The sequence below is a fragment of the Dasypus novemcinctus genome, chromosome 3 (genome assembly GCF_030445035.2).
Source record: "Dasypus novemcinctus isolate mDasNov1 chromosome 3, mDasNov1.1.hap2, whole genome shotgun sequence".
NCBI lineage: Eukaryota > Metazoa > Chordata > Mammalia > Cingulata > Dasypodidae > Dasypus > Dasypus novemcinctus.
The window spans coordinates 45,021,182-45,093,270 of record NC_080675.1 but is presented as its reverse complement, the minus strand read 5'-3'; positions in this window follow the sequence as shown (position 1 = coordinate 45,093,270).

Here is a 72,089-nt window from a genome sequence, read left to right as displayed (position 1 = left end):
TTTTGAGAAACATAATAATGGGAGTAGCTGGAAAACAAGCCAAATAAATAAGGAAATACATAGTATTTTATATACAATAAAGCTGAGGAAAGTGGAACTGAACCTTTCCATTTCTCTGGCCTCCGAGGCCACGGTGGCTGCTGACCCTCTCACCTACCTCAGTATTGTAGCATAGCTGTATTTTATATTGCTCTGCTACAGAGAAATATACGGCAGGGAACTGGATGGGGAATGGTGGGTGGGTTATCCAGGGAAGGCCTCACTAACAGGTGACCTCTGAGCCTTAGAGAGAAAGAATCAGGGATGATGAGGGCTAAGCCCAGTGTTCTGGGTTTCTGGTGGTGACAGCAGAGTACATACTTAAATTATCCTGATGGCCTCAAGGCTTGGAGCTCTTCTCCCTACCTTGACTCCTGCCCCTGGAAGTGGAGGCTGTGTGTCCTTAGTGGTGGTGTCGGGGAGGGGGGGAGTAGTCTTTTTTTAATAAAAAAAAAATAATTGAGGTATATCCTTCATACATGAACATACATAAACAATAATTATATAGTAAAAGTTGTGTACTTACAAAACAAACCTGCATAACATCATACAAAGCTTCCATACATCATCCCACCATAAATACCTTGCATTGTTGTGAAACATTTGTAACAAATTATGAAAGAGCATCATCAAAATATTCCTACTAACCATAGTCTATATCTTACATTTGGTGTATTTTTCCATTCCCACCCTATACGGGAAGGAGTGTTGAACAGTTTTGAGATAAGTTCAGGAGCTCCCGACTAGACTTGGATTTGCTGTCCTTGAAAGCTGGGAGGTGAGACTACCAAGGAAGAGGAAACCATAAGAAGGTGGTGAGCTTGACTAAGAGTTGGAGATGGTCCATCAGGGAAGACCGGGTCAACCTCCGTTGAAGCTTTGCTTGAGAGTGAAGTGTTGAGTGGCCTGTTTCAGAAGCTCCTGTTCCTTCTTTTGCTTTCCCTGAACACTCACTGCTCTCCAGGCCCTGCTAAGAATTCTTATACTTGTGACTTTACGAAATACGCACAGCCCCTTCTTCACTTACAGGTAAAGAAAATAAGCCTCTGAGAGGTAGGGCCATTTGCCCAAGCCAAACTTTCTGGTAAGTGATCGAGCCAGGACTCAGGACTAGGTAGGCCTGAATCCAAAGCCCAGGTTTTTACCATGTACACTGTTGACCTCATACCTAAAGAGGGATTTGGAAGTTTGGAAGTAATGAAGTAATGCACAGGACCTGTCTGCTGGATGGGGCTAAATATTCTCTTTGGAGATGGAGGTCACCAAGACTGTTTTTCTTTTTTAAATTACAGCAGAGAGGAATGATAGATTAGGCTTCTTTCTTTACTCCTTATCCTTTTGTGTGTCTAGAGAGAAGTGAGATTAAATCACTGGTGTCACAAACCTGCTGGACTAGTACCAGGCATTTAAGGGAAGACTTGCCTTGCTTTTCACCATTATCTAGCCTGAAACATCTGGACTGGAAATATTTAGTTACAAGCTCTTCTAGCACATGCAGCAATTCAGTAGAGACATTTGGGACTTGACCTTTAGAACAGATTTTCCCAACAATATGTTTGAACTCATGTGAGCATCTTCTGTCTCTTCCCAATGGTTCAGAGACGTGGAGTTTTCCCTCCCACATCAGGTTGGAGTGGGGTATTAGAGAAGTCAGGGCAGAGGTGGACTCAGGCAGGAGGGGCTGGCTGTTATCACAGAGGAAAAGAGACTCAGGTAATTGATGATAGTCAAGAAATACCTGTTTTTGGGAAGCGGACTTGGCCCAGCGGTTGGGGCGTCTGTCTGCCACATGGGAGGTCCGCGGTTCGGGCCCGGGCCTCCTTGACCCGTGTGGGGCTGGCCCGTGCGCAGTGCTGATGCGCGCAGTGAGTGCCCTGCCATGCAGGGGTGTCCCCCGAGTGGGGGAGCCCCGGGCGCAGGGAGTGTGCCCCGTGGGGAGAGCCGCCCAGCGCGAAGGGGGGGTGCAGCCTGCCCAGGAATGGCGCCACCCACACTTCCCGTGCGGCTGACGACAACAGAAGCGGACAAGGAGACAAGATGCTGCGGGTAGACGCAGAGAACAGACAACCGGGTGGGGGGGGGGGGGGATTAAATAAATAAATAAATCTTAAAAAAATAAAAAGAAAAGAAATACCTGTTTCAGAGCATAAGCAAGGGATAGTCTTGGTAACGTTGATGGATGGATGGCATTTTGTCAGATACCAAGAGAATCCAGCAGAACAAATTTGCATTTGTGTTCTACATGAGTACCTCCGGTGATTCATGAATCAGCCACAGAAAAAGGTGAGATTTTCAAAAGAATTTCCTGCAGGATATTCAGTTCCATGTTTAGAAGTGCCTAAAAATGAGCATTTTAACAATATGGCTGCAGCAATATATGCTTCACTAAGTGAAAAGCTTCCCAATTTTAAGTGTAAAAAGTTTATTTTATGACCTAGAGTAGGCAGACAGGTTGATCCACAAGGGTATGATGTCTTTCCAAAATGATTTGCAAAGCCTAAAGTTTGCCTATATCAAGAAGAATGGATTCTTGACTCCTGGGGATAAGCCTCCCTGGCACTGCGGGATTACTACCAAACACAATCTAGCAGTGCAACTGGAAAAAGACCTTGACCAAGGCAAAGCAGACAGCTCACGAGTTTGTTGCCCTGCCAGTGAGCCTTACCTTGGAATTTATGTTCCCCAGTGTGACAGAGTTGGACTCAATTGTGGTTTCCCCTACACACGGCTCTTCTGCCACTTCTATTTGAAACTATATTTAGTACTAGAGTTGATAGGTGTATGTCCAAGAGACTTAAATCTTTGGGCTTTCCATGTACCACTTGGGCCCTGAATCTCAGAGTGTTCCAACACCTACTCTCTAGTTCATTGGACTCACCCAAGACAACTAACAAGGAGATGATGATGGATAAAGCCGTGATGGTTAGGCTAATGTGTCAACTTGGTCAGGTAATTGAGCCCAGTTGTTTGGTTAAGCAAGCACTGGGCTAATTGTAATACAAGGACTGTTAAGGGCTTTAGTCATCAGTGAGTTTACTGCGTAGATGGTTGATTACATCTACATCAACCAGGGAGATTGCCATCAGCAGTGAGTGTTGCTCTATACAATCAGTTGAATACCTTAAAAGGGGAAGTGATTTCAGCATTCAGGGAGAATTTCCCAGCTCATCTTTGGACAGCCAAGGTCTCCTGGAAACTCATCAAGGACCTTCATTGGACTTTCATTGGAGCCACTGTTTGCGACCTCACTGTGGAACCCGGACTTGTACATCCCCACCATCAGTGAGAGAATCTTATACATCTCATACTATTTACAGATCTCTCCTGTTGATTCTGTTTCCCAAAATAACCCTAAATACAATGACCATCTCAAAGAACCAAGAGAGTCTTCAGCTGCAAGCAAGATAGTCCAATCCATCTGTCCCATGAGATCTAAGGTCTCTCTCAATTAGAGGTGGAGTGGGCATCACCATCCAAGAATCCTCAGGACTGGGGAATGAATGTATGATGGACAAGAGTAGACTTAACTGTTATTCTACTATAGACTTATAGTTATTCTAGCAATGGAAGAACTTTTATCATTGATGTGGGGGCAGTGGCCTCTGGAGATTCTGAGGGGAGAGAGAGGGAAAAATAGGTGTAATTCTGAGGCATTTTCAGAACTTGGGAGTTGTCCTGAATGACATTGCAATGACGGATACAGGTCATTATATAATGTGTAATAACTTACAAAAATGCGTGGGAGAGAGTGTAACTACAATGTAAACTGCAATCCATGCTTAGTGGCAATGTTACAAAATGTGTTCATCAGTTGTAACAAATGTACCACACTAATGAAGGATGTTGTCAATGTGGGAAAATGTGAGAGGGCTAGGGAGTGGGGCATATGGGAATCCCCTCTATTTTTAATGTAACATTTATCTAATCTAAGTATCTTTAAAAAAAAAAAACTTTAAAAGTATATTAAAAAAAAGAAGAATGGATTTTATTTCTAGGTCTCCTTACCTGGGGATCCAGGAGACCTCACTGAGTCTTGTCTTCAAGCTTTAGAATTGGAAACAAAATTTGCCATCTTTCCTACTGGCAGGATGCAGAGAAATGCTGTTCTCAGGTTTGTGGCTTGTTCAGAGGGACTCATGGTCCCTTGGTGAAGGATGAAACCACTACCCTTGAGTCATAAGTATCCTTATCCTTTCTATTAAAAAAGGAATATATTTATAGCTTAAGGAAAACACACCAAGTGTGGATGGTGGTAAATGTTGGGTGATTTTTATTTTCTTTACACTTGAATGTATTTTTCAAAATCAACAAAGAACACATACTACTTTTACAAAAAGAAAAAAAACAACATTGCAAATACCTCCTCCAGGAAGAAAAAATAACAAACATTTATATAACACTGATTTACAGAGTTCTTTTCACCTGCATTCTAATTTAATCTGCTCAACAGCACTCTCTGATTACTATTTCCATTTAGGTTTCAAGAGACAAACCTCAGAAGGTTTAGGAACTTCCTCAAGTACATACAACTATAAGTAGCTGAGCCTGAAGTGGAACTCAGTCTTCTCACTAAAGATTTCATCTTCTGTAATGATCATGAGAACAAATGCCTCAGGAGAAGTGGGTTGAGGCTACAGAAGAAAAGCCGAGGGCAGGTTGGGGAAGACAAGAGAAGTGATGGGAACTGCTAACCTCCAGGGAGGTGGAAGTTTGGTGGATACTGTTTAGATAACTGAGTTATGAAATTTCAGGTTTTATGTGGTGGAGTCCCGCAGGACTTTCAGGCTGGGTATAGGCAAAGGAAAGAAGAGAAAGCCACAAGCAAGTGGGCTTCCCAGCATGACTTCACAGAGAGGAGGCCAAAGCCAGGCACTGCTGTCATCACTCCCCTCGACAGGCCACAGCGACCCTCAAACCACCAGGTAAAGGGTTACCAGCACGCCTGCCCAGAGGTACACTGGTAAGTGTTTAGCAACCACATCTTTGGCAGAGGAAGCCCTGATTTGTAATGCTTATCTATTTCTGTGGTGTAAATACTTCCACTATGACCAAAGTATACCCTCAGGAAATGTGGCCCTCTAGGAAGGGTGGTGGCTGGGTTTTGCTCTGCCTGGCTCAACTCTCTAGTTGAACACAATTGGAAACTGTTGCCCCAGGTCCTGTGAATGGCTCCACATGTCCCTCCTTTTCTGGGAGCTGAGGCAGAGCCTTGTTCCTTTTTTTTTTTTTTAAAGCATTTTTTCCCTTCTTCCTTTTGAGCAGGACTGAGCGAGAGGCACATGTTCCAGGGATAGCCAGGCTTCTCACCCCAGGGTCTCCTCCAGGAAGCAGGAGGGGATTCCTGCTGGGGTGGGGACTTCTGAGCCACATTTGTGGAGATTTGGGGAAGGAGTTTCCATATGGCGGGAGGGAGGTGGATGTGAGAGGAGGCTCTCTGTCAGAGATATGCCACAATGTGCGGTGCAGTCTCCTCCTGGGCGTTTGGCCAGAGGCACCTGAGGATACCAAGACGAGGCTCAGGATGACATTCTCATTCTGTTTGGGATCAGCCTGGCTGGGGAGAGGCTGATCTGTCCCTGCTCGTGGTCATGCACCAGCTGGAAGAATTTTTGAATCCAGTCCATTGGGGAGGAAGATGAAAAGTGAGGTATTTGTGTTTTTTCTCCCCTAGAGATTGAAGAAGTGGCGAGTTGGAACCTGTTCCTAGTGACTTGTGCGAGCCAACTTAAATTTTCAAGAATGTTTTGAATCATCATGTTGGTAGTTTGAAATTGGTCATAGTGGGAGTATTTATACCACAGAAATAGACAAGCATTACAAATCAGGGCTTCCTCTGCCAAAGATGTGGTTGCTAATCACTTACCAGTGTACCTCTGGGCAGGCGTGCTGGTAACCCTTTACCTGGTGGTTTGAGGGTCGCTGTGGCCTGTCGAGGGGAGTGATGACAGCAGTGCCTGGCTTTGGCCTCCTGTCTGTGAAGTTATGCTGGGAAGCCCACTTGCTTGTGGCTTTCTCTTCTTTCCTTTGCCTATACCCAAATCAGAGGGGCCAGGCCTGGCTAGAAAGGGTACCGTGCCCTCTATTCCCAGTTTCTTTGGACCCCATAGCAGCTAGCACAATGTCCAGGACACAGTAGGTGTTTTAGAAATGGTAACTGATGAATCAGCATCTCCTGTGAGAACTTTGTAATTTTCCTGACTGTTGTCAGTAGAGGGCACTACAGGACCAATGATGTGTTTGAGTTACAGCTCCCATTCTACTCTTCCCCTTAAAGACAAAAAATATCCAACTCCTTAATTTCAATGAATTGGGAAGAGGCCAAACTGACTTGGAGATTTTTAGGGAAAGCATCAATTTTGAAAAAAAAATTGCAAGCTCAAGTGATAATAGTGAATGTTTCTGAAGTACTTTACAGTTTTCAAAAAGCACTTGGCCTGCATGTCTTGTTTAATTGCCACAACAAATCTGGGTTCATTACTTACTGATTTGCTGACCTTGGGCAGACAAGAAAACTTTAGTTTTGTCATCTATCAAATGGGGATGATGATAGTACTTAACCTCATGGGCTGTGCAGAGGATATTCACAAAGAACGTAGCCTGCTTTGCACCTCACAGGTACTCAGTACTCAGTACAGGCTAGCTCTTATTAAGTATTGTGATAACACGTACCTGACATGTTGTTATAACACGTACCTGACTCCAAGAGTAAAGGAATCTGCCCAAGGTCACACAGCTAGTAAGGCAAAGCCAGGCCTATTCTCATCTGGGCTCGCTGCTTCTATCCACCCCAGTTTTCCCGGCTGACAAATCTTTCACTGTGCTAATTATCCTCATTATTGCTGCTAGAGGGTTTGAAAGCTACTTTTAGAAAATTTCCTGGGAGCAGATCTGGCTCAAACAGTTGGGAGCCTGCCTCCCACATGGGAGGTTCTGGTGTCTCCTGAAAAAAACAGAAACAAACAACAAGCAAAACCAACTCAGGGAAGCCAATGTTGCTCAGTGGTTGAGTGCTACCAGGTCCTGGGTTCAATCCCTCGCCCCCAGTACCTCAAAAACAAAAACAAACAAAAATTTACCTCTTGACATCCTGTTTGTCCTATCAATTTTCATAGTAACTCATTTTTTCTTAACAAGCTCACCGTTAACTTCTAAGCACTGTCCAAGTCTTGTGATCTGAATCTGAGTGCTGCAAATCAAATAGGTTTACTGTCCTACCTGCAAATCAGGCAAGTATAATAAGAGGAGTGGGAAGTGGATGTGGCTCAAGTGATAAAGGCTCTGCTTACCATGCTCATGCTTTGATCCCTGGGGCCTCCTGGTGAAAAAGAAGAAGAGAAAGCATGCCCGTGTGGCGAGCCAGTGCCTGCCTGGTGAGCCAAGTGTCCACGTGGTGAGCCAAGTGTCCATGCAGTGAGCTGAGTGCCTGTGCAGTGAGCCGAGTGCCCATATGGGTGCCCATGTGGCAAGCCAAGTGCCCGTGTGGTGAGCCAGTGCCTGCGTGAGTGCCTGTGTGGTAAGCTGAGTGCCCACATGTTGAGCCCGTGTCTGTGCAAGTGAGTCACGCAGCGAGATGATGATGCAACAAAAGAGAGATGAAGGGAAGAGTCAAGGTGAAGTACAGTAGAAACCAGGAACTGAGGTGGTGCAATTGATAGGGAAACTCTCTCCACATCAGAGGTCTCCAGGATCGAATCCTGGTGAATCCTACAGGAGAAAGATGAGAAGAGAAGACAAAAAGAGAAATAGATACAGAAGATCACACAGCAAATGGACACAGACACCAAAAACAGCAGGGAGGGGGAGGGGGAGAAAAAAAAGAGAGGAGGAGTAGAGATTCAGGCTCTGTCTGGAAGCAGGAATTGGATATAAAATCTTAGTGTTTTATATATATAGTTTTGATTTTTCAAGAGAAGCAGGAACTCCAGATTTTTATGCAAAATGTCCCAACTGATAATTCTTGTCAACAGATTTAAGTTTTATTTAAAAACAAAACAAAACAAAATACCACGGGAACCAAATAAAACAGGTCCGTAGCATCTACTACGATCTACTCTGAGGCCACCAGTTAGCAATCACTGGATGAGGCACTAAGGTTGGTGTTGGGTGGGCAGGGAAATCATGGCACAGGGTTGGCATTCTCGTGGGGCACCAGAGGAATCCTACTTCAGTTTGGAGATCCTCATCTAGAATCAGTGTTTCACTCAATCAATCATTTTCTGATCATTGACCAAGTTAAGTAGCAGAGTCTTTGCTTTTTCTGTAAACTGTCAATTTCTAGTCTAAGTAGGGTTGGAAGCTTCTGGGTGGAGAATTGGAACAACTGGAATCTATCTGCATCCTGTCGTGTGACTCCAGGTGAATTTCAGACCCTTCCCCGCACCCCCAACACACCCAAGCTGGATTTCACCCTGAGGATTGGCAATGCCAATCAGCAATGACTGCTGTTCCCGCCTCCCGTATTCCAGAAGGAAACTCCACTTTCTGAGTGCCAAGCTTTACTGCCCTTCACTAGATCTTCCCACCCCACATTTTGAATGATGATGATCACTGCCTGCTTGCTTGTTAGTGTTCAAGACTCTTCAGAAACAAACATGCCTGTGGACTACCATGCAGGGATTCAAGACTGCTACAAGAAGTGCATCATTTCAGTTTCTCTGAAAAACAGATGCCACAATGGAATTAGACGTGCAATACCAGTATTGAGGAGAACATGAGAGAAGGATAAAGGGTAGGAGAGTGGGAGATAAGGAGAGACTTGGGGCAACAGTGCAGGTCCGGCACTTGCCAAAGGAGAGGAAAGGAAAGATTAGGTAGGAAGAGCCTCTGGCAATAGTGCAGTTCCAAGAAAGTCTTGGCCAGGCTGATGGGAGCCCCAGAGCAAAGGTTGCCTGTGGGAAGAGTCCCCCCTGGTAGAAGTGGACCAGCTCGAGGACCCCTGTTGTACCCTGGGAGAGTGTGGGGATCCCAACGTTGCTGCAGCTGGAGCGTGCAGACTACTGCACTCCTTACAGCAGGCTCTCTCTTGAAGGGAGAGCGGGGCGCCCCTGTGACTGCCATTATCAGCACGGTGGTTTTCATGATTCCAGAAATGTGTGGTTTTTACTTATTTTTACACAATAATTGGGAGCAGAGCATGGAGGTTTGGAGTTGGTCCTGTTCCGGACCTCAGGCAAGGCCCTTTACTTTTCTCAGCTCAATTTCCTTACCTATTAAATGAAAGCAGTGAAAGCATCTCCCCATTGGAGTCATCATGAGAATGACATGATGGAATGTGTATAAAGTGCTTAGCACAATGCCAGGCACATAGCAAGGGCAGAGTGAATATCATTTTTACTTTAGGGTGTACTATGAGATGAAAGATAGGGCAGCTACCTTTGATTTTTAGAGTTCCTATCTTTGAAAATGTTACTGTTAGCATGAGTCTGAGCATGAGCCCTTTGGTAAGTCAAGTGAGGATGTGTTTGTGGGCCATGGCCACCAGTGGCTGTCTCCCTACCAGCACTGTGAGGCAGGTTCTATTTTATGTCTGTTTTACAGATGAGCAAACTGAGGTCCCAAAAGACCTTGGTGATTTGGTGGAGCAGGTGACTCAGGCCTGACCAGTTAGAGCGTTGCATTGTATCCTCTTGGTTCAGAGATAGGCTTAAGGCCCAGTTAGAAGCAGGGAAATGAAATAAGACTTTGCCGGGCAGCTGTCAAAACACTGCGCTCTCTTTCTAATGGGCTTGCACCAGGGAGAATGTGAGGCTGAACCTCTACAGAGGGGAGCCTTTCTGAAAATGAGGCTGAGGCAGAAATGGCTGGCTGGCTAATCTAACACCCATTCAAACCCTTTCTCCCATAACTGCTGTGGAGGAGACTGCTTATTGTGTCACAAGCCTTCCCCTTCTTCATGTTAGTATTAGAACCCCCCAGGTTTTAGCTGGGTGTATAGCTATCCAAATATTACATTTTCCAGCCTCTCTTGTAGCGGAGTATGACCATGTGACTGAGTTCCAGCCAATAGGATGAGAGCAGAAGTGGTGAGTGCCACTTCTGCCATCACCTCCTTAAAAGAAAGCTGCTTGGCCTTCTCTTCCACTTCTCCCCTGCTGGCTGGGAGGTGGCCACAATGAAGCAGCCAATCAGCCCCTCTTCTGTTGTAGAGGCAGAAGCCCTCCCGCAGTCCTGAGACAGCTTCTTTTTGACCGTTGTGAGGGAAAAAAAAAGTCTTCTATCTTATGCCAGTATCAGTTTGGGTCTCTTTGTTATTGCCTGTCCCATTCCCAAGTACTCCACCTGCCTCCACTTAAGAGGCTAGAAAAACCAAATACATGCTCCCCGCTGCCTCAGTGGCTGTGATGGCCGTGTGACACTGTTGTGTCCAATGACTTGGGTGTAGAAGTCAACTGGAGGCTTTGGGGAAGGATTTCCTTCTCTAAATAAAAGAATCAGGTGCCCCTAGGCTCTTCTTTCCCCCTTGAATGCCTAGGACTAGAGCACTCCTCCTGTGCCTGACAGATGGTAGAGTGGAAATGAAGGAAGTGCCTGGATTCCTGACAACACGACTGAGCTGCTGCGGAGTAAAGCCATCTATGCCTGTTCTGGGCAACTTGTTTAATGAGAAAAATAAACTTATCTTTGCGATTCTTACATGAGCAAAACAAACCACAGTTTGCTGAAGCCTCTCTTAGCCCCGTTTTCTGGGCTAAATACCAAAATATCAGTAGAACTTGGTGGCGCGACAGAGCAGCCAGATCTTAATGATGTTGTCTGGCCTCCTGTATACAGCTGTGCTTAAATTAGTCCATACCCTAGAGCTTCTCAGTTATAAAAGGCAGGAGGTTCTCGTTCCACTTTAGCAGCTTAGGTTGGGTTTTCTGTTGCCTGGAATGGAAAGATGCCTTGCACAAATATTAACAAATAGCAAAGTAGACTGACTTAGTTTTCACCTCTTTTCAGTCTTTCCCCAAGATATTTTGGCAAATAAAAAAGTAAAATTAAAGGAAGGAAGGAGGGAAGGTAGGAAGAAAGTAAGGAAGGAAGGAATAACAAAGAGTAACAAGATGAGCTAAATTGGAAGAATGTTAGTATACGTCTACAGTTCCTGGATCGCAGTTTCCCTTGCTCAGGATGCTCATTTTTAACTCATATGGCTTGCTCTTGACATCATTTAAGCTTATTAACTGCAGTGAGTGGTGTGACTCAGTTTCCCATTCCAAGCAACTCATGGCCACTTTTTGGGGGCCTTCCATTCTTCTTTACTCCCTACCTTAGACATGGCATAACACACATGCTCTGAGCGATCTAGTTATTATGCCAGGTTACTCTTAAGTCCATGGACCATAACAGTTTGGTACTTACTGATCTCCAGGGTTTTCATCACTTCTGAGAACAGACCATTTAGTCCAGTCTTGGTGCAGAGCAGCATTAATAGGCAATTGCTACAGGGAGATAATACAGGAAGAAAAATGACTAAAAATATACAGTGAATCACAGAAAATTACATCTCTCAAAATCTACAGTGTATTCCTATTGCCATAGCAACTCCGACTAGTAAAGACAGATCTGATTTATTACAGGCTTTCCCCAGCACTCAATCCTTCCGGAAGCTCCTCCAGCCTATAGTGTGAGTCCCAGAGAGGAGAGTGATGGGGACATCACACACCAAGTGTTTTCTCTCTTCCATCCCTTCCAGTGGTGCTTCTGTGGTGAGGAAATTTCAATACAAACCAGATGGGTTCCCAGACCATTTTCTGAGATGAAGGTGACTGTTTCTAACCTCTGACAAAATATCTGCCATGAATGCCAACGGCAGCCCAGGGCTGAATTCCTGGAGGGGGCCGGTAGGGCCAGATTCTTCCCTCCCCTTCTCCCTCTTTCCCTCAAGCCCCCGCTCTTCTCTCTCCCCTACTCTTTCCTCCATGGGTCTATTGTGAGACAGACTTCCTCACATGAGGACCAGGTGAGGGAGGTGGGAGCCATGCCTGGCCTTACAAAATGAACCTGGCGATCATGAGATAGGAAGACAACTAAACGTATGTCGAGAAACATTTTATTATTCAACTGGAACTCTGAAATTCATCGGCCTATCAGGTATATTTTATCATATGTTAAAAATGAGATTCTGAAATGATGTTTAAACTTTCATAATCTGGAGCAATATTCTGGCCCAGAGTTCTGGAGAATCCTCCCTCAACAATAGCCCTCCCTGGCCATGTCAAAGGGACAAAGGAGCCAACTGGAAGGAGTTCCCACTGGCCAAAGTTGGTACATTCTTAGCTCCAAAAGAAATAATTACAGTAGTGGTTTATAATCCACTGCATAAAATAAGAAAACATAAGTCCATAGTGATCTAAACAAATAAATAAATGGAGGGAAAGAAAAGGCTCTTCCGTAAAATTCCAACTAATAAATGTAGAAGAATGATGGAATTAGAAAATCACCATTTGGCAAACTTCATAGTAATAATTGATCAGGAAAGAATTGGGAATTTTGGAAATGTTTAAGTACAATTTGTTTTAAAAAGAGGAAAAAGCAAAAACAACAAACAAAAAGAATAATTATCAACAGATTTTAAAGCCAGTGCGTAAAATTTGATGGGAAATAGTACATTGGACAATCTCAAGGTATCTCCTCACAAAATACTTATTGATTTCAAAGAGAAAAATTGCGGCTTTACTGGAGAGACATGACAGACTCTATCTGAACCAAGTGACCAAAGTTAACTCACAAGGGACAAATGGGACAAATTAATATCATGTGTCTCCTGCTATGATACAGTAAAAAGGGTACAATATAACTTTTGTGGTATTCCTGCCAAAAATGCATAGCCTGAATCTAATTCTGAAGAAATATCAACAAACCTAAAAGGAGGGATACTCTATTAAATAAATGGCCTATAATCTTAAAAAATGTCAACATCATGAAAGACTTTAGTCTTTAGGAAGACCAAAGAATGATTCTAATTTAAGCAACCCAAAGAGACATGACAACATCTAATCCAGGATTGGGTTTTGGATCAACCTTTTTCTCTTTTGCCTTAAAGAACATTATTAGGAAAATTACCAAAAATTTTTAAAGGTATGTAATTTAGCTAATAGTATTAGATCAAAAATAATTTTTCAATTTTGATAATGCATTGGGTTATGAAAGACAATGTTCATGTTTTTAGGAAATTATTATACATTCACATATTTGGGGGAAAAGGGGCATCGTATCTGTAACTCATGCTCAAACAGTTCAGAAAAAAATGTATATATAGAAAGAGAATGATATGTAAATGAGGTGAAGAGTATACAGGATTTCTTTGTACTTTTCTGTAAAAAGTACTTTGTGCTTCTCTGTAAGTCTGAAATTATTTGGGGAAAAAACTTTTAATAGCCTGTCTGCAGATTCAAAGTCCTTTTGAGTGAAGTTTCTTCCCACTCTTTTCTTTCCCTCACACTGCTACATCTTAATATTTAGGCCATCTCAGCTCCCTTCACAAAACAGGAGAATTCTACCTTAATGGGGGAGTATGAGGAGGATGTGTGTGTATGTGTGTGTGTGTATGTGTGACCCAGGAAGATGCAATTACTTCCTCAGAGTGTCACAAAAGGCCATACATAAAGCTGGGATAAAGTCAGTTGTTACAATGCCCAGATCAAGCCAGTGAACGAAATCAAAAACCCCTTGGTAACCCCTTTCAGGTTTCTGAGGGAAGGGAGGGTGTGGCCTCAGTGGGATGTGCTGACCCCAACTAGTGAGAGCTAAGGCTAGGAGATGTGAGAAAGCTAAGGACTGAGCTTGTTTTCTCTACCTCTCTCTCTCTCTCATATACACATGATCTTTTTCTCTCCTCTCTGTCCTAGAATCTTTTCAAACACTGGTAACTGGTGAGAGAGCCATTTTCATCAAGGACAGAACCTCTCTCCACAGAAAGGGGCATTTTTTTTCTCTGCAGTCACAGAATGAAGCTCCATATGTGGAAACTTGCTAACTTCAGGCTCAGAAAGGAGAGGGTAGAGGGTGGGGAGGGCCAATGGGAGGCCCACTGCCCCATCCTCCTACGGTTGGCCTGTCCTGTCCAGAACCTGGTACCCAGCAAGGCAAATCCCGGCATGCTTTCTCCAATGCCTGCACAATGGTCATGACATGAAAGGCTTCCAAAGGGAGGTCTGCCATGTGCTACGTTAAAATTCACTCCCCTTCTTTCTCTAATGGATGTGTAAGAAAATGAGCTCATCTCAGTATCAAGAGCTGCACTGGAGCAGAAAGTGGTTCTGCTCTTTCTAAATGATCCTGATCAAATGAAATCATGTCTTAATTCCTTCCCTGTGGTCTGGGGACAATATCAAGAGATGCCTAAGGGATGGATGGGGTAGAGTCCCCTTCTCCCCTCAAAGCAGGCATCTGCCCACCCCCTCCTTTTAGGACACTGCCTTGTGGTTGGAAGGAGACAGAGGGAAAGGGAAAAATGGAGTCATTTTCAGTTCTGAAAAGATATTTGTCTCAGCCCACCATCATCAACCAGATATGAGTTGTGCAAATAAAACTGGCATTGGGCTTCAGGCTGGACTGTGAAAAAGAAAATTTAAATATTTGAGTTGGTCAGCCCTTATTTGATCAGTTTTGGGGAAAATAATGGCATTAAGTGTTAGCCCTTTTTAAAGAAGACCCGGTCTGCACAATTCTATGAAGAAGGTAGACTCCCACAACTACACCCATGGTTTTCTAAACCTTATAGAGTATATTAGTCCCAAAGGGGTGCCGATGCAAAACACCAGAAATCTGTTGGCTTTTAAAAAGGGTATTTATTTGGAGTAGAAGCTTACAGTTACCAGGTTATAAAGCATAAGTTACTTCCCTCACCAAAGTCTGTTGCCACGTGTTGGAGCAAGATGCTCAATGTCTGCAAGGGTCCAGCCTTCCTTTTCCTCTTAAGGCTCCATGGTCCCCCAGCTTCTTCCAATAGCAGCTGTAGGCTAGGATAAATCTCGTCTCTCTCCTGGGGCTTGTTTCCCCCTGGGCTCAGTTGCTCTGCTCTCTCCACAAGGCCAGCTATAAATGATCAGGTGAACGGATTGTCTCTCTTCCTGGGGCCATTGCCTCACATATCTGCTTCTCTGTGTATTTACTTCCTGGGGCCCCAGCATTAAAACTCCCACCTCCCTCCTCTGCTGTGGGATTTTCTCTACAAGTCCCCATTCACCAATGGGACAGAGACTCCTAATGATGTGGCCCAATCAGAGCCTTAATCATAATTTAATCAAGTAAAAAGGAAACTTCTGAATCCAATACAATCTAATGTAGCCAGAGGAACAGACCAATTTACAACCTAATCCAGTATCTATTTTTGGAATTCATAGATAATACCAAACTGCTGTACAGAGGATCCAACTTCCTGTTCATCATGCAGCCTATTTGCACATGTACTACTACCCCAAAATGGTTTTGTTTCATAGATGCTGTATACCAGGCTCTATGATTAAGCTTTTTAAATCAATCAGGTGAAATCAAGCAATGAATGACTATGTATTAAATGTAGGCCATTCCCAACTCCTAGAGAACCCTATAAGAAGTTATGAAACTAGCTCTCAGATGGGAGTGGGTATGATCAAGAAACTCCTTGCACCATCAAAATTACCATCATGGAGTTTTGAGTTTCCTAGGCTGCTCAAAGCAATACCATGAAATGGTTTGGCTTAAGCAATGGGAATTCACGAATGTAAGGTTAGAGTCTGGGAAAATATCCAAATTAAGGCATCACCAAGGTGATGGTTTCTTCCTGAAGACTGGTTGCTACTGATCCCCGGCTCCTCTGCCACATGGCAAGTCACATGGTGGCATTTGCTGGTCTCTCCCTTCCTTCCTGGCTTTCATTAATTTCAGCTTCTTGCTTCTGTGACTTTCTCTGTCAATCTCTGTATTCATTCTGTTTATAAATACTCCAGGAATAGTTTAAGTCCCATCCTGAATGAGATGCATCACACCTTAACTGAAGTATCCTCATTAAAGAATCTACTTACAGTGGGTCCACATTCATTTAAATTTAAGAATATGTCTTTCTGGGATACATACAGCATGCAACCACCACATGGGGATAGCCAGGTCCTACCATCTTGGCTAATTTACTCAGACTTCTAAGGCCCAATGACATGAGTGTGATTTTATTTTTTTCTCAAGATCCCCAGCTAGAAAGACATTAGCTCTCAAAAGGGAAATTTGCCATCTTCATGGAATAACCTATGCTTACCTTTCTTTTGCCAGTCCGAAGAAGCACGTCAACATTTTCAGAGCCAATATTTGTAATTTCAGCAGAAATTGTTCTAACAAAGATCTAAAACCTCATTGTACAAGACTTGGGAAAGAATAATATTTGAGGAGTGGAGATTTGCAAAAGGAGAGGCAGGTACTTGGCTGGAGTCCAGGGGCAAGTGAAGCTCCATGGCAGAGAAAGGAGCACTGTGGGTGGTGGCTGTAGGTCACTGTATGTCACTATATGTCACTGTTGTCTGCTGGAGTATGAGTTCTGCCAGATGATTCCATTGCCTGGTTATGGTCTCTGTTGGTGTAATGCTCAGAACTGGGCAAAGATGTTAACTACAAATAGGCTTAAACCTCTCTTCTAATTGGTTGACTCCATACTTGGAGCTTAGTACTTTGCAATACCATAATGTTTGTATTAGTCAGGGTTCTCTAGGGAAACAGAATCAACAGGAGATATCTATAAATAGTATGAGATTTTATGAGACTCTCACATGACTATGGGGATGCATAGGTCCAGGTTTCGCAGGCAGGCTACAAACCAGGGGCTCCAATGAAAGTCCAGTGAAGGTCCTTCATGAGTTTCTGGGAGATGTTGGCTGTCCAAAGGCTAGCTGGGAAATTCTCTCTGAATGCTGAAATCACTTCCCCTTTAAAGGCATTCAAATGATTGGATAAAGCTTCACTCAATGCTGACGGCTATCTCCCTGGTTAATGTAGATGTAATCAGCCATCTATGCAGTAAACTCAGTGATGACTAAAGCCCATAAATAGGCTTGCTTGACCCAACAATTGAGCACAATAACCTGGTTGAGCTGACGAATTAGACTAACCATCGCAATGTTCTATGTATCTTGATTATAGAAGAACCCTATAACCCTTTTGTCCTGGTCATGTTTAATGCAAAGAGAGATGACAATTCTTTGCCTTTCCTTCCATCAAGAGATGGGTTCTCTCCCTTTAAATCCAGACTGACCCTGAGACTGGCTTTGACAAACAGAATGTGCAGAAAGTAACAATGAGTAGCTTCTGAAGTCAGGCCTTACAACATCAGCAACTTCTATTTTTGTCCAATTGGAAACAATTGCCATGTAAGAAGTCTGGCTACCCTGAGACCTCCATGCTGTGCAGAAGCTCAAGCTTACCATGTGGAGAGAGAGAGAGACCACGTGGAGAAGCACTGCGGTGCCAGACACATAAGTGAAATCTTCCTAGACCTTCCTGCCCAGCCACAAGGTGAATGTAGGCTGGTGAATGAAGCCAAGGAAGGGCATGTGGCACACCCAGCAAAGTCCAGTCCAAATTGCTGACTCACAGAATGACACACGGATAAAATCGTTGAGTTAAGCCTGTAAGTTTTGGGGTGGTTTGTTATCTAATAATAGGTAACTGAAACATATACAGTCAAAGCTAATGGAATTGGTGACCCTGCCCCTTTTACAGAAAGAACAGGGCCCAGATAGGTGAAACTTCTTTATATCATTGAAAAAGCAAAATTTCCACTGAGCAGAGAGCAGAGCCCAGAAAAACTCCTGGATTCCAAGTGTGCTTCTACATGATAGATATTTTTCTGAGAGCCGCTCTTCTCTGTCATACTCCCTGTACCATTTTCTGTACTATGAACCACATTTCTTACCCTGTTTGGCATCGTGCTTCCTTGTTGCAACCCCATTAGCAAAGGTGTCATCTTCTTTACCTTTAAGTGTCTCCAGAGAATACCATAATGGTAACATTTGTAAGCAGCTTAGGTTTCCAGCAATAGGAGATTGGGTAAATGATTTGTGATGCATCCACACTATTAAAAACTTGAATTTATTAAAATCAATACTATAGTAGGGTACTATGACATAGAGAGGTATTGCCAAGATATATTATGAAACAGTTTGACCCCACTTAAAAATATCATATACAATATACGAATATGGCATCCAAAATATTAATATGGTGTGAGGATTTTCAGCAAGGTTGAGTAGAATATGGGGAGTCTGTACATTCTTATTTGGGTTTCCTGAAATACACATGTAGATGGTTTTTGTAATATAAAATAGTAAGAAATATTATTTAGAAGGTGGAAATAATGATGGGAGAGGATGAAGCCTGCCAGGCCCCTAAGAGAAGTGGAGTTGGGTTGAAATGATGTTGTGACTTAGATCAAAATACCTGTGGTTTCTTGGGGACCCCACTAGGTATTTGCCCTCCCTGCTTGAAGCAGCCTGCTAACAATATGACCTCTATTACCAGCAGCTGAAGACTGAGCTCATGCAGATTATTAAGTGGAATAGGAATCGGAGTCAGAATTGTGGTTATTAAGTGAGTGGCCTTGTCAGAACTTTATCACCCAATAGTATTTATTAAGCACTTCCTTGCTTTAATGAGTCAGGAAAAATGATTCTCTTTCTCATTCTTCATAGTTGTCCTTCTCAGCAGGAGAAAGGTTCCCTTCCTAAAAAGGTCCAGGATATTCATTTCCCTGAGTTTGTTTTAAAAAAAATTTATTTTTATTAGAAAAGTTGTGAATTTACAAAATAATCATGCACAAGTGTGGAATTCCCATACACCACCCCTCCGCCAGCACATTACATTGTTGTGGAATATTTGTTACAAATTATGAGATAATATTATAAGACTATTACCACTAACTATGGTCTATAGCTTACACTTAGTTTATTTTTTTCATACCCCCTATTATTAACATAATACATCTTTGCATTGATACAAGAATACTATAATATTGCTATTAACTATAGTCCACAGGTTACATTAATTGTATTTTTCCCATATTTCTCCACAGTCTTACCACCTTAAATTAATGACTTCACCCCTGGGTTCACTATGTCATTCAGTCCCCAGATTATTCTCTAGCTTTCTTTCTATTGACATTTACATCCCTAGACACTTTGTATTAGTTAGCCAAAGGGGTGCTGATACAAAGTACCAGAAATCTGTTGGCTTTTATAAACAGTATTTACTTTGGATAAAAGCTTACAGTTATAAGGCCCTAAAGAGTTCAACTCAAGATACCGCTAGACGTACTTTCTCACCAATGTCAGCTGCCATGTGTTGAAGAAAGATGGCAGGCAATCTCTGCTTGATCTCTCCTTCTTTCTTCCTCTTAAGGCTCTGTGGGTCTAGCGTCTTCTGATCTCAGCTAGAGGCTGGCATAGGGCTTGTTTCTTTCCGGGCCTTATCAGCTGCTCAGAGCTCTGGTCTCTTCAGCTGTGAACTATCAGGCAAATGGCTCAGCTCTCCTCCGAGTTTTCACTGTTTGAGCCACCTCCTTTCTGTCACATGGTAGGAATGAAATAACCAAGTTCTCTACTCTTTTGTGAGTCTTCCTGAACAAGTGTCCATTTATATCAGCCCACCAAGGGCGCAGGGACTCAACCCTGAGTCATGCCCTACTGACGTGGTCAAATAAAAGCCCTAATCTTAGCAGATAATTTAATCAAGACATATCAGCTCTCATGCATTCAAAGTGTATCACACCCAGAGGTACAGGCCAGTTTACAAACATAATCTCTCTTTTTGGGAATTCATAAATAATCTCAAACTGACATACTACCCTTTTGGCTGCAATGTCATTTATAAACCAGCTGTGTTAGTTATACACACTGTAATGTGTTACCATCAACTCTATCCATTCCCACACTTATACAATCAAGTTAATTAAAACTCCTACATACATTAAGCATCAGTACTCCTTCTCAACCCCATCCTATCTCCTAGTAACCTACAACCTAGGTTTTAATTCCATGCATTTATTCTTTGTATTTAGTTCATATTAGTGAGTCTATGCAATATTTGTCCATTTGTGTTTGGCTTATTTCACTCAGCATAATGTCTCCATGTAATCATATATGTCTCAATTTCATTTCTTCTTACTGCTGCATAGTATTCCATCATATATATATATATACATATATATATACATATATATATACACACACACACACACCACATTGTGTTTACCTATTAATTGGTAGATGGAAACTTGGGTTGTTTCCATCTTTTCGCAATTGTGAATAATGCTGTTATGAACATCGGTATGCAGATATCTGTTTGCATCACAGTTTTCAGTTCCTCTGGATATATTCCTAGCAGAGGAATTGTTCGATCATATGGCAGTTATATATTTAGCTTCCTGAGGAATTTCCAAACTGTCCTTTTAAAAAATATATTTTATTTTTAAAAGATACATAGATCACACAAAATGTTACATTAAAAAATATAGGAGGGAAGTGGACTTGGCCTAGTGGTTAGGGCATCCATTTACCACATGGGAGGTCTATGGTTCAAACCCTGGGCCTCCTTGACCCATGTGGAGCTGGCCCACGTGCAGTGCTGATGCACGCAAGGAGTGCCATGCCATGTTGGGGTGTCCCCCGTGTAGGGGAGCCCCGCGCGCAAGGAGTGCGCCCCATAAGGAGAGCCGCCCAGCGCAAAAGAAAGTGCAGCCTGCCTAAGAATGGTGCTGCCCACACGGAGAGCTGACACAACAAGATGATGCAACAAAAAGAAACACAGATTCCCATGCCGCTGACAACAACAGAAGTGGACAAAGAAGAACATGCAGCAAATAGACACAGGACAACAACAGAAGTGGACAAAGAAGAACACATAGCAAATAGACACAGAGAACAGACAACTGCGGGGGGGTGGGGAGGTAGGAAGGGGAGAGAAATAAATAAATCTTTAAAAAAATATATAGGAGGTTCCCATATGCCCCATTCCTCACACTCCCCACTTTTCCCACATCAACAACTTCTTTCATTAGTGTGGTACATTCATTGCAATTGATGAATACATCTTGGAGCACTGCTACACAGCATGAATTATAGTTTACATTGTAGTTTACACTCTCTCCCATTCCATTCAGTGGGTTATGGCAGGATATGTAATGTCCTGCATCTGTACCTGCAATATCATTGAGGATAATTCCAAGTTCCAAAAATGCCCCCACATCATATCTCCTTTTCCCTTTCCCTGCCTTCAGCAACTCCCATGGCCACTGTCTCCACATCAATGACACAATTTCTTCCATTGCTAGAGTCACAATAATTCTATAGTAGAATACCAGTAAATGCACTCTAATCTGTATTTTATTCCTCCATCCCAAGGACCCTGGAGTGGTGATGCCCACTCCTCTCAATTGAGAGGGACTACAATCCCACATGGCTGGTGTATGGGACTCTCTTCCCCACAAATGTAAAAATGTAGACTCTCTTGGTTCCTTGGTGTGGTAGTTGTCCATCCTCAACTCCCTGTAAGCTGACCTGGGTAAGACCAATGAATTGGAGAGTAGGTGCTGTAACATTGCTGAGGCTCAGGGCCCAAGTCTCCTGGGCATATATCAATGCCAGCACCAACCACAGAGTCAATAAAAGGGACAGAAGAGGCATGTATAGAGAAGTCACATCTGAGTCCAACCCCATCACTCAGAAGCAAAAATTCCAAAGTAGGCCCACTGGCAAGGCATCAAACTCTGGAGCCATCTGCCATGACTGTAGGACCTGGGTGTCTTCATAGCCCTCAGGAGCACCACTACCTAGGGTTGTATCTACTTTGGCTGTCTCTGAGATCCTACTGAGATATGCATAAGTACGACCCCTCTGATGACCTCCTAACTCATTTGAAGTCCCTTAACCATATAAACTCATTTGTCTTTACCATTTCCCCCTTTTATTCAAGGTCTTTTTCTAGTTGCATCACCAACTTGGTAGTAATCCCTCAGCACCAGGGAGGCTCATCTCTGGGAGTCATGTCCCACGCTGGGGAGAAGGTAACGCATTTATATGCTGAGTTTGGCTTAGAGAGTGGCCACATTTGAGCAACATGGAGGCTTTCAGGAGGTAACTCTTAGGCACCCTGCAACACTAAGCCAAGTTGAAATTTCAAGTGCAACAGGCTCATAAACATAGTCATCAGGGTCAAGGGCCCATCATTGGATCATCTTTCTTCACTGGTCATTGCCCTTGCACTTGGGGGATTGTTGCTTGCATTGGGGAATGCAGCAGAGTTCCCTAGGATGGGAACCCAGCACCAAACTGTCTTCCACAGAGGCTGCACCATTTTACAGGCCCACCAATAGTGAAGAAGTGTTCCTATTTCTCCACATCCTCTCCAGCACTTATTGTTGTTGTTGTTTTTAATAATGGCCATTCTATCAGTGTGAGATGATATCTCATTGTTGTTTTGATTTGCATTTCCCTAAGGGCTGGTGATACTGAACATTTTTTCATGTGCTTTTTGGACATTCATAACTCCTCTTTGGAGAAAGGCTTATTTAAGTCTTTTGCCCATTTTAAAATTGGATTGCTTGTTCTTTCATTGCTGAGTTGTATGATCTCTTTATATAGAATGGAAAGCAAACCCTTATTGAATATGTGTTTTCCAAATAAATTCTCCCATTGTGTAGGCTGCCTTTTCACCTTCTTGACAAAGTCCTTTGAATCACAAAAGTGTTTAAGTTTAAGAAAGTCCCATTTATCCATGTTTTCTTTCTTTGATCTTGCTCACCAGGTCTTGAAGATATTTCCCTACATTTTCTTCTAGGAGCTTTATGGTCCTAACTTTTATATTTAGGTCTTTGATCCATTTTGAGTTAATGTTTGTGTAAGGTGTGAGATAGGGGTCCTCTTTCTTTCTTTTGCTTATGGATATCTAGTTGTCCCACCACCTTTTTTTTTTTTAATTTTTTTTATTGACTTTGTAATAATATTACATTAAAAATATATATATATGAGGTCCCATTGAACCCTACCACCCCCACCCCACCTCTCCCCCCCCCCCCAGCAACACTCCTTCCCATCATCATGACACATCCATTGCATTTGGCAAGTACATCTCTGGGCACCCCCGCACCTCATGGTCAACGGTCCACATCATGGCCCACACTCTCCCCCATTCCATCCAGTGGGCCCTGTGAGCACCACCCTTTTTTGAATAGACTGTTCTGCCACAGCTAGGTAGGCTTGACAGCCTTTTCAAAAATCACTTGACCATAGATGTCAAGATTTATTTCTGAACCATCAATTCAGTTCCTTTGTCTATGTGTCTATCTTGATGCCAGTCCCATGCTGTTTTTACCACTCTAGCTAGGTAATATGATTTAAAGTTTGGAAGTGAAAGTCCTCCAATTTCCCTCTTTCTTTTTAAGAGTTTCTGGCTATTCAGGACCCCTTATGCTTCAAAATAAATTTGATAATTGTGTTTTTCACTTCTTTAAAAACTTGTAGTGGAATTTTTATCAGTATTGCATTGACTCTGAATATCAGTTGGTCATTCCTCTGACTTTTTGTCTGACTCTTACTTTCCCCCCAACATCCTACCAGAAAATACAATAGTTAAATCTGTGTTCATTAGACTGTTGTCCAGTGTCTCAATTTGTTAGGGTTGCTATAACAAACATCGCACAGTGGTTGGCTTAAATGACAGGAATTTGTCTCACAATTTGGAGGCTAGAAGTCCAAAATGAAGGTATCGATAGGCAATGCTTTCTCCGAAGTCTGTATCATTCTGGTGGTGGCTTACTGGCAATCAGTCTCTGCCTCTATTGCATGATGATCTGTTTCCTACATTCCCTCCCCTGGCTTCTGCGTCTGTGTCCAAATTTCCTTTGCTTATAAAGACTGTAGTCTTATTTGACTAAGGCCCTCCCTGATTCAACTTGTCTTCACCTTACTAGGATATACGAAGATCCTATTTACAAATGAGTCCACACTCACAGGACTGGGGGTTAGGAGAGTTAGGACTTGATGATATCTTGTGGGGGACATGATTCAATCTCCAATATCCAGTATCTCCTTCTTTCTATTGGAAATATCACCTTGCTTTTCTTCTGGGGAATCAGTTCCCCTGATTCTATTTATGCGGTTGGAGTGGTAGTGGTAGTGGAATACCTTATCACCTGGCTCCAGGGGTGGGCACGTGACCTGGGCTTGGCAAATCAGCATATTCCTTTCTCCTGGCCCTAGTGAAAGGGTCAAGTCAAACACATGAGCCAACTCTGGCCATTGAGACTCAATTCTGTGACTTTTGCTGGAACTCTTGAGAAAGGGGTGGACTGTTTCTATTTGGGTTCCCAAGCCAATAAGCGATAAGCTGAGAGCTGCTTTTGACCATCTTTGCCACCTCATAGAGTAAGCCTACTCGGGAATGAAGCCAACACATAAGAAAGCTGAGCCAAGAGTCAGAGAGAATCAGATTTTTAAAATGTCATCTTTGGAGAATCTGGATCCAGCTATGCTAGAATTTCTCTTGGACTTTTTAGTTGCATGAGCTAACAAATTATTATAATTTTTCTCTTCTCTTGAGACAGTTTGAGTTGCATTTCTTTCACAGAAAAAGTGGAAGAAGGTTGGACTTGAGTGAAGCCTATAAGACTGAATAGAACAATAACCTTTACTTTTTGCATAGTACTTTATAACTTTTGAAGCATGTTCAAACATAATCGCATTTGAGCCTCACCACAACCTTATGAAGTAGGTAGAGTTTTATTTCCATTTTGCAGAGGAGGAAAGTGAGGCTCAGAGAGGTTAAGTGGTCTGTACAGTGGTACAGAGTTGGGAAGCAGCAGAGCTGGGGTATGAACCCAGGTTCTTTCCACCACATAGTGGAAATTCTGAAGAGCAATCATATTCGGGGGGACAGAGAGTTGGAAGGGTGGGATTGTGGAATACATATTCTTCAGGGACAGTGACCACTTCTGCTCTTTTTGCCCCTCCCACAATTACCTAAAAACTGTTAAATACACAGTAACAACAATAACCAAATTTACCTTTTGCCATTATGTTAAGTAAGCCCTTTACTTGGATTATCTATCTCCTTTTGCTTTTTTCAACATGTCTGAGGAAGGTATTATTGTTATCACCATTTTACTTACTAACTAAAATGAAGTAAATAAACCCAGACCAGCGAAGCCACTTACCCAAAGTAACACATGGAGTAAAGGGCAGAGTGGCAACTGGAATCCAGTTAAGGAAAACTTAGGGACAACCCCCAGAGTTATCCCCTACCCACTTTCCAGACTGGACCACCCGTTAGCAATGAATGCAGATAGGCTGTCAGCAACACGGGGTTGGCCTTTCGGTTGGGGCTGGAGAAGCATGGCCGTGGTTCTAGAATTTTTTACAATTACTCTTCTCCCCACCTGCTTCTGGTGCATGTGCTCTTTAAGGCTCCGAACAGTGCCTTCAGGCTTTCCATCTTCTCCAGCAGGCTCTGACTGCCTGGCCTTGGGCACGGCTCACAGATGTTTCCAAATGACTGGAGGAAGTCCTTAACTTATAGTTTTCTGGCTCCTGCTGGTGCTTGAAAACCCAGGGCGACATTTTCGGGGGAACAGGGAAGGAGAAGTCAGGCAGAAGCTGGAGGGGGTGCCCCCCAAACCCTCAGAAGGTTTCTCTGTGTAGTTCCCTCCCATCCAGGCTGCTCCAACTCCATCTCGTGGGGCAGAGAATACAACTCATTATCTGTTTATTTTATAAAGTGCTGCCCTTGGTATTAAAATCACCTCAGGGCATGAAGCACATAACTTTAAAACAATTAAAAGACATAAAACGGAGGATTGGCAATGACCGGCATTTTTAAAAAATCAGCAATAAAATGCCAGTGTGAGGAGCCTGGGCTCCGAAAATCACCTGCAGAGCTCTGTCAACCGGAGGGGCAGAGGATGATTTTCCTCGGGATCTTCTGAGCTCTTTGCTCACAAAACCCTCCTGCTCTAGTCATCTGCCTTCAGACTCTCCTGTCTGAGTCTTTATGACTCAGCTTGAGGCCAGCATTGACTCATTTATTTTCTTCCTGTGCCTGGCTGCTGGAGGTTTGGAGGAAACCTGCAACTTCTCACAAGGGTCACAGGAGCAGGCTGCTCTAGTTGTCAGGTGTGAGTGATCGGCTTAGCTGTGGACATGACACTGCCAGGACTTGGTAACCAAATAGTAATATCAATAATAACAATAATAATGACGGAACAATAACCTTGTCTGAGGTGTCTGCTCTGCGTTTCTCTATTCTCTCAGGAAGGGGAGTGTGTTGGCTTAGCACAAAGTTTTCCCCAGCTTTGAAAGAGGTGTGGTGAGAACCAGAGGGGAGGAGATGGGCCAAAGCAACCATGTTACCCAGGTCAGAAGAGAGTTGGGGGAAAGGAAATCATCCTGCTTAGCTCGAAAGAAGGTCGAGGTGCAGCTGGGGCTCCAGCGCTAGTAACGGTTGGTTGAAGACTGAGCAGTGAACCAGGATTCTGAGAGCTGAACTGTGCTTCCCGGCTCCGTCAGTACCAGCGTCACCTTGGGCAAGTCACTGTGCTTCTCTGCACTTTAGTTCTCCTCACAGTAAAATCAAGGGACTGGTTTAGATGATCCCAAAGTTTCCTTATAATGCTGCGTGATGGGTTGCTATTTCTCAGAACTCAATCATTGGCAAATATTTATTGAGCATCTCCTCTCTGCCAGGAACCTGTAGGGCTTTCTAAGGGAAAGAAACAATTTCCAATCTCTCCCTATCAGGCAGGTTTCTCTCCAGTGGCCCAGTCCATCGCTTCTTAGCCTTAGGATAAGAGCAAGTGCAGCGGCCCCATCCAGTGGCCTCTCCTGGGGCAGGCAAAAGAAGCCTCCTTTAGCCGACTAAGGACTTACTGGCCACCTGCCCCACCCCTCCGTGCTGATGATTGCCATTCAGCTTTTCCTAAGGTCCCATGCAGCCATGGTCTGGGATTCCCTGAGCACTGCCCACCTGAAGGGCAGCCCCTGCCTCTCTCTGGACTGTCATGAGGTTCCTTTATAGGCTCACACAGGCCTGCTGTCTTCCATCCTGCTCAGTGTCCCCCTGGCTGCATCTGTTTCTCTCTATGCCCAGCTTTATTCCGCTGTGCTTTCCTCTGCTCTGCAGGCTATCCGTCACAGGAGGCTGTCACAGCCCAATTGGAATTCGCTTTATCTTTTCCTCTGCCCTATTTGCTGAGCAAACATGTGCATTCGGCATTTCAGCCATGGATTTTTTTCTGGCCCCTTCTCTCTTGCCTAAAATGGATACCTCAGTGGCTTTGCAGAAAAATTCCACATTCTCCTTCAACCCAAATCCAACTGCTTTTTGTTGAATACTTATGCTATGCCTAACACTGTCATGCCCTCAAGAAGCTTATGTTGTTATAGATGCAATAAAGCAGACACATGTGAAATCATTATGCCTGTATTACATTAAGCCAGTATTATTATTAGGTGCCAAAATGCGTGATACTATAACACGACTAAGCCACAGGGGATGCTGATGCACACCGAGAGCTTATGAGGCGTAGGCACTGGCAAGTGCTTTATGTGCACTCATTTAAACCCCCGAACAATTTGTTTTTTTTCCTGGGTGATTCCTGTGAACTGGAGAGTAGGTGCTGCAACTCTGTTGAGATTCAGGGCCTGACTGGCACATGGAAAGTCCAAAGATTTGTCTCTTGGACATAAACCTATCGACTCTAGTACTAAATATCAGTTCAAATAGAAGGGGCAGAAGAGCCATGTGTAGAGAAACACAACTGAGTCCAACTCTGTTATTCTGGGAAGCATAAATTCCAAAGCAGAGCCCTTGGTGAAGTCTTAAATCCAGTCTTCTCCCCGCCCTGTTTCCACAGAGCCCACGACTCATCCCTAGAGGCAGAGTCTGCCTGCTTTTGTGCAAAACTGTGAGACTCAGAAGGGCAGGGACGGGCTTTCTCCTACCGTGTTTCACCTGAAGTGGGCTGGTCCCTCACAGCACGTTTGTTGAAATAAATTGAAACTAGCAAGTGTCCCTATGCTACTCAGATATTTTTTTTTAAGTCTTTTGCTTTTTCTTATCTGATGCTTTTTGGGAAATAGTAATGCTATAGGAATAAAGAACTGTAGAGAAATCTCTTGGTAGTAATAAGGGAAAATGAATGTTGTGCCATTTTGTTTAAAGCCCTGGGTCTGATCTGTCCCAGATTAGATTCTCATTCTTAGAAGTAGAAAAAAGGGAAAGAAATGAAGCTGCATCAGCCTAGAGGGCCTGCCTCAGAGAGGACTGAGGGAGAAATGTTCAATTTTCTTGGTTTGTTCTGCTGGGCCCTTCTCTCCAGGACATTATTTAGTGCACTGAGCGAAGTGGAAAATGAAGAACAGGTGAGCAATCAGCTGTGAACAGCTCTAATGGACCCGGCAGCCCTTTGGGAACGAGGTGAGGCTCTTGCTGGTGCTCAGCACCGACATCTCTTCCAGTTCAGTGGGCTTTGTTTTTGTAATGGGAATTTAACTCCCCGTGGTGTCCCCGGGATGGAGGGCGCTTACTGCATTCGGCAGCACTGGGGCTGCAGCATCTCCTAAAGAACACCGAGGCCGTAGTCCTGGAAGGAGCCACCTGGCTCACTGCGGGGCCTTTGGGAAACTTGAACTTCCTGGCGGTAAAGAGAGCAGGTCACGTGATGCCGTAAACAGAGGGATGCCGTGATTGCCTGGGACTTCCAAGCTGCCCGTCGCAGGAGAAGGACAGAAATGGAGCTGGGACAGTTCCTGGAGGGGAAGCAACTGTGTGGGCTGGTGTGGATCCAGACCCTGGGGGCTTGGGACCACCACAGCTACCTCTAGTGGGAGGAATGGGGTGAGCAGGCCTCTTCTCTCCCTGGAGTGTTGTACGAAGAGCCAGGCCTTGGATTCGGGGTGAAAGCCTGGGAAAGGATGTCTGTCTAATAATAATGAGGAGGAGGAAGAGGTAGAGGAGGAGGAGGAAGCGGTTATTCTGTGCTTACTATATACCATGCCCTGTGTTAAGTATCTCATTTATTTCTGTGTGAGAACTTCATTCACTACCAAAAAAAATCTAGTCTTTGCCCAATTGGTTTTTCCCTCTTTTCTGCTCTCTAAAGAAAGTTCTGCATTTGTTTTCCTGGCTACTGAGCTTTTCAATATGTTGCATCAGGAGAATGGAGAGGGAGAAAGGGTTTAAGAGGCAGGAGTAGAGGGGAAGCATTCTTCTTGGTGGAACAGCTCCAAGGCTCTCCTTGTGGAGAATGCTGGTAATGGGCAAAGTATGGATGACAATTTAAAAAATGAAGGAAGAGAAGCCGAGCTGACCTGCTTAACAACCATGGGATGAGGAAGGAGGGAAGCAGAGAAAAAACCTGTGGGTTGGGTGTTGGGAAGTGTTGCCAGATAAAAGCTCTTCCCAAATATTGAACAGGAGATATGTATACTAAAATATGATTTGTTGTGTATCTCAAATTCAAATTTAACTGGACATAATTTTTGTTTGTTTCCTTTTTTTGTTAAATCTGGCAACTCTAGTGTTAGGGAGAGTTTTGTGGGGTTTCTAGAGTTGAAATTCTGGAGCAGTGGTGGGTGGGTAGGTGGATGGCTAGGGGCAAAAGAAGTGGACAGAAGAGGAGAAGATATTTTAAGAAGTGCTGGTGTATATTATAAATTGGATCCCCTTTAATGTTCTTTGAGTGATACTAGTAAGATTAGAAAACTTTAAAAATTACATTTTGTTGTAGAACTGTGTCTTCTTCAAATGTAACTCATACAGAGACTAGGTGATGTGGGATCCTGGCTTACATCTGAGATACATGAATATTATCTCATATAATCCTTACAGTTATGCAAGGAAGGTGGCATTACCCTTGCTTTATTTTATTGTTTTTTAAAGGTTTATTTATTTCTCTCCCCTTCCCCACCCCCCAGTTGTCTACTCTCTGTGTCCATTTGCTGTGGGTTCTTCTGTGTCTGCTTGTATTCTTGTCAGCGGCACCTGGAATCTGTGTCTTGTTTTGTTGCATTATCATGCTGCGTCAGCTCTCTGTGTGTGCAGGCTGCACTTTTTTTGTGCTGGGTGGCTCTCCTTATGGGGCGCACTTCTTGCGAGTGGGGCTCCCCTACGTGGGGGACACCCCTGTGTGGCAGGGTACTCCTTGCGCGCATCAGCACTGCGCATGGGCCAGCTCCACACGGGTCAAGAAGGCCCAGGGTTTGAACCTCCCATGTGGTAGCAGACACCCTATCTGTTGGGACAAATCTGCTTTCCTACTCTTGCTTGAAAGATGAGGCTCAGAGAGGTTAAATAACTTGCCCAGCATCACACAGTAATTAGTAGAGCTGAAATTCAAGCCTAACTTGATTTGAACTCCTGTGTCCTGAATATGTAGCTTAATGAGACTACTCCAAACAGAATCTATAGTTCCCAACTGAATGTCTCTAGGATATACATGTGTTCAAAAAGTACTTGAATATAAATACTTGAATATAATATGATTAATATGCCTACAATAGACTTGTAGATTTTTAGCTTCCTTTGCAGTTGAAGAAACAACTGGAGGAGATAAGGGTCACATAGGTAGTTAGTGGCAGAGTCAAGACTGGAACTCAGACCCACAGAGGGGACAGCAGGGACTGAGAGCTCCAGGGATCTGCTGCAAAAGGTGAAGCAGGTCAAGCTGACCTACACTTAGATTGTTCAGCCTCCTCCTTCCTCAAATTTACCCGACCTCTCTCCTTCTCTTCCCTCCCTCTCCAGGCATTGAGCCATGTCCCATTTCCATGTGATCCTGCTGAGAGCAAGCTGCCATAATCCCTGCAAGGTGTTAGCTGATAAGGACCTGTGGGATGATCATAAAATATTAGCCCAGTGGAGAGTATTAAAGGCTGTAGAAGTCTGAAAGCAAGTGTGTGCTGAGAGTTATTACAGGAGATGCCAGAGGGTCTGGCTGCCAGGAGGCGTTGCAAGGTGATAGCATTTACCTTGGGGAGTTCACTGTGGTCCAGCATCTGATCCACTCCAGCCTGCCTATCTTCTTCCCAGATACTCTGTCTTATCTTTTTTTAAAAGATTTATTTATTTCTCTCCCTTGCCTGCCCCAGTTGTCTGTTCTCTGTGTCCATTTGCTGCGTGTTCTTTTTTTTTTGTCCACTTCTGTTTTTGTCAGTGGCACGGGAATCTGTGTTTCTTTTTGTTGCGTCATCTTGCTGTGTCAGCTCTCCGTGTATGCGGCACCATTCCTGGGCAGGCTGCACTTTCTTTCGCACTGGGCGGCTCTCCTTCTGGGGCGCACTCCTTGTGCATGGGGCTTCCCTACGTGGGGGACACCCCTGCGTGGCACGGCACTCTTGCACGCATCAGCACTGCACGTCGGCCAGCTCCACATGGGTCAAGGAGGCCTGGGGTTTGAACCGTGGAACTCCCATATGGTAGACGGATGCCCTAATCACTGGGCCAAGTCTGCTTCCCACTCTGTCTTCTCTTGACCCAAGTTTGACCAGATGCAGGGATGCCTACATATAGCAACAAAATTCAAGGGGAGAAATAAAAACAAAAAGCCGATTTATTAATGCAAATATGAAATAAACCAGCTAAGCAAACTTTAGCCTGACCAGTGCTTTCTCTTTTGGGGGTGAGAAGATATGTGGGGAGTCAAAGGATGAATAGGTTGTTCAGGGCTCCTGAAATCATGCAGGAGGAATGAGACAGAGAACATCAGGGTTTAATGGCATTGACCTCTAAGACTGGGGTCGTCACCTCCATGATGGGGGAACACCTGCCACAATGATTGGACACATATCCCACCAAACTAGTCATCCTTTCTTCTGGGTTGCACCGGGATATGGCTGGTGATCAGCCCAGGCCAGGTTAGGAAATAAATGGCATACTCTAAAAGAGGCAGAAATTGCAGAGAGTTTAGAGAAGGAATTGTTTTCAATGGTGTGGGATGGTTAGGAAAAACCAACAAGGGATGATAATGCTCCCCCAGTCTAGCAACTATGGAGAACTTACACCTCAAAAGCCAAAGGAGGAAACAGGTCCCAGGACCTGGTGACCACTGTAGCTATGGCTATTAGGCGAGTACTTCCACAGAATCTGTTGCCTTTGGTAGAGGAATAGAGCCACTGCCAAAAACCTAGCCTATCAGGGAGGGACCCCAGGGAAGACATACCCTGGCCTCTCTCTCCTTCTGTCCCCTGCTTCTGCCTGGGCTTCCCACCGGCTGAACACAAATGGAAGCCAGGGGCCCTGCTCAGATGGTCTGTAGAGGTCAGCCTCTTAGGGCACAGAGCAGGGTAGAGAAGGTGCAAGGGGATCTGGAGGGGCCAACAGAGAATCCCTGGCACATGGGCCTGAAAACCTTGTGCCTCCTCTTTCCTATGCTTCCTTGCCTGACCGCCTTGCTTCTGCTTGAGACATTCCAGAGCAATTCCTTCAGTCAGGTCGCACAGGAGTCTTCCTGGTCTGGGAGTCATTCCTCACTCTGTAAGGTGACTCTTGGTATCTCTGCTCTGATCAATTTGGTGATGAATTCATTAATGTAATCTTAAAATCTTATTTTTCTCGTTTCCTAGTCTTTAGGGTCTAGATAGGGACACCTCACAGGGGCCTCCATAAACCAACCTAATTCAGAGTCCTTATTTAGTAAAAGAGTTAAGGGCAGAGGGAAACTCAAGAACAGGCCAGTACTCTTGAATACTCTCTTGGCATCACCTTTACCAGGAGTGTTTGCATTCTTAAACACCGGTAACTTAAAATCCACAGTAGTGTCTCTTAAATGGTAACATTTCAGTTTAGCAGTGGGGAGGTGGAGGCTGGTGTGTGTGGTAGACTGAGTTATCATCTCCCAAAGGTGTCCACTTTACTAATTCCTGGAACCTGTGAATTTATTATCATATAAAGAAAAAGGGACTTTCCAGCTGTGGTTAAGTTAAGGATCTTGAGATGGGGAGGTTATCCTGGATTATCCAGGTGGGCCCAGTGTGGTCACGGGTCCCCGTGAGAGGAAGGTGGGAGGGTCAGAGGAAAGGGAGGAGAGGTAATGATGGAAGCAGAAGTTGGGGTGATGCACTTTGAAGATGGAAGAAGGGGCCATGGGTCAGGAATACAGGAGGCCTCTAGAAGCTGGTAAAAGCAAAGGGAATGGTTTCTCCCCACAATCTCCAGAAGGAATGCAGCCTTTGATTTTAGCCCCCTAAGACCTTTTCAGACTTCTGACCTCCAGAACTGTAAGAGAACAAATCTGTATTGTTTTAAGCCACTGAATTTGTGTTAATTTGTTACAGCAGTGATAGGAGAATGTTTTTGGTGTTGAGCTCCTTTCAGACATCCTTGGATGACAGCAGATAGACGCTACATTAAGGCCTGCTTTGGATGGTATTTTGCCAATAAATTTTGGGTCTCTACACACACACCAATGGCCTAGAACTGTGAGCATAAAAGCTACCCTGGGGAAGTGGATTTGGCTCAATGAATAAAGCATCCACCTACCACATGGGAGGTCCAGGGTTCAAACCCAGGACCTCCTGACCCATGTGATGAGCTGGCCCATGTGCAGTGCTGATACACGCAAGGCGTGCTGTGCTATGCGAGGGTGTCCCCTGCGTAGGGGAGCCCCATGCAGTGTGTACCACAACAAGTGTGTACCAACAAGTGTGTACCACAAGGAGAGCTGCCCAGTGTGAGAAAAAGTACACCTGCCCAGGAGTGGCACCGTGTACACGGAGAGCTGATGCAGCAAGATGACGCGACAAAAAGAGACACAAATTCTGAGTGCCACTGACAAGAATACAAGCGGACACAGGCACAGAAGAACATACAGCAAATGGATATAGAGAGCAGACAACTGGGTGGGGGGGGCAGGGAAGGGGAGAGAAATAAAAAATAAATCTTAAAAAAAAAAAAGCTACCCTGGTAATCTGTTCTATGACATGCAAAAATGGATGCCACAGTGTGATTCTGCCCTGCAAAATATATTCCCTAGACCTGGACCTTCCCTGCCCATCGGGCCAAGCCCTCACTGAGAGTCCTGCATTCCCAGAAAGGCAGAAGATACAGGCCGACAGAGGGGGTGAGGAGGGCTGTGCAGGCAGGGACGGTGGATGAAAAAAATTGAGGAGTTGACACAGAGGACAGTTTTCCTTTTGGCACACCATTACAAAAAAATAGCCCAAAGAAAGGACTTTGAATTGGTTCTGAACTGGAAGGCTTGGGAAAAAACAAAAACAAAGCAAAACATTATGAGCTTCATGTCACTTAGTGGTTTCTTTAGTTCGTTCCCCACTCCTGCAGTGACCCCAACAGGCTCGTGGGAAGAGGTCCTTCTCTGTAAAGCTGTTTCTTTTTTTCTCCAATTAAGCTACACGTGCTAAATGGAAATGAAGAGTATACAGCTTAAAATGGCCTTTAGGATGAAATAGAACATGAAAAGACTCAAATCCATCTTAGAGACAGCCTCTCCTGTCAGAAATCAATATAGCCTTTGCATTCTACAATGTGCCAGTTTATAAAGTGAAAACGGCTCGAATTTTCAATTTAACATTTTTCAAAGCTGATATTAAATTCCAGGATTTTACATCTGCTGTTGCCCATTTAGGGCCAAGTTATAAATCTGAAGTCTCTCCCCAGTTCACGATTCTGACAGTGGTCAATAAAAACTTTTATAATCAAGTTCGATAAAGAATCACAAATCTCCATCTTGTGACTTTTAACTTACAACACTCTTTGTGAATAATATCTCCCTGCCTTGATGTTTGTCAATATTTGTCATTTTTAAAAAGGGATAAAATAGAAATACTATACAAACTATTAACTCTGGGACAGAAATTACTGTTAGCAAAGAATTCAATGAATAAGATGTCTTCACAGTGGCTTTGGTAGAGAATGACAATGAAAAGCCAGAAGATGGAATCTTTAGTGACATCTCTGGTCTGCCACTGACGGCATTCACAAGGAAACAGGCTGGCCATCGTATGAAAATCTTCAAAAGAGACTCTCCTTCTCTCATTAGCATTAATTTCAGTCCTGAATGGGCAGCCGTTCACCCTTCCCCTCTAAATTATCTTTAGGATAGAAATAAAGGGGCCAGTTTCATCTCCAAGCCTGCTGGGTGAGGTCCTTTCTTCAGAATCAGTCCCGTTAAAAAAAATTCATTAAAGAGATATTTTTTTAGTCAAGGCGGTTGGAGTTTGAATTCCCTGTGTTTTTGCTCTCTCTTAAAGGGACTGGAAACAATACTATATACTAATACACATAAACACATGTATATACACAAATATATATGTATTAATATATAAATGGATATATGTATATGATGTCTATATACACATATATACTAAAAATATAAAGATATGTGTGTGGAAATGATAAAAATTAAATTCAGGACAGAGGTCAGTTCTGAGGAGAAGGCTGGGAGATGTGACTAAGTAGATAAACAGGAAGCGTCAAATGAATTTGTAATATTTTATCTTTTCAACCTGGGTACAACCTGAGTACACAAATGCTCACTATATGATTGTCTATACCTTTTTTGTATTTGCACATCTCCCATACTTCATAATTAAAACAAATTTTAAAGAAGGGTCTAGGGTTGGGTCACCAGAGAAATGGGGAAATGAGGACAGTCCAAACGCTATTCAAATTCAACTTTTTTTTTCTACTTTGCTCAAGGTTGCTCTGCTGACGCTATTATGAGGTGAGGGACCAAGACATGAGAGTGACAGGGTTGGGCAAAGGAAAATGGTGTGCTGGACCTGGCTTATACTGGTTCACTAAAGCTAACTGTGAAATTTTCAAGAATTTTGTGAGCTAGTTGTTAAACAGCTATGATTAAAAACTAAATGAGTGTGGTGAGCTGGCCCACACGCAGTGCTGATGCGCGCAAGGAGTGCCGTGCCACACAGGAGTGGCCCCTGCATAGGGGAGCCCCACGCGCAAGGAGTGTGCCCTGTAAGGAGAGCCGCCCCGCGTGAAAAAGCCGCAGCCCGCCCAGGAGGGGCGCTGCGCACGTGGAGAGCTGACGCAGCAAGATGAGGCAACCAAAAAAGCAACACAGTTTCCTGGTGCCGCAAGGACAAGAAGGCAAGCAGACACAGAATACACAGTGAATGGACACAGAGAGCAGACAATGGGGGGGAGGAAGAGAGGGGAAGGGGAGAGAAAGAAATAAATCTTAAAAAAAAAAAGTAAATGAGGGGAGCAGATGTAGCTCAAGTGGCTGAGCACCCGCTTCCCATGTATAAGGTCTTGTGTTCAATCCCTGGTACCTCCTTGGGGGGAAAAAAAAGATTTAAACTTATAATTAAACAAAATATATTAAAACAAAAGTAATACATACTTAAAACTTACCATATCCTAATTATTTTACTCTATCTTTTATATATCCATATTTTATACACCTATGTTCTTGAGGCTATTTACGTCTGTTGTCCTTGTATATTGGAAGTACAGTTTAATGGCCCGTGACTGCACATCTCTTCACAACTCTTCATTCAGTGACATCATGTTGAAATTGGCCATGGTGGGAGTATTTACACGTAGAAACTGGCAAACACTTCAAATCCAGGCTTCCCTCCCATGTGCTTCACCCCCACCTCCACCTCCACCCCCAAGCCTGTTGTTCAACATTTACCAGCACACCACCCAGAAGAACGCAGCTTCCTCACTAGCTTCTTGGCTTTAACTTCACCGGAACACTGAGTTCTCAATCACCAAGGGAAACTCATTCCTCCACTAGGTTTGGATGACTTCCTCCAAGCAAATTGGGCAGATGCTAGTGGTTTAAGGCCATTGGGCAGAAGTTTCGGGAGAGAGGTGGTCTGCTCCTTTCTCTTCAGCCCCAGACCACAAAGTACCTACTGTCGGAGTCCCTTAAAAGCCCCTGGGCAAGGGCGCATTCGTCTTTGGGCCATCCCAAGCCAGGATGTCACAGTGTTAGGCCAGAGGCCTCAGCCTGGCTACCGCTGTTCCAGTTCCCTTTCCTTTTTCAGTCCTGACTTGTCTTCAGCTGGTGACTCCCTAGAGCCTTTAGACCTTGACATTCGTAAGAGGAGGAACTGGCAAAGGGGTGGGGCACTGGCCTGAAGAATCGCTGGGAGGTACGGGTGTGTACATATGCCTGATGGCCACATTCCCTGTCGAGTTTTAAGTGTACACTTTGGACTTTACCCCTGCTGTTTGCAGCTTCTAGGGCATCCAGAGCTTAGCAAGGGGCGAGCAGGACTGGTTTAAGAATAGCTCCCCCAGGAAAGCCTGGTCCTGGTCCTTCAGCCTTCTGAGCACCAGCTAGAGTAAAAAAACAAAAACAAAAAACAAAACAACAAACAGCATTAGCTCTAAAAGGGTTAGAAGAAACTTGGTTACCATTCAGGGAGGCTGAGAATTGAGAGATGCTGCTAAGAACTGTCAAAAATAGAGCTCACCTCTCCAAGCTGTTAAAAAAATGAACCCGTGAAAAACTGGAAAAACCTAAATGTACAGGCATACCTGGTTTTATTATGTTTCACTTTATTTTGCGCTTCACGGATACTGCGTTTTTTACAAATTGAGGCAACCCCATGTTGAGCAAGTCTATCTGTGACATTTTTCCAAATATGTGTGCTTACTATGCATCTCTGTGTCACATTTTGTAAGTTTCACAATATTTCAAGGCTTTTCATTATTATTATATCTATTATGGTGTTCTGTGATCAGTGATCTTTGATGTTACTATTGTAACTGTTTTGGGATGCCACGAACCGCACCCGTAAAGATGGCAAACCTAATCGATAAATGTCGTATTTGTTCTGACTGCTTCACCAACCTGCCATCCACCCTTCTCTCTCCCTGTCCTCTGACTTCCCTATTCTCTAAGTGAAGGAAATTAGGCCAGTTAATAACCATGCAAAGGCTACTAGGTGTTCAAGTGAAAGGAAGAGTTGCAAGTCTCTCACTTTCAATCAAAAGCTAGAAATGAATAAGCGTAGTGAGAAAGGCATGTCGAAAGCTGAGATAGGCCAAAAACTATGCCTCTTGCACCAAGTGGTTAAACCAAATTGTGAAGGAAATGAAAAGTGCCACTCCAGTGAGCACACAATAGGTAAGAAAGTGAAACAGACTTATTGCTGATATGGAGAAAATTTTAGTGGTCTGGATAGAAGATCAAACCAGCCACAACATTCCTTTAAGCCAAAACCTAATCCAGAGCAAGGCTCTAACTCTCTTCAATGCTGTGAAGGCTGAGAGAGGAAGGTGAGGAAGCTGCAGAAGAAAAGTTTGAAGCTAGCAGAGGTTAGTTCATGAGGTTTACGTAAAGTAGCCACTCCATCACATAAAAGTGCAAGGTGAAGCAGCAAGTGCTGATGTAGAAGATGCAGAAAGTTATCCAGAAGAATTTGCCTAAGATAATCGAGGAAGATGGCTTCACTAAACAAAAGGTTTTCAATGTAGATGAAACAACCTTCTTTTGGAAGAAAACGCCATCTTGGACTTTCATAGCTAGAGAGGAGAAGTCAATGCCTGCCTTCAAAACTTCAAAGGACAGGCTGACTCTCTTGTTAGGAACAAGGCAGCTGATGGCTTTAAATTGAAGACAATTCAATTTACCACTCCAAAAATCCTAGGACCCTTAAGAATGATTCTAAATCTACTCTACCTGTGCTCTATAAATGGGGAAAAAAAGCCTGGGTGATAGCACATCTTTTTCCAACATAGTTTATTGAATATTTTAAGCCCACTGTTGAGACTTACTTTTCAAAAAATAAGATTCCTTTCACAATAGTACTGCACATTGACAATGCACCTGGTTACCCAAGAGCTCTGATGGAGGTGTACCATGAGATGAATGTGGTTTACATGCCTGCTAACACAACATCTATTCTGCAGCCCATGGATTTAGAACTCATTTTGACTTTCAAATCATTATTTAAGAAGTACATTTCATAAGCTATAGTTGCCACAGACAGTGATTCCTCTGATGGATTTGGGCAATGTAAATTGAAAACCTCCTGGAAGGGATTTGCCATTCTAGAAGCCATTAAGGACATTTGTGATTCATGGGAGGAGGTCAAAATATCTACATTAAAAGGAATTTGGAAGAAATTTATTCCTACTCTCATACCTGATTCTGAGACATTCAAGACTTCAGTGGAGGCAGTAACTGCAGATGGTAGAAACAGCAAGAGAACTAGAATTAGAAGTGAAGCCTGAAGATGTGACCAAATTGCTGTAATATCAGGATAAAAGTTTAATGGATGAGGAGGAGCTGCTTCTTATGGATTAACAAAGAAAATGGTTTATTGGGATGGAATCTACTCCTGGTAAAGATGCTGTGAACACTGTTGAAATGATAACCAAGGATTTAGAATATTGCATAAATTTAGTTGATAAAGCAGTGCAGAGTTTGAGAGGATTGACTCCAATTTTGAAAGTTCTACAGTGGATAAAATGCTATCAAGCAGCATCGATTGCTTAGTTAGCCTAAGGGGTGCTGATGCAAAGTGCCAGAAATCTGTTGGCTTTTATAGAGGATATTTATTTAGGGTAAAAGCTTATAGTTACAAGGCCCTAAAGAGTCTAATTCAAGGTACCATAAAAGGTACTTCCTCACCCAAAGTCCATTGCCACATGTTAAAGCAAGATGGCGGGTGATGTCTGTGAGGGTTCAGCCTTTCTCTTCCCTCTTAAGGCTCTGGGTTTAGCTTCTTTCGATCTCAGGTGTAGGCTGGCCTAAGGCTTATTTCTCTCTCTGGGGCTCGTTCTTTTCCAGCCTCAGTTGCTCTGTTCTCTTTACAAGGTCAGCTGTAAACTATCAGGAGAATTGCTCATCTCTTTTCCCGGGGCCTCTGCCAGTCTATGGAGCTGTCTCTCTTCCTCTGTGTATCTTCTCTGAGTGTCTATTTCTCTGTGAGAGTTTGTTTTATCAGCCCACCAAGGGAGTATGGACTCAACCCTTCACTCCCTAATGACGTGGTTGAATCAAAGCCCTAATCTTGATTTAATAAAGTAAAAGTGAAACCTCTGAATTTAATACAATCAAAAGGGTATCATGCCCAGAGGAACAGACCAGTTCACAAACATAATCAATATCTCTTTTTGGAATTCATAAATAATATCAAACTACCATACATGCTACAGAGAAATCTTCTGTGAAAGAAAAAGTCAATCGATGTGGCAGAATTCACTGTTGCCTTATTTTAAGAAATTGCCACAGGCACCCCAAACTTCAGCAACCACCACCCTGATCAGTCAGCAGTCATGATTGTCAAGGCAAGATCCTTCACCAGCAAAAAGATGATGACCCGCTGAAGACTCCGATGATAGTTAGCATTTTTTAGCAATAAAATATTTTTAAATTAAGGTATGCATATTTTTTTTTGACATGATGCTATTGCACACTTAATAGACCACAGTATAGTGTAAACATAACTTTTATGTGTACCGAGAAACAAAAAAATAAATGTGACTTGCTTTCTTGTGATACCTGCATTATAGTAGGTCTGGAATGCCTGTACATTGATAGGGAACAGATAAAGTATATTCTATCTTAAGAAGGAATATGATGGATTGACTAAAAATCATATTTTCACTTTGATTATTGTACCATGCCCATGTAATACTTATTTAAAATCTAACATAAAGAGAAAAAGTAAATGGATATCCTGTAGAGCTCACATGGCAGATGAGAAAAAACAACCTTCTATTATCTACTACTTTATCTAAAAGAAGAACTGAACTAGGTAGAACTATCTGTCCTACTTGTGATCTAGGATAGAATTTCCAGTGACAGCACATGGATTCAAAAAGTGCTGTAACAATTCAGACAGAAGGGAAAGGAATGTACTCTAGAGCATGGTGGGAGGACAAAGACACTAGTGTCAAAGAGGCATGGGAAGAGCTTAAATAAATTATGTCCTGAAATATGAGAGTGGAGAAATGTGGCATTTACATCTTTGTATGTTATTTTAAGTAGTGCACGGTTTTAGAGATGTATATGCAATTAAAACTGTTTAAAATTATGTTTTAGAAGACCAGTGACATGGGGAAATGGTGATGCTAGTGATAAATCTGTATGAAAATTCTTGACATATAAAACTATCCAACTGTAAATACAAATACACATGAAAGAAAATAAATGTCTATCTATCTGGAAGGAAAGTTGCCAAAAAAATTAAAGTGACTTTTTAAAAATACATTTCTTTATACATTTCTATTGTTTCCAAACTTTACACAATGAATAGTCATAATTTGTATATTAAGAAAGAACCCTGTTTTAAACACACTGTGATATGAAGTATCTAGAATTAGCAAATTCATAGGGACAGAGAGTAGATTTGGGGTTACCAGGGACTGGGAGCTGGGGAGAATGGGCTGTTGTTGCTTAGTGGGTAGGGTTTCTGTTTTGGTGATAAAAAAGTGTTAGTAATGGAAGATGGTGAGGGCTGCACAACATTATAAAAGTAATGCCACTGAATTATATATTTAAAAATGGTTAAAATGGCAAATTTTATGGTATGTATATGTTATCACAATAAAAAACACACAATATAATATGAAATATCAAGAATAATCAAATTTATAGAGCAGAGAGTAGGTTAGCGTTACCAGAGCTAGGGAAAGGGTGAAAGGGGTATTACTGCTTAATGGGTACAGAGTGTCTGTTTAGGGTGATGAAAGAGTTTTGATGATGAATGGTGGTGATGATAGCACAATATTGCAAATGTAATGAAATGCCAGTGAATTCTACACTTAATGGTTTGAATGACTAATTTTATGTAACATGTTACTAGAATAACTTTTTTAAAAAACAAACGAACAACAAAACCCGTGTGTAAAAATGTCTGCCTATAAACCCTGCCTCCACTGTGCCCCCGTGGCCCTCCTATATATGCTAGAGTGGAGTAGAAATAAAATAATAGCTGGAATTTATTGAGTGTGAATTAGGTCTTGAGGTCTTATGCACTGTGCTGTGGTCTTCACATGGATTATTTTTATGTGATTAGTGGTGACCTTGATCCTATGAAGTTCTCAAGATTACCCTGATATTTTAGGTGAGGGTATTAAGGACCAGGAAGACTTAGTTCTTTGCCCACGTCACACAGCTGATGCATGTGGGTGCGAGCATTTAAACCCTGGCAGACGGTCACCAGGGGCCATACTCTCAAGCTTGGCGCTACGCTGCGCTGCCTCCCAGCACTCTGATGACTATCCGGTAGGACTTCAGAAGCTGAAAAAAGCCAGCCCGTGGGAAAATTCCTAGCCACATGGCCTAAGCATCCCTTCTCAGCCTCACTCTTCAGGAAGACGGAAATTTTAAATGAATTGGTCAAGTTTCTTACCTGGCGCAGTAACGTGTGAATGATTAAAGGGACAAGATGAGCTTGTCAGATAAATGTTTTCACCCACTTCTTGGGGCAGAAAGACTGCTAAAATAATGGGACAGTTGGATGTACTGGTTTTAAGTGGGATCTGTGGAGGTGTTTATGGGGCTGCTTAGGTGGCAAGAGGTAGATCCAGCTTATGAGGGTTGACCAGGCCAGGGGTGGAGTGCCAGGGGAGGGGGCTCCAAGTGGTCAGGCGCAGCAGAACCGGACGAGCCGAAGGAGGCTGGGAGAGAGGCCAAAGACCAGGTTTTCCCAGAAAGGGAATTAGTGCTTGTTGAGCACACACCGTATGCTGGGTACTTCACATTTGCTCTTTCATTTCATCCTCCCATGAGCCCTTTTAGGTACGTGACATTATCTTCACTTTACAGCTGGAGAAGGGGAGGCTCAGAGAGATTTACCTTTCCAAGATCACACAGCTAGTGAATGGTAAAGCCAAGATTTGGATTCTCATATCTCTGGCTCTAAAGGGTTTCCACTGGTATCAGTCAGTATTCCAACAGGAAAAAAAATGGGATGATTTGGAGACTATAACAAAGGGACTGCTTATGAAGGTGTGGGCCCAGTGAAAGGGAACCAACAAGGCTGGCGCAGCTTCTTGGGATTAGCGACAACAGGGGGCCGTTATCACCGATGGAGGTGAAAGACCTCACACAGGGGTTCTTAACTTTTTTGTTCCACGGACCCCTTTGCCAGTCAGGTAAAAAACACAGACCCCTTCTCAGAATGTAGCGGCGGATAGTTTTGTGACATTTAACTTCTGCATGTCGTTAGATTAAATTTTAGGATTATTTAAAATTACGTTTTACAACTTTCCCATAATTTCAATACCTGATAAACTAACATGGTTCAAATTCTGTTCAAACAGTCATTTTCAGCAAACATTTAGAAATTTGAGTTTTCCCAAGGCATCATAAAACCATCTCTGCCAATCTTATCGACCTTTTTGCAGGCAGTTATCCACTGCATTCAGAACATGCTACATCAGAATAAAAATCATACTAAGTTCACACTATACTGTGTATTATTTTATAAATATATCACACCCACACCAACACGTCCCCACAAGAATAATGTCTTTAAATGCATACAATTACAAAGAAATCAGTTACGTATATTGAAATACAGTTACTAAAAAAATGATATAATACTATACATATGTGCTTCTTTCTTAACACATGAAATAATAATCCAATACATCAAAATATAGGAAACTTAAAGTTAAATTTTATTTTTTAAAGACATGTCAATGTGCATACTGTAGTTCCTCTTGAAGAGCATTTAACAGCGGTGTGGTATTTGACAAGGCAATGCGTATATTCAGTTGGAAATCTAATAAAGCTGAGTTTGATTCAATTCAAGCTCATGGACCCCATGAAGTCTTTCCATGGACCCCGTGGGGGCCTGTGGACCCCTGGTTAAGAACCCCTGGCCTAATAAGTTACCAGAACCTGCAGAGTTGGGCCACCTGACAGGAGCTGTGATCTTCCCTAGGTAGAGGCAGAGCCAGCCTGTGGCCTTGCTGGCCTCCTGATGATGCTTCCCAGTTGGGAAGCTTGAGGGTAAGGAAGCCCCATGATGCTGTCCATCCGGGTCAGCCACCTGGAGTGTGGAACAGGGCAGAGAAGGGTGGCGAGTAGAGCTGGGGTGGGGGACCAGGGGAAAGAGCCTGCATCCTTTCCAGGCAGCAGTCGTCTGCCATGTTAGTATTGCTCCCTAAAAATCCTCCCCATTGTCCAGATCAGAACCCCCTCTAATAGGCTTCAAAGTCTTAGAACACTTAGGTTTTCAACGGAGGGTCTGATGACTCTGAATTACCTATCACCTGCCACCCAAAACACCCTCTGACAACCCCTCCCCCTGTTGTTGGGGGAGGGGAACACGAGCAGGTCTGAATGCCCACCTGGGGATAATTTAAGGCCCCAAGAAGTTGCCAGATAAACTGATGCCTGAGGTTATTCCTCTGATGGGAAGAGGCTGGTGAGAAGAGGAAAGAGAACTTCAGGTGAAGTTTTGGCCTGAATATTACACGGAGAAATGGCATAGGAATGGATTTTGACAACTCTCCGTGGGTGGCAGCAGGGCTGAAAAGAACCTATTAAAAAACCAAACATGGAATTCCATGCATCCCCAATGCCAGGGGGTAGAGAGGAGATGGGGGTGGGGTCAGAAAGCCCCAAATTGCAGTAGGTAGGGTGGGCTCCAGGGACATGTGACCTGCACAGCAAGGACCCATGCTTCGTTTAATGCTCTGCTGTTGCCATCTTGAAATCCTTAATAATTTTCAAACAAGGAGCCTTCCATTGGTGTTTTGTTCTGTGACCCACAACCCATGGAATGGGTCCTGCCTGTAGAGCCCCCGAGGGAAGGGTTGCTTCTAAGTTTCAGGTCTAGAATCAGCAGCACAGCTGAGCAGGTATGTAAGAGACAGGACATTCCAGCTTTTCTAATAACTCTGTTTATGAAAAAAACTCTCAAAGCGAAACCCCAAACTAGGGGGTAGGGGAAGATGGAGGGGTGGTGAGTACAGCTCCAGCAACAGCCTGTCCAGTTCCACCTTCTTTTCTCTACCAGTGGTTTTGTCCATTGGTCTTGCTCCTATTCTAACCTGGACCTGTGTCCTTTATTCAATATTATAGCTTCCATACCTAGTCTTTCTACTTGTTCTACTTAATTTCTAGTATCTCTTTAATTATATTTATGAGACTTGTTTCAGAGTCTTGATCTGTCTGTCCTAATTCTTCTCTTTGGATAGCATGTGTGTCTGTGTGGTTGGCTGTTCTCTTCGAGGGCATAACAGTGCCCTAGTTTGGGGATGCATATTCCCTGGGAACACGGAAGGTTCTGGTATTGCATACTGGGAAAGTGCTGAAGGCCAGGCCCCCCTTCTAAGCCATCTCCCCAGGGCTTCCTTATGCCTTGTTGCTATTGTTGTTGTAGTTGTTGATTCCTGGAATCCCTGTTTCCCTTTATAGTTTCTCCAGGATGGATTTGGGGAATGGAGCCAGCAGTCTCCTGCTGGTCCGCCAACTTGGCAGGGACTGGAAGTCTCTTTCTGGCTCACTTCGGTTTTCTGTGTTACCTATTCCTGCTGCATTCCCTCTCATTAGTAGGTAGGCAAAACCTATTTTAAGTTGCTAAGTGTAGGCATTTCTCCATTTTGATCCATCAGTCTCATTTACAACAGGTCAATCAACCTCTACTCCTTTAATTACAGGATTCTGATAATGCAGGTTGTCCAAGATACATATGAGGAGAATGTGATTATTTCTGAATTCTGATTGGCTGGATTTGCTTACAACCTGGCCAAAATATCCATTGGCATTATGTGGGAAAATTTTCTTACTTTTTGAAGAGGGAACTTGGGGGTAATATATGATGTCTATAATTTACTTTAAATTCCTTCAACACTAAAAATTTTTTAAAAATCAAAATTATTATTCTGTGATACTGCATTCATAAAACAGTCCATTGCAGGAATCATTGTTGTAAGGAAATAATGTTTTTATGTTGTATGTTGTTTGCTTTATATTGTATGTATGTAATTTATTTGTTCTATATAAATATTTGGCAATCTCTAATTTAACGAATTCTACAGAAGTAATGCTCATTTGACAGATGAGAACACTAAGTCACTGAACTTGTGACTTGGCTGGGGCTACATACAAAACCAAGATAAGATCTTAGTTCTCTTGGGCATTAATCCAGGGCTCTTTCTACTCCACCACACCCCAAGAAGTCCAAGCTGACCTGCCAAGTTCAGCCATCTCCCAATCAGAGGCACAATGTCTCCATTCACAGATTAATTTCCAGCAGTGTTAATAAAACACTTATTTTAAAGGCTGATTCAGATGTTTCAGGTTAAATATCTCACAAAGTGGTTGTGCTTGTTAGGGTGTCCATAACCCAGGATAGTGGTACTTCTTATGTTTATTCCTTTCTAGTCTTTTTAATATGCTATTTTACATATGCTTGCTTAGATATGCAAGGATTTCTTGAAGGAAAATTTGAAAATACTGATAAGACAAAAAGTTAAAAATGAAAATCACCCATACCATAATCTCACTGTTAACATTTTGGGGCTTTCTTAGTTCTATTGCAGCACAATCACTTACTCCAAAACCTTGTGGCTTAAGACAACAAATATTATCTTAAAGTTTCTAAGGGTCAGGAATTCAGTAGCAGCTTAATGGGATGGCTCTGGTTTAGGGTCTCTCATGAGGTTGTAATCCTCTGAATGAAGGTTTGCCTGGGACTGCAGGATCTGATTCCAAGATGGCTCACTCACATGGCTATTGGTAGGAAGCCTCAGGTCCTCACCATGTGGCCTCTCCCAGGACTGCTTGAATGTCTTCAAAACATGGTAGCTAGCTTCTCCCAGAGTGAGTGATCTGAGAGAGAGAACAAGAAGCTGCAATGCCTTTGATGACCTAGTCTTGGAAGTTACACACTGTCCCTTGAGCCACATTCTATTAGTCACTAGGCAAGTCATTAAGTCAAGTCCACATCTAAGGGAAAGGAAATTAACCTCCAACTCTTGAAAGGAGGTGAATCAAAGAACTTGTGGACATATATTAGAACCACTACAGGAAGGGATATTTTATCCTACTTTTTTTTTTTTTTTAAGTTACAAACCCAGATTATTTAATCTTGGGCAAGGTACTTAACCTCTCTGCCTCAATTTCCTCATCTGTAAAATAGGGGTAAAGTAAAACATACATTATAGGGTTGTGGTGAGAATCACATAAATGTATATATTTAAAGTATTTAGAACAATGTCTGTCACAGGATGTTGTATATAAATGTTAGCTCTTATGCCCAAAAGTATTTTAAAAAATATTTTAATAGAGCATAGTATATTATTATATGCATATTTTGTACTTTATAATATGCTGTGTCATGGGTCTATTTGGCCTTATCGTTTGGAGTTTGTTGAACATCTTGGATGTGTATATGCATAACTTTCCTTACATTTGGGCAGTTTTCAGTCATTGTTTCCTTGAATATTTTCTCTATCTCTTTCTCCATTTCTTCTTCTTCTGAAACTTCCACAATGCATATATTGGTATGCTTGTTAGTATTCTAGTTTCCTCACGCTCTCTTCACTTTTCTTTCTTTTTTCTGTTCCTAAGACTGAATGATTTCAGTTGTCTTATCTTCAAGTTCATTGATTCTTCTGCTAGCTTCAATCTACTGTTCAATCTCTCTAAAGAATTTTTAATTACTGTGGTCTTCAGCCTTGTTTGGTTCCTTTTCATAATTTCTCTATCTCTATTGATATTCTCTTTGTGTTCATCTATCATTTTCCTAATTTCCTTTAGTTCTTTGTCCATGGTTTCCTTTAGCTTTTTTAGCATTAGGACCATTTTTTAAAAATAAAATTTTATTGAAATATATTATTCATACATGAACATACATAAACAATAAATGTATAGTAAAATTTGTGAATTTATAAAATATACATGTATTCTTACAAGGCTCCCGTACATCTCATTTACACTACCACCACCACCAATTCCTTGCCTTGTTGTGAAACATTTGTTACAAACTATGAAAGAGCATCATCAAAATATTACTACTAAGTATAGCTCATATCTTACATTTGGAGTATTTTCCTACTACCCCACCCAATTATTAACACCATATATAAAATGTTCTCATATTTGTCCTGTTAAGCACAGTAGGACCATTTTTTTAATTAATTTTTTTTTATTTTTAAAGAAGCTTTAGATTACACAAATGTTACATAAAAAATATAAAGGATTCTCATATGCTCCACTCCCTCCCCCTCCCACACTTTCCCACACTGACAACATCCCTCATTAGTGTGATATATTTGTTACAATTGATGAACCCATATTGAAGCATTGCTACTATGGATTACAGTTTACATTAAAGTTTATGCTCTGTCCCTCACAATTTTGTACGTTATGACAAAATATACAGTGGCTTTTATCCATTACTGCAATGTCAAGCAGGACAACTTGAAAGTCCTGAAAATGACCCCATATTACACTTATTCTTCCCTCTCCCATCCCTCAGAACCTCTGGTGGCCACTGCCTTTATATCAATAATAAGAGCTCTTCCATTGCTAGAATAATAATAAGTCTATAGTAGAATAATAATAAGTTTACTTCAGTCCATTGGTGAGTCTAATGAAATGGAGAGTAGGTGTTGCAACTCTGCTGAAATTCAGGGCTCAACTGGCACATGGACAGATCAAAGGTTTAAGTCTCTGGGACATTTATTTATCAACTATAGTGCTAATTATAGGTTCACGTAAAAGGGGCAGAAGAGCCAGGTGTAGAGAACCTATAGATGAGTCTAACTATGTTACACTGGGGAGCATAAATTCCCAAGTAAGGCCCACTGACAGGGTACCAAATTCCTGAACTGTCTGCTTTCCTTATAGTTTCTGGATGTCTCTATAGCCCTCTGGAACTCCAGTATTTGAGGCACTATTTGCTGTGGCAGTCAATGAGCTCCTGCTAAGACTTGCATAAGTGTAACCTCTGGAGTGATCTCCCAACTCACTTTAAAGTCTCTTAGCCACAAAAACTTTTTGGATTTACCCTTTCCCACTTTTGGTCAAGGTTTTTCCCAGATGTATTGCTAGTTGGCACTTGGTAATAATCCCTTGGTATCAGGGAGGCTCATCCCTGGAAGTTATGTCCCTTATAGGACCATTTTTTTAAAGTCTTTCTTTTTTTAGATTTATTTTTTATTTATTTCTCCCCACTCCCCCCACCATTGTCTGCTCTCTGTGTCCATTCACTGTGGGTTCTTCTGTGTCCATTTGCATTCTTGTCAGTGGCACCAGGAATCTATGTCTCTTTTTGTTGTGTCATCTTGCTGCATCAGCTCTCCATGTGTGTGGCATCACTCCTGGGCAGGCTGCACTTTTTTTGTATGGGGCAGTTCTCCTTACAGGGCACACTCCTTGTGCATGGGGCTCCCCTATGCAGGGGACACCCCTGCATGGCTTGGCACTCCTTGTGCACATCAGCACTGCATGTGGGCCAGCTCACCACACAAGCCAGGAGGCCTGGTTTGAACCCTGGGCCTTCCATATAGTAGGTGGACGCTCTATCAGTTGAGCCAAATTAAAAAGCCTTTGATATATCCCAGGTCTGGTCCTCATTATTGATGGTTTCTAATGTTTTAATCTCCTCCTTTGCCTGGGCCATCACTTCCTGTTTCTTTGTATGTTTTATAAACTTTTGTTGGAATCTGGACATTTTGATATGTTAATGTTTTATCACTGAAATTTAGGCTCTTAGGAGTCTGTTCCTTAAGCAATTATCCAGCTAATATTATGACTGAGGAGCTAATGAGAAGAAGAAGAAGAGGAAGAAGGAGGAGGAAGAGGAGGAAGAGGAAGAAGAAGAGGAAGAAGGAGGAGGAGGAGGAGAAGGAGAGGGAAAAGAAGAGGGAGAAGGAGAAGGAGAAGGAGAAAACCAAAAAACCCACACACCTTTCCCAGTCTTTTCAGTTTGACCTGTCCAAGTTCTCTCCTTCAGGGCTTACTGATAAAATGAACTTGGAGAATGGCTCCAGGGAAAAGTGTAGGGCACTCCCTGATGCTTTCTGAGCATATATCTTGTCTGGGGCATGCTTGTGTGGCCTTAAGAATTCCCCAATTTTCCAGAATAGGGTGGTCCCATAGAGGGCACTGCTCTCTATGTCCTACAGGGCAGCAGCCCTTTGCCTCAGGCAGCAAGACTTGACTGCTCTCCCACAGAATTCTGTAGTAGAACTATCTGAACTGCCTTCTACATGCACAGCAAATCTTGGGATGGCAAGTCCCACAGGTCATCCCAGAGGGGACCAGACATACATGCACCCAGCATGTGGTCCCTCTGGAACTGGGACCAGGGGTCCTCATTGAATACATGGGCTGTGTCAGCATTTAGCCAGTGAAGAGCAGGAGATCTTACTGCTTTTAAGAAGCATCTTTCTTGATTTGGCTCTTGCCCTGTTATCACTGCCATCCTTTAACTATTTTTTGGAAGTTAAGAAAGATGTTTCTGCCAGTTCTTTTTGGTTGTTCAAAGATTCTGTTCAAAGATGGAGCCCTGAAGCATCTCATTCTGCCAACAGGAGGGGGCAGGCTGCTGGAAACTCTTCTACATTTTGTACTTTATTAATTCTATTATTAGACATTTAGATAATTTCTAATTTTTTTTTACTAATATTAGTAATACTGTGATGAATATCCCTGTAGCCAAATCTGTGAGATAGGAATGGACCATGGATGCCAGAAAGTTTACAATGTGTACAGCTTTTTGCATGTATAAGACTATTTCTGGAGAAAGGGCCCATGGCTTTCATCAAACTCTAAAAGAGACCCCTGATCTAATGTATGTTAAGATCTGTTTGTCTAGTATGGCCCTCAAATGTCAGGTTCAGGTCCTGAAGGAAGAGATTAGAGATATGGTGATCAATGAGGTCAGGAGCACTGGCTCATACCAACCAAGCTCCCAGGTGAGTTTTTGGGGCACCTTAATTACATGAGCAGTGTGTTCACATTATAGATATCATGGTAGCTTATTTCTAGGATGATATCTGTAGGTGACTAACTACCTTGTCATTTTTGTTATTAGATCAAGTAACTTTCTGGTCTTGCAATCTTGTGGGTCTTCAGTCTTGTTTTCCCTTAGTTCCTTATGTCTGGGCTAATTCCATTTAGGGAGTTATGGAGTAATTCCATTTAGGGAGTTTTTTTTTTTTTTAAGATTTATTTATTTTTTTATTTCTCTCCCCTTCCCCCCCTCCCCAGTTGTCTGTTCTCTGTGTCTATTTGCTGAGTGTTCTTTGTCCACTTCTGTTGTTGTCAGTGGCACGGGAATCTGTGTCTCTTTTTGTTGCATCATCTTCTTGTGTCAGCTCTCCGTGTGTGTGGCGCCATTCCTGGGCAGGCTGCACTTTCTTTCGCGCTGGGCGGCTCTCCTTATGGGGCGCACTCCTTGTGTGTGGGGCTCCCCTACGCGGGGGACACCCCTGTGCGGCACGGCACTCCTTGCGCGCATCAGCACTGTGCATGGGCCAGCTCCACACGGGTCAAGGAAGCCCGGGGTTTGAACCGCGGACCTCCCATGTGGTAGATGGACGCCCTAACCACTGGGCCAAGTCCGCTTCCCATATGATGTTTTTTTTTGTTCCTTTTTTTTTAGAGATTTATTTTACTTATGTACTCCCCCTCCCCATTGTTTGCACTCATGGTCTGCTCTCTGTGTCTGTTCATTGTGTGCTCTCTGTGGCTGCTTGTCTTCATTTTAGGAGGCACTGGGAACCAAACCCAGGACCTGCCATATAGGAGGGAGCTGCCCAGTCACTTGAACCACCTCTGCTCCCTGCTTGTTGAGTCCCTTATTTTGTTTCCTCATTGTGTCTCCTTGTTGTGTCATCTTGTTGCCTCAGCTCAACATGCCAGCGCATTGTGTCAGTTTGCTGCCTTGTTTGTCTTCTTTAGGAGACACTGGGAACCAAACCAGGGACCTCCCATGTGGTAGGCAGGTGCCCAACTGCTTGAGCCACATCCGTTTCCATGGGAAGTTATGGTTTGATTACTCCAGTATGTATGTGGTTATGTACTAGGCATTCTATAGTCTTTGCTGAATAAATGAATAAAGTAAGAGTGGAAGCATTGTAAAAATATGTGCAACATGTACAAGGATACGCAGAAAGTGGCCTGAGTTTTTCAGGCTATGGAATAATCAAGCCTCTGTGATGATGGGCTACATGAAATCTTATAAAGAAGTAGGGACCCGAATATTCTGGTAGAATTAAGAGATGGCAGTAAATGCTGCAGGCAGATGTTCTGAAGCTTAGGTTCCCAAAGAGAGTAGGGAATCCTGAAGAGTCAGGCTGAGTGAATGAGGGTGGTGGGCTACAATGAGGGTGGTGGGCGAGTGTTTGTGGTGACTGCACTCACCCCCACCCATCAGACCACCATAGGACTCATCCCTGCAGTCAAGAACCTAGTGTCATCCCAAGGCAGCAGCCTGGCAATGCTTCAGAAGCTTACCCTTGTCAGGTGACAGCCTTTTCTCTGAACTTTTGCCAAAACAGCTGCTCAGGAATTGTCAGTCTTCTGGGTCAGTGACCCTTAAATCTTGGTGTGCACCTGCATCACCTGAGCATCTTGTCTAGAGTGCAGATGCCCAGACTTAACTCCCAGAAAGTTTGATTATGCAGGTCTGATGTGGGGCTGAGAATTCTGCATTTCCAGTACTTTGTAGTTCACAGGCCACCTGTTTTTGTTTCCTACACTGCTCCAGCAAATACCATGAAATGGGTTGGTTTAAACAATGAAACTTATTAGCTTACAATTTTGAGGCCAGGAAAGTGTCCAAGTCAAAGCATCATCAAAGTGATGCTTTCTTCCTGAAGACTGGAGGCCAGTGATCCTTGGCTCCTCTGCCACATGGCAAGGCACGTGGTGGTGTCTGCTGGTCTCTCCCTTCTCTTCTGGTTTTCACTGATATCAGCTTCTTGCTCTTGTGGCTTTTTTTTTTTCAATCTCTGAATTCATTCTATTTATAATGTATTCCAGTAATAGGATCAAGACCCAGTCTGAATGACGTGAGTCACAACTAAACTGAAGTAGCCTCATGGAAAGGTCCTATTTACAATAGATTATTCCCACGAGAATGGATTAAATTTAAGAACATCTTTTTCTGGGGTATCAACAGCTTCAAACTACCACACTCCACCCCCCTGGACCCCTAAAAGACATGTTCTTTCTTTATGCAAAATACATTCATTCCATCACAATATCCCAGAGTGTAAGTCATTTCCAAAATAGTGCTTAGTACAAAGTCTCATCAAAATCAATTTAGGGAAGTGGACTTTGCCCAGTGGTTAGAGCATCTGTCTACCACATGGGAGGTCCGTGATTCAAACCCCAGGCCTCCTTGACCCATGTGCAGCTGGCCCTTGACCCATGTGCAGCTGATGCATGCAAGGAGTGCCGTGCCACGCAGGGGTGTCCCCCGGGTAGGGGAGCCCCACGCGCAAGGAGTGTGCCCCGTAAGGAGAGCCGCCCTGCAGCGCGAAAGAAAGTGCAGCCTGCTCAGGAATGGCGCTGCACATATGGAGAGCTGACGCAACAAGATGACACAACAAAAAGAAACGGATTCCCGTGCCGCTGACAACAACAGAAGCAGACAAAGAAGAACACACGGCAAAATAGACACAGAGAACAGATAACTGGGGCGGGGGGTGGGAAGAGGAGAGAAATAAATAAATAAATAAATCTTTAAAAAAAAAATCAATTTAGGCATGGTGTGTCCTGGGCCACAATTCCCCTCTGTCTGTGGACCTGTAAAACCTAGAGAACAAGTTATCTGCTTCCAATATACAAAGGAAGGAGAGGCATACGATGAATATTCCCATTCCCATCTGGAGAAATTGGAAGGAAAACAGGGGTTGTGGGTTCCAAACAATTCTGCAACTCTGCAGGGCATACTCCATTAGATTTTGAGGCCTGAGAGTTATTTTATCCTCTGTGCCTGATAGAATGGCAGCCCAAATCCTTCTAGGTAGCTTGCTCAGCAGCCACGCTCTCCCTGAACACTGGGTTAACGTTTCCACCCTTTTCAAGCATCAAGTTGGTGGCCAGACTCTGCAAACATTGAGGTACATGTTCTACCCTCTCAGCACTCTTCCTAAACATTAGGGTGGAAGGTCTGCCCTCTTCAAGTACCAGGGCAGACTCACCCTTTCCATACACATGGGGGTCCCTGCTCTCTTAGCCCAAGATGTCTTAGGTCCAGACCTCCACTTCCATGGCAAGACACAGAGCAGCATCTGCTCTTCTCTCCCTTCTCTCCTGGGTTTCATTGCTGTCAGCTTCTTGCTTCCATGGCATCTCTCTCTCTCTCCTCTCTCTCTCCATTCATTCTGTTCATACAGGACTCCAGTAAAAGGATTAAGACATATCTTGAATGAGGTGGACCACACCTTAACTGAAGTGGTCTCATCAAAAAATCCTGCTTACCATAGGTCCACATCCACAGGAATGGATTTAATTTAAGAACATGCTTTACTGGAGACATACATTTTCAAACCTCTGCACCACGTATGTTCATTTAGATCAACTGAGAAATAGATACCAAGATAGGATTAGACATAGATCATCCAATGGGGAAATGCCTGTGGAGGATAAAGGAGATGCTGGGAAGGCGGGGTAAGCTTGGACCACAATGCAGGTCTGACCCCTGTGAAGGAGAGGATGGGTAGGAAGAGTCTTAGACTGCAGCATGACTCTGAGAAAGGTTCAACCAGGTGGAGGGGGAGTCTTTAACCCAAAGCCCCTGTCAAAGGAGTCCTGTGCCCTGCAGGAATGGCCAGTATTAGCACCCCAATCCCGAAGTCCCATTATCTTCAGCCTTGGTGGAAGAGCCCTGAAGAGCATGGCTTCAGTGTATAGGCGGGTGTGGATCCAGAGAGGCAGCAGTAGGGGTTGCTGACCAACCATGCTCCCTGAAAGCAGGAGAGACTAGCAGTATGTCTTCATGTCTCTCACGCCACCTGAGCTGGGAAGGACCCACGGGGGGCTGGAGCGGGGATGGAGGTGGCCTGCTAGCCTTCTAGCTAGGATGCGCTGCAAGGCTTCTTTGCCTGAGATGATTGTGTTTCCTCCTCCTCTTCCACCCCAGTCTCCTGACTTGTGTAAAGAAGAAAAGTGAGCACAGAGCTGCCAAACACAGCTGTCAGTGTAGGCAAGGCCTTGCCTCCTGCCAAAGGACAGAGTAAGAACACAGTAAGAACAAAAGAGGTTGGGGGTATGGATAACAGATTGGCTTGATAAGGGAGTCTCTTGGGGATTGAATCATTCACCTCACAAAGGACATCGTGTTCAAGTCTTAACCTGCAATTCTGAGGGTGTGAACCCATTTGCAAATAGGACCTTTGAAGATGTTATGACTAGTTAGGGTGCAGACACATTTGTGAATAGAATAGTATCTTCGAAAATCCTGTTTAGATGAGGCCAAGATGATTCAGGGTGGGCCTTAATCCATATGGCTGAAGTCTTTACGAGGAGAGGAAATCTAGACAGAGACATAGACAACTGGGCAGAAGAAGTAGAAGCCAGAAGGGGATGCCATGCAACGGAGGCAGAGATGTGAGCTAAGGAACCCGAAGAGTGAGGCAAGCCAACAACAGAACACCATGGACTCCAGGAGCAAGCATGGGCTGCCAATACCTTGATGTTGGATTTCTCACCTCTAAACTCTGAGACCATAAATATCAACGCATTATGTGCTGTTTGTCATAGGAGCCTGGTAAACTAAGATGGGGTCTCTTCTGTGACTTCTCTTTCTTGGGATCCCACACAGGTTTGCCTCAACCCTCCCACACAACCCGAGGGTCTGTGGCTCAGAGACTCCTGTATTGGGAATGCTAAACCCATCCAGTGCGACCACTGAGGGGTGCAGGTGGGCTCTGGGATGCTCCTGTCCTGTGTGTCCAGGAGGAGGCCCGGAGGAGCTAGAGGGCGAAACTGCCCTCACTGGCTCTTCCTTGCAGAGATACTTGGCTTCTCCTTCTCAAACTCTACAAGCTGTTGAGGCAAGAAACCAGGTGGGGGAAACTGAAATTATAGAGAAAGTGTGACGAATAAACTCAGCATGTGGCACCTGCAAGGGGGATGACTCAGAACAGAACATTAGAGCGGTTTGGGGGTTGCGATGGTGGCGGTGGGGGGATGTTTCCTGAGTGCACACCTGGGCCTGATGACTTGTTTTGGAGCCTGGTTCCCACTTCCACCTTTGTTTTTACTGTGTCTTAGTTTCTTCCTTTTTGGTCAAATTTCAGCCCAGGGGATGGTTCGCTATGCTCTTCTTTGAAGATGGGGATGAATCTTTGCACACTTGAAAAACATCCAGGCCTGGTCCAAATCCCCACCTAACGGTAGATATGGGTGACCTCAGCAGCCGCATGCGTGGCAGAATCCCACCTGAACATCCTGATTTAGGGGCCCGGGCGGTAGACACAGGCTGGCATCATGGGTCGTATAACTGACTGCCACTGACTTTTTATTACTGTGTTTCCTGGACTCTAAGACACCATTGATTGTAAGATACACCATCAATTTAATAACCGATTTTAGGGGGAGAAAAAGAAACACTGCCACATCAAATGCACCAATCAACTGAAACACCCAGCCTGATTTCAGGAGTAATAAAATGTGAAAAATACAATGCGTCTTAAAACTGGGAGGGAAAAAAGCAGAATTTAGAGAAACAAAATATAGAGGCTTTTCTACTTCTGAGATTAAGATGCAAAACCTACACCTGTGTTTTGGAATAAGCAGCATTAATACTTAATAGGCTTTTTACCACTTTTTACCATGTGGCACTGCCATTTTTTTAAGAGGTGGAGGGCAGGAGTTAAACTGATCATATGTGTGCTCAAAAGTGTGGTATTAGTGATACTGATATTTAGTAAGCAATGTAGGGTTTAAATTGGTTAGTAGATATTTGCATATTCTAACCACACAGATATAAAGAGAACAAAATGATATTTCCATTTTAGAAAAATAAAACCTAAAGTTTGTGGAGCACATTTTATGTGCAGGCACTGCACTAGGTGCTTTGCATGTACTGACCACACGAAACCCCACATTTAACTTTGTGCAAACCTATGAGGAAGTGTTATGACTATCTCTACCTTAGAGGTGGGGACACTGAAGCACAGAGGGATTAGATAATATTTTCAAGGTTCCACAGTTAGGATGTAGACTTGAACCCAGAGCCCATCCTCTTAATTGCATCATACAGCCTCTCTTAAGGAATAAGGGAGGGAAATATACCAAACAAACAGTTTCCAGTCATTGTCCATGGGCAAGAGGAAAGAGGTGGGCCTGAAGGCAGTGGTATGCCGGTAAACTGGTTCTTCCAAAAAACAAAATGAAAAGAAAGCCCTAATTTATTGATAAAAATTCCTGAGTGTTTAGCAACTGCCTCTCAGGTGCTAGTATGAGCTAGCTCTAGCACATCACTAAAAGAAATTGTTCAAACTGACATGAGGCAGTTTGGCCAGGAACGTGTTTTGCATGATCCTGAGTTAACCATGGGTGGGACGCAGTCAGGGCTTGGAAATTGTCCCCCTCAGCCTCCCCACCTGCCAACCAGGGGAAGGAGTGTGTTGTTGGACTCAGGGGAGGGTGGTGCACGCTCTCCCATCCTCCCTGGCCTCCCTGAGTGTCACAGAAGGAGCTGAAGACCAAAGTTCCTGCTCAAAGGGAGGCAATTGCTCGGCTCAGGCCCTAGAAAGGGTGCTTGGTGGCTGCCTACGTGTCTCCTTCCCGAAGCTGAGTGGCTGTAGTGAAGTGAGATGTAAGGGAAGGGAAAAACTACCAGGTTCCACAGGAAGGAGGAGTGCCTGGGCAGTGGTGGAACTGCAGGGTCAGAAAGGGGCCTGGGAGCAAGTGCTGTAAAGCTAAAGAACTGCAAAATATTTAGGTGGCAATCAGGACGGCTCTTAAAAACAAAATCACAAGGCAGAGGTCACAAACTCAGATGCTTACAGGGGCACGCAGCTAACTTAAGCAGGTGAATTAGACAAAGTGTGATAAAATAGGGAGGGGTGGGGACTGTGGCAAACTGTAGTGCACACATCTTATTGAAAGACATTGACTTTCTCTTGCTCTCATTTTTTTAAAGCTATTGTTTGTTTTGCTTTAACATTTACAGGTCAAACAAAACAGGTCTGTGGCCTGGATACAGGCTCTATTTGGTGATGCTTTGCAGGCCTCACTCGGGGACTAGCCTACAGGGTGGCTACACGCTACAGCCGTCCCTGCTCTTCATCTGGGACAAAGGGAGACCAAGGGTGGGGTATGCAGTGGGAGCCACCCATCTCATGTGTGGGCAATGAGGGGGTGCATTGTCTGTAGCAGACTTTAAAACAATAATAAAGCCAATTAAGGTTCAGTCTGTTTTTTATTATCACCATGTGCTACCCATTTTAAACAATGTCAGGGACAAACATTCCCCTCCCTGAAAAGAATTTCTGTTGGTCTAAGTTTTAAACAATTACTATAACTACTGTCGAGTTGTAATAATATATATGTAAACTTAAAATTAGCAATTTTAAATTACTTCTCTTCTAAATGAACATTGTATTCTATGTGAAAGGGAATTCAGGGAGAACACCTAACTTAACAGTCTGCCTCTGATTCATGTGTATTCATCCACAAGCATTTGTTTCCAGCGTGTAAGTACTTAAAGGTTTGGAGCCCATTGGCTGCAAACCCTGTGGAACTGCATATTCCTAGGTTTAAACAATAGATTCAAAACAAACAATAGCATATGATTGTAAACACCAAGAAACAGAATCTGAATTAGTTCAATTCTGTTGTTCTATCTGAGCATTGCCAGAAGAATTCAAAAGGGCAAATGTTTAAATGCCCTGATTGTTTTCATCAAGAACGGAATGCTTGTTCTAAAGCAAGAGATCAAATAATGTCAATAGTCACCATGGCTCAGCCATTTTTTCTCATTTTTACAGAAAACACATGTCAGAAGTTTTTCACCAACTGTAACAGAAATTTATGGTGAATTTTCTGGTGAAGATATTTTAGTGGAAATTGTATTACTACAGAGACATTTGAAACATTTAGAATTGATTCCCAAAGAAACAAATATAATGGCAGTAGTGCAATGTCTGAAATTGTGCAAAGGGATTTTTTTTTTTAATCTCTGGCAAATGTATTCTAATGTTTAAGACTTTCTACTATTTGTGCATTAGTTGGCTCATGTAAAAGAATTTTTTTCTAAATTAAAATTAATAAAATGATTAGTTTTTCAACTGTGAGTGTAGATCAAAAACTGTCTATTAAACAAGACCAATTTCAATAGTCATTGACAAAATTGTAGAAATTAAACCTTAAAAACAGAAACTGTAATTTTATTTATTATCATGACAGACCAATATGTAGGTATATTTGTTCTCATTTTTAAAAACTTGTGATATGATTAAGAAGTTTCAGTTCTGAGACTTTCAGGAAGAGAATTGGAGAGGCGGAGGATTCACTTCTCTCCCAGAAAAATTAGCTAGGGGACAGGCACTGTCTGGAGGGCTGCTCTGGGGCTCAGGACACCAGGGGAAGGTAAGACACCACCCAGAAGAGAGAGAGGTAAAGGAAAGGAGTCTCAGGTGGCTGAAAAATCCCATGAATAGAGCTGCAAAAGCAACAGTTGGCACCCATCCCCCCGCCAATAGTGCAAATAGCAGTTTGTGGACTGCAGCAGTTGTGGACTGCAGTGGCTGCTGACTGAGGGAGTTGCAGGGGTCCTCTGCCCCAAGAAAGGTGAGAGGGAGAGACACAGCCTACGGCAAATACAGATTTTGCTCAGCATACTTGGTCTGCTGTATTTGAAGGGTTGCATACTTCCAGGCTGGGTGGGGCCATGGCATTGTTTTCACTGACAGCTGGCAGAAGGCTAAAGATAATTTGCAAGAAGAGGAATAATGAATAGTTTAAAAGGTGACCTCACAAGCCAAAGCCCTCTCTCTCTGCCTAGAGGAGCCCGCACCAAATCTCAGTGTATATTTCCATCCTTCTCTCCCATTTTTCAGCAAACTCTGTTCTTTCCCCCTATTTCCTAATAAATTCTTTTTACTGACCTAACTAAAAACAAAAACAAAAGATCATTTGCCTTCTCAAACACCCTTCCTACTGCCCCTGGGCTGGTTGCTGAGGAGGCAGAGGGAGGGAGGGTATGGCCAGTCAAGGGTGAACAGCCTCTGAGAAAGTCTGTTTGTGAGACTTGGCCAGCCCTGATGACATTGCTTCTGTACCACCCACCCACCTGAGAGTTACCCTGAATGCATCCCCCCCTAGTTCCTGCGGTCTGAGAGGTCTGCCAAAGAGTGTCATCTGCTGGCCAGACCAGAAAAGTGCATGAAAAAGGAAATAAATAAGAGAGGCAAGTGGGTGCCTTTATTGCCACCCTCTCTAAAGCCCTTTGAAACTGGTCTGCACCCCATTCTGGATCCTTAGCCCTGGTTTGAGCAGTTAAATAAGGCAATCCTAAATATTTAGAACAAGTTGAACCAAGAGTCAAAGAACAGTGGTAGCACACAGTTACTTAATAGTAAATCCCTAGGCAAGAGAGAAACAGAACATCAGACTAAATTAAGCGTTAGAATCAGATGCCTAGATATCAGCAAAAGATTATAAGCCATACCAAGAAAAAGGGACAGGACTCAGGCAAAGGAGGAAATCGAAGGTCCAGATGAGACACAGAAATTCAAACATCTAATCAATAAAGTTCATACAAATCTAAGTGAAATCATTGAGTTGAAGAACAACATGGCTAAAGAAATAAAAGAACATGAAGAAGACATTGAGTAGGCATGAAGAAAAATTTGAAGTCTTGGAGAGAAAAGTAACAGAGCTTATGGGAATGAAAGACACAGAAAGTGAGATTAAAAATACAATAGAGGCACACCACAGCAAATTTGAAGTCATGGAAGAAAGAATCAGCAACATAGAGGAAAGAACAATGGAAATTGGAAAGAGGAGAAAAGAATGGAAAAAAATTGAGCCAAAAGACAGAGAACTGCTAGTGTTGGAGAAGATATGGAGAGATAGGAATACGTATTCACTGTTGGTGGGAATGTAGTACAGTCACTGTGGAGGACTGTTTGGTGGTTTCTAAGGAAGTTAGCTATAGATCTACCATGTGACCCTGATCTTGCTACTAGATATATATCCAGAAGAACTGAGAGCAGTGACAAGAACAGACATCTGCACACCAATGCTCATAGAAACATTATTCATAATTTCCAAAAGATGGAAACAACCCAGGTGCCCATAAACTGATGAATGAATAAACAAACTGTGGTATACACACATGATGGAATACTATTGAGCTGTAAGAAGAAATGAAGTTATGAAGCACATGACAGCATGGATGAACATGGAGGATGTTATGTTGAGTGAAGCAAGCCAGGCACAAAGGGACAAATATTGTATAACTTCAGGTCAAAAGGACAAATATTGTATAACTACAGGTCAGCTGTAGACTATCAGGCGAATGGCTCTGTCTCTCTCCCTGGGGCTCCAGTTTAAGACCAGCATCAAACTCCAACATCAAAACTCCACCATCAGAAAACCCTCAACTCTGTTCTTCACCATGCCTTTTATCTGTGCCCTAATCATAACTCAAGCAAGCCCAGGTATGAATCAGATTACAAGCATAATCCAATAATTCTTTTTGGAATTCATCAGTTATATCAAACTGCTACAGTTTACAAACATATTCTCTTTTTGAGTTTCATAAATAATCTCAAACTGCCACAGGTGGGTTGAGGGAAAAATACACCAAATGTAAGATATGAACTATAGTTAGTAGTAATACTTTGATGATGCTCTTTCACAATTTGTTACAAATGTTTCACAATAATGCAAGGTATTTGTAGTGGGGCGATGTATGGGAGCTGTATTAGTCAGCCAAAGGGGTGCTGATGCAATGTACCAAAACTCTGTTGGCTTTTATAAAGAGTATTTATTAGGGGTAGAAGCTTCCAGTCACAAGGCCCTAAAGAGTCCAACTCAAGGTACCATAAGTGGTACTTCCTCACCCAAAGTCACTGACAATGTGTTGAAGCAAGATGGTGGGTGATGTCTTTGAGGGTTCAGTCTTCCTTCTTCCTCTTAAGGCTCTGTGGTTCCAGATTCTTCTGATTTCAGCTGTTGGCTGGCATAAGGTTCATCTTTCTCCTTGGGGCTCATTTCTTTCTGGGCTCGGTTGCTCTGGTCGCTTCACAAGATCAGCTGTAGACTATTGCATTCTAATGATGTGGTTGAATTAAAGCCCTAATCTTAACATAATCAGACATCTCACCTGAGTCTAAAACAATCAAAGGGTTATCATGACCGGAGGAACAGACCAGTTTACAAATATAATCAAATATCATTTTTGGAATTCATAAATAATATCAAACTGCTACAGGAGCCCTGTATTTTGTTATGCATGTTTGTTTTGTAAGTTCACAACTTTTACTATACACTTATTGTTCATGTATGTTCATGTATGAATGATATACTTCAATGTCTGTTTTTAAAATTAAAAAGAGAAATACTTCTTTACTTTTTCTCTTTTTTGTATTTCAATGTTTATTCATTTTTACTGGGATGGTTATATATATATGACTTTCAATAAAACTTTTACTGTTTGGGTCCCTTTTGGCCATGACTATTTGTTTCATTTCTTTCTTTCTTTCTTTTTTTTTTTTTTGTCTTTATTTTTTTAATGTTACATTAAAAAAAATATGAGGTCCCCATATACCTCCCACCCCCCTCACCCCACTCCTCCCCCCATAACAACAACCTCCTCCATCATCATGAGACATTCATTGCACTTGGTGAACACATCTCTGACCACCGCTGCTCCTCATGGTCAATGGTCCACACCATAGCCCACACTCTCCCACAGTCCACCCAGTGGGCCATGGGAGGACATACAATGTCTGGTAACTGTCCCTGTAGCACCACCCAGGACAACTCCAACCCCCGAAAATGCCCCCACATAATATCTCTTCCTCCCACTCCCTACCCCCAGTAGCCACCATGGCCACTTTCTCCACAACAATGCCACATTTTCTTTGATTACTAATCACAATAGCTCATGAACAGAATATCAGTAAGTCCACTCTAATCCATACTCTATTCCTCTAGCCTGTGGACCTTAGAATGGTTGTGTCCACTCCACATGTATATCAAGAGGGGGCTTAGATTCCACATGGATGCTGGATGCAATTTTCCTGCTTTCAGTTATAGGCACTCATGGCTCCCTGGTGTGGTGGTTGACCTTCTTCACCTCTTTGTTAGCTGAGTAGGGTAAGTCCAATAAACCAGAATGGAGGAGTTGCAAGTCTGTTGAGGCTCGGGGCCTGGCTATCACATGGTCAGTCCAGAGACTCAGGTCCCCTGGGTATACACTAAACCCCAGCACCAACTACAGTTCCGATAAAAGTAACAGGAGAGGCTTGTGGACAAAGATCACATCTGAGTCCAGCTCCATCACATAGAAACACAAACTCCAAACTCCAAAGTAGGGCCAACTGACATGGCACTGAACTCCATCTGCCATGGCCAGGTTCTAACCTGTGGGTCTCTCTAGCCCTCAGAAGAACCAATACCTGGGGTTGTATCAACTTTATCTGTCTCTGGGACTCTGCTCAGGTGTTCATAAGGGGAACCCCTCTGACAACCTCCTGGCTCTTTTTGGAGACTCATAGCCATATAAACTCATTTGTCCTTTCCATTTTCCCCTTTCATTCAGGTCAAAATCCATTTTTAACTCCTGGTATTATATGTAGACTGAGATATTCTGCTGGTCCAAGCTGACCCTTTTATTCAAGATCATTTTCTAGTTACATCATCAGCTGTTAGTTGGTAGTAATCCCTCGGCACCAGGGAGGCTCATCCCCAGGAGTCATGACCCACACTGGGGGGAAAGCAACACATTTACTTGCTGAGTTTGGCTTTGAGACTGGCCACATTTGAGCAACATGGAGGCTCTCAGGAGGTAACTCTTAGGCACCCTGCAGCTCTAGGCCTTGTTCTTATTTCAGGTGCACAGGCTTACAAGCATAGTCATTAGTATTAAGGGCTCATTGTTGGACCTTCCTTCTTTTTTGGTCTTTGCCGTTGCACTTGGGGGATTGTTGCTGTTCCTTTAGGGAGTGTGATAGAGCTCCCCTGGCTAGGAACTCAGCACTCCCTCAGTTGTTGTTTTTAATTGTAACCACTATGAAGATATCCAAACATTTTTATGTACCCTGGATATATGCCCTGGAGAACTCCCTGCCAACCATGTGTCCCCTGTCAATAACATCGCACACCAGTATTCCTCCCCTGACATCGCTGAACCTCTCTGTGATTCAAAACTTCTTCAAAAATGAAGCCCAATATATTGCCAGGTTCCAATAATAGTAAAATGGAATATAGTGATGAGTTTAAAGGTTAGATATAGAATACATACTAATTTAGAAAAACTAAGGTAAAAATAAATTGGGGTATCAAAAAATTTAAAAATGCAAAAGCTTTGTTTTTGATGTTTTGCCTTCCATCACTGCAATAAGTGTTGCCCTGTATGCACATTGGCAAGGCAACTTTTTCTGTCTTTTCCTCAGTGTCTACGTTCTATCTTTTTCTTTTTTTCCCTAATTATTAAGCTTATCTTCACAAAAGTTTTAGATCACAGTAATTCATATATACAATATACAGTACTCCCACATATCCAACATAAAACCCTTTTCCCTTTTACAGCAATAATCTTTTTACATATTCATTCTATATTTACTGAAACTGATGTACAGATATTGAGACAATAGCTTACAAACAAGGTAACATTTGGGTTTACATTGTGGTTTATATTTTAGACTATACATACAATTTTCTAAATTTTTAGTTATCTTATGTTTTACATTACAATTTACATTTTAGCCTATCAGCTCCTATATATTTTTGGTGTAATTTAACATGTCTTATATCCATCCTTGCGTAATCTTGTGGAACACTTCTATTGCCCACACAGTTACATTGATTCCATCTATTCAATACCTCTTTCCCCCTCCCCTTGGGGCCCACGGTGACAGTCAATCTTCATTGCTTGAAGGGCCATGTTCAGAGATACTTGCAACAGTGTTGAGGGCTTGACATGCTCGACTGCCCTAATGCATTGGGAGACACCATTTCTCTCGAGAGATACAATTCCCTCTATTTGAAAACATCAGTCCTCCCCAGGATGTGGGTATACCTTCACTCTCATTATATGGGTCTCTATCCAATGATATAACCCACTATGGCAAAATGAGCACTCACACACTCCCTAGGAGCCTGTCCTGCATCAGATTATCCCCTTTAAGCATCTTAAACAGGTAACCTTCCTTATTATATTTTTGAAAAAGTTTTCTCAGCATTATACTCTCAACCAAATACCTGACAATCTCCTATGTTCGTATGTCCCTCCACCCTCCCCCCAATTTCTTGGGCAATATTACCCATCCTCCCATCCCTAGCCCCCCTCAAGCCTGCAAAGCCCCACCCAAAGGTAACCCTATGACCCCATTTTATCCCTTCCTTGTACAAATACTTACCTCCAGCTTATCATAGATTTCACCCATGTAGGTGTCAGCTTACATCCTTCCTCTACCCCCCAATTTCCTTTAAGCCTATCATCCAGTTGCTAGCTCTCTGAGGCAGCTTGGTTTACTTTTTCATATCATTGAGGTCATGTAGTATTTGTTCTTCAATGACTAGGTTGCTTCACTCAACATAAGGTTCTCAAGAGTCATCCATGTTATCATGTGTGTTTGTAGTGTATTCATTCTTAAAGCTGAGTAGCATTCCATTGTACATATATATCACATTTTATTTATCCATTCATCTGTTGATGGGCATTTGAGTTGATTCCAACTTTTGGCAATAGTGAACTATGCTGCTATGAACATTGGGGTGCATATATCAGTTTGTGTTCTTGTTTTCAGTTCTATTGGGTATATACCCAGCAGTGGAATTGCTGGGTCATATGGTAAATCTATAGCTGGATTTTTGAGAAACCGCCAAACTGTCCTCTAGAATGGCTGGATCCTTCTGCATTTCCACCAGCAGTGGATGAGTGTTCCCATTCCTCCACATCCTCTCCAGCATTTGTAGTCTTCTGTTTTTTTTTCATAGCTGCCAATATTATGGGAGTAAGATGGAATCTCATTGTAGTTTTGATTTGCATTTCCCTAATAGCTAGAGATTTGGAGCATTTTTTTCATGTGCTTTTTAGCCATTTGTATTTCTTCTTTGGAGAAGTGTCTGTTTAAATCTTTTCCCCATTTTAAAAATGGATTGTTTGTCTTTTTATTTTCAAGATATAGGAGTTCCTTATATGTGCAGGTCATAAGTCTCCTATCAGATATGTGGTTACCAAATATTTTCTCCCATTGTGTAGGCTCTCTTTTCACTTTCTTTTTTTTTTTTTTAAAGATTTATTTATTTATTTATTTAATTCCCCCCCCTCCCCTGGTTGTCTGTTCTTGGTGTCTATTTGCTGCGTCTTGTTGCTTTGTCCGCTTCTGTTGTCGTTCAGCGGCACGGGAAGTGTGGGCGGCGCCATTCCTCGGCAGGCTGCTCTTTCTTTTCACGCTGGGCGGCTTTCCTTAAGGGCGTACTCCTTGCGCGTGGGGCTCCCCCACGCGGGGGACACCCTTGCGTGGCACGACACTCCTTGCGCGCATCAGCACTGCGCATGGCCAGCTCCACACGGGTCAAGGAGGCCCGGGGTTTGAACCGCGGACCTCCCATATGGTAGACGGACGCCCCAACCACTGGGCCAAAGTCCGTTTCCCTCTTTTCACTTTCTTGACAAATTCCTTTGAGGTGCAGAAGACTTTAATTTTGAGGAAGTCCCATTTATCTATTTGTTTTTTTGCTGCTCGTGCTTTCGGTGTGAAGTTCATGAAGCCATTTCCTATTACAAGGTCCTGTAGATGCTTCCCTACACTGCTTTCCAAAGTCTTTATGGTCTTGGCTCTTATATTTAGGTCTTTGATCCATCTTGAGTTGATTTTTGTATAAGGTGTGAGTTGGTAATCCTCTTTCATTCTTTTACATATGAATATCAAGTTCTCCAGACACCATTTGTTGAATAGGCCATTTTCTCCCAGTTGAGAGGGTTTGGTGGCTTTATCGAATATTATATGACTATATATATATGAGGATCTATATGAGAACTCTCAGTTCGGTTCCATTGGTCTGTGTGTCTCTCCTTGTGCCAATACCATGCTGTTTTCACTACTGTAGTTTTGTAGTATGTTTTGAAGACAGGTATTGTGAGTCCTCCAATTTCATTTTTCTTTTTCAATATGTCTTTGGCTATTTGGGGCCTCTTTCCTTTCCAAATAAATCTCATAGCTAGTTTTTCTAGTTCATTAAAGAATGCTGTGTTGATTTTTATTGGGATTGCAATGAATGTGTAGATCAGTTTTGGTAGGATAGACATCTTAATAATATTTAGTCTTCCTATCCATGAACAGGGAATATTCTTCCATTTATTTAGGTCTTCTTAGATTTCCTTGAACAGTCTTGTGTAGTTCTCTGTGTATAAGTTTTTTACATCTTTAGTTAAATTTATTCCTAGGTATTTGACTTTTTAATTTACTATTGTAAATGGTATTTGTTTCTTGATTTCCTCCTGAGTTTGCTCATTACTGGTGTACAGAAATGCTACTGATTTTTGCACATTGATCCTATAACCTGTGACTTTACTAAACTCATTTATGAGTTCTAGAAGCTTTGTTGTCGACCTCTCAGGGTTTTCTATGTATAGGATCATGTCATCTGCAAATAATGATATTTCAGCTTCTTCCTTTCCAATTTGAATGCCTTTTATTGCTGGTTCTTGCCTCAGTGCTCAAGTAAGTACTTCTAAAACAATGTTAAATAGAAGAGGTGATAGTGGGCATTATTGTCTCTTTCCTGATCTTAGAGGGAAAGATTTTAGGATTTCACCATTGTAAATGATGTTGGCTGTGGGTTTTCATATATACTCTTTATCATGTTCAGAAAATTTCCTTGTATTCCAATCTTTTGCAGTGTTTTTATCAAGAAAGTGTGCTGTATTTTGTCAAATGCTTTTCTGCATCTATAGATATAATCTTGTGATTTTTTTCCTTCAATCTGTTTATATGGTGTATTACATTGATTGATTTTCTTATGTTGAACCATCCGTGCATACCCGGAATGAATCCCACTTGGTCACTGTGTATAATTCATTTAATGTGTTGTTGAATGTGGTTAGCAAGTATTTTGTTGAGGATTTTTGCATCTAGGTTCATTAGAAAAATTGGTCTGTAATTTTCCTTTCTTGTGGTGTCTCTGTTTGGCTTTGGTACTAGGGTAATGTTGGCATCATAGAATGAGTTAGGTAATGTTCCTTCTGTTTTGACTTTTTGGAAGAGTTTCAGCAAGACTGGCGTAAGTTATTTCTGGAATGTTTTGTAGAATTCACCTGTGAAGCCATCTGGCCCTGGGCTCTTCTTAGTCGGGAGGTTTTTAAATGACTGATTCTATCTCTTTGCTTGTGATTGGTTTGTTGAGATCATAAATTCCTTCTTTCATCAATATAGGCTGCTTATGTGTTTCTAGGAATTTGTCCATTTCCTCTGAATTGTCATTTTTGTTGGAATATAGTTTTTCAAATTATCCTCTTATGATGGTCTTTATTTCTGTGGGGTCAGTGGTGATATCTCCTTTCTCATTTCTTATTTTGTGTATTTGCATCTTCTCTCTTTTTTCTTTGTTAGTCTAGCTAAGGGTTTGTCAATTTTATTGATCTTCTCAAAGAATCAGCTCTTGGTTTTGTTTATCTTTTCAAGTGCTTTCTTATTTTCTATTTCATTTAGTTCTGCTCTTATCTTTTTTCTTTCTTTCTTTCTTCTTCCTGTGGGGTTACTTTGTTGTTTTTTTACTATTTCCTCCAAATGTGCAGTTAGTTCTTCAATTTTTGCTCTTTCTTCTTTTTTGATGTATGAATTTATGGCTATAAATTTCCCTCTCAGTAGTGCTTTTGCTGCATCCCATAAGTTTTGGTATTTTGTGTTATAATTTTCATTAGTTTCAAGGTAGTTATTAATTTCTTTTGAGAGTTCCTCTTTGACCCACTGTTTTTCTAAGAGTGTGCTGTTTAATTTCCATATCTTGGTGTGAAATCTGGGCCTCTGGCCCTTGGTGTGAAGCAGATTTCCAGCTTCACTCCACTGTGGTCAGAAATATTATTTTGTATGATTTCGATCTTTCTGGATTCATTGAGCCTTTCTTTGTGGCCTAGCCTATGGTCTATCTTGGAGAATGATCCATGTGCACTTGAAAAAAATGTATATCCTGCTGTATTCACGTGTAATGATCTGTATATGCCTATTAGGTCCAGTTCCTCAAATATAGTGTTCAAAGTTTTTGTTTCTTTATTGATTCTCTTTTGAGATGTTCTGTCCAAAGTTGATAGTGGTGTATTAAAGTCTCCCACTATAATTGTAGAGGCATCTATTCTTTTACTTAGTTTTTCCAGTGTTTGCCTCATGTATTTGGAGGCACCCTTGTTAGGAGGATAAATATTTATGATTGTTCATTCTTCTTGAAAGATTATCCCTTTCACTAGTATGTAGTATCCATCTTTGTCTCTCACAATTGTTTCACATTTAAAGTCTATTTTGTCTGATATTAATATAGCTACTCCTGCCTTTTTTTGGTTATTGTTTGCTTGTAAGATTGTTTTCCAGCCATTCACTTTCAATCTCCTTGAATCCCTGGGTCCAAGATGTGTTTCTTGTAGACAGCATATAGATGGGTCATATTTCCTTATCCAATATTCCAGTCTGAATCTTTTGACAGGTGAGTTTAATCCATTGACATTCACTGTTATTACTTTTAAGGAATTATTTATGTTAGCCATATTTTGTTCGGACTTGTGTTTGTCATATTTTGTTTTTTTCCTTCTCTTTTTGTCTTTTTTGTTGCTCTTACATGCTCTTCCAACTCTGCCTCTCCTGTTTTTTTCTTTCTTCCTGCAGAACACCCTTTAGTATTTCTTGAAAGGCAGGGTTCTTGTTGGAATACTCTTTTAATTTCTGTTTATCTGTGAATATTTTGAACTCTCCATCATTTTTTAATGCTAGCATAGTTGGGTATTCTTGATTGGAAATTTTTTCTTTTAGTACCTTGACTATATCATACCACTGTCTTCTTGCCTCCATGGTTTCAGATGAGAAATCAGCACCTAATCTTATGGAGCTTCCCTTGTATGTGATGGTTCTCTTTTCTCTTGCTGCTTTTAGAATTTTCTCTTTGTCTTGAGCTATATAATTTAACAAGTATATGTCTTGGGGTAGGCCTGTTGGGATTTATGGTGTTTGGGGTGCGTTGTGCTTCCTAGACATGTACATCCATCTCTCTCAGTAGATTTGGGAAGTTTTCAGCCATTATTTCCTCCAACACCCCTTCTGTCCCCCTTCCCTTCTCTTCTTCTTCTGGAGTGCCTATAATACATATGTTTGTGCATTTTGCAATATCATCCAGGTCCCTAAGTCCCAGCTGGATTTTTTCTATCTTTTTATCAATCAGTCCTACTATCTGTTTGATTTCAGATGTACTGTCTTCCATGTCGCTTATTCTCTCCTCTGCTTCTTCTAATCTGGTGCTATTTGCTGAGAGTATATTTTTGATTTTTTGAACTGTGGTGTTCATCACCATCATATCTGTTCTTTTTTTGTGTATGTCTGCAATTTCCTCTCCAAGCGTTTTCTTCATATTGTTAATCTCTTCCTTTACTTCATCAAGTTGGTCTCTAATATATGTTTTGAGATCTTTAATTACTTGTCCGAAGTTCTGCTCCTCTTCCTGGTTTTTAATTTGTTCATTGGATTCAGCCATGTTTTCCTGATTATTGGTTTGGTTTGTAATTTTTTGTTGCTGTCTGGTCATCATTTTATCTTGATGGGTTTAATCAGTTCCTTAGCTTCTTTGTCTTGTCTTGGGGATTAATTAGTTGTTGTTCATGCTAAGTGTTATGTCTTCTCTTTGTCACTTTATTCTTCTTACTCTATTTTCTTGTTGCTGGCTAAGTTCACTTTGAAGGAAAATATTAGGACCAGGGAAAGCAAAATGAGTAAGAAAAGAAAATGTATAAAGTAGTATAGGTAATAAATGTTAACAGAGCAACAATGTGAGATCTAGGAGAATGGATATTAGACTCATGTAAGTTGTGTAGAGTTATAGCAGTGAGTAGAGTACCTGTAATGAGACAGCCAACTGAATATGGGGAGGAATATAGTATGAATTAAAAGGCCAGTGTTTTCATGAGAGAGGGAAAGAGAAAAGAAAGACAATAATATCAAGAGTGGATAAAAGACAGAAAACAGAACAAAGGTATTAGAAGTAAAAAGTCAGACAATTTGGGGGCCAAAGAAAGGGAGGTGGAATGTAAGAGAAACAGTAGATGATGGAGGATAGAAAGATGTAGGAGAAAGGGGATAGTGTAGGTGGCCAAAATTGATGCACACAGAAAAGAGGAAATGGAGGATGAGGAAACATAGCAAATGTGAAGCACTCCCTGCAGCACCTATTATATAAAGAAAATAAAATCAAAAAGAAGAAAAAGAGAGGGGAAATAAAAGCAAACAGAAGAAAAAGGGGGGGGGAAGAATAGTGGGGGGGGGGGGCGGGCGACAAGCAAGAAAAAGAAGAAGAGAAAAGAAACTAAATAAATGAAAAAGGACCTTGGGGGATAAAATGGGAGAAAAGACCAGGAGACAATGCAATATTAGCAACCACAAAAAAAAAAAAAAAAAAAAAAAAAAAGAACCAATATTTCAAGCTAGGTATCCTCTTTGTAGTTAAATAAAACACTTAGGGATCTGACCTTTCCCCTTTCTCCCTTCCTCACTTCTCTCTCTCCCAAGGCAGCAGGAAAGATGCCTGAGAGTCTGGTAGGAGATTCAAGTGGGTCCTTTGAACCAGCTCAGCACAGAAGACTACAACTCTTTATTTCCAGCATGAGAGCACCTGTTCCTCACCAGAAACCCCAAATATGCTATTGGAAGCTTGGATAGCACCTCCTACAGTCCCTCCCCCTTAGGTGTGCTAGGGAAGTTCTAATTGATTTTCTGACTCCACCTTCTCCCAGACCAAGTTTCCTATCCCA